At 42.3% G+C, this 72,089-nt stretch overlaps 1 protein-coding gene and 1 long non-coding RNA gene across 3 annotated transcripts; one reads left to right on the top strand and one right to left on the bottom strand.

Annotated features, from left to right (window-relative positions):
- Positions 1 to 8,029: 8,029 nt before the first annotated feature.
- LOC111727709 lies at positions 8,030 to 11,182 on the bottom strand. Its single transcript, XR_002775192.1, has 3 exons — positions 11,122 to 11,182; positions 9,660 to 9,773; positions 8,030 to 8,169 (listed from the first exon to the last, which is right to left on the bottom strand). It is a non-coding gene; the product is annotated as an uncharacterized LOC111727709 (long non-coding RNA).
- Positions 11,183 to 17,675: 6,493 nt separating this feature from the next.
- Positions 17,676 to 41,447, top strand: INHBA (inhibin beta A subunit). Of its 2 annotated transcripts, XM_012809996.2 has the most exons (4): positions 17,676 to 17,919; positions 21,235 to 21,421; positions 26,013 to 26,530; positions 36,035 to 41,447. In XM_012809996.2, the coding sequence occupies exons 3-4, from the start codon at positions 26,143 to 26,145 to the stop codon at positions 36,925 to 36,927; spliced, it is 1,281 nt and encodes a 426-aa protein (XP_012665450.1). In that variant the 5' UTR covers positions 17,676 to 17,919; positions 21,235 to 21,421; positions 26,013 to 26,142; the 3' UTR covers positions 36,928 to 41,447. The 2 variants fall into 2 exon arrangements, with proteins under 2 accessions (XP_012665450.1, XP_023373488.1); XM_023517720.1 differs by lacking the exon at positions 21,235 to 21,421.
- Positions 41,448 to 72,089: the final 30,642 nt, after the last annotated feature.

The raw sequence follows: 72,089 nt of genomic DNA, 5'->3' as shown, positions 1-72,089 counted from the left end.
GACTGGCAAAAGCAGCTAACCATTGGGTTAGATGGCCTCATTTGAATAGAAACAGGACGGTGAACAAGAGGGCAGTAAATTACAGGGGAACGGCCTGGAACCGCCTGCAGAAGTGTATAAGCAACAGAGAAAAAGGGAAGAAAAGTCTAGGGAGGCTGTCTGGAGTCTTCTTACAAGGTGGGGGGAACTGGTGGGTGAAATGTTTCATAAAAACCTTGCTTAGAGACCTGCTTTTCCTTAGACCCACTTTATTTTTTTTAATGACTGAATAGTATTTCTTTTTATTTATTTATTTTTTATTATTAGATCATAGCTGTGTACATTAATGCAATCATGAAGTATAGTGTGGTGTTTTCATATACAGTTTGAAATATTTTCATCAAACTGATTAACATAACCTTCATGTCATCTTCTTAGTTATTGTGCTAAGACGTTTATGTTCTACTTTTAGAAAAATTCACTTGTACCCTTGTAAGATAAACTATAGAGGTGATCCCACCAATCACCCTCCCTCCACCCTTCCATTCCCCTCCCCTCCCCCCATATTCTTAAACTATAATTAGGTCATAGCTTTCATATGAAAGCTATAAACTAGTTTCATAATAGGGCTGAGTACATTGGATACTTTTTCTTCCCTTCTTGTGATACTTTACTAAGAAGAACATTTTCCAGCTCCATCCATGTAAACGTGAAGGACATAAAGTCTCCATCTTTCTTTATGGCTGCATAATGTTCCATGGTGTACATAATACCACAATTTATTGATCCATTTGTGGATCAATAGGTACTTGGGCTTCTTCCATGACCTAACAATTATGAATTGGGCTTCAACAAACATCCTGGTACAAATATCTTTGTTGTAATGTGATTTTTGGTCTTCTGGATATATACTTAATAAAGGAATTGCAGGATCAAATGGCAGGTCTATTTTAAGTTCTCTAAGTGTTCTCCAGACATCTTTCCAAAAGGGATGTATTAGTTTGCATTCCCACCATGCCAACATCTCTGGTATTGGGATTTTGTGATATAGGCTAATCTTACTGGAGTTAGGTGATATCTCAAAGTAGTTTTGATTTGCATTTATCTGACTATTAAGGATGGCGAGCATTTTTCATATATCTGTAGGCCATGCACCTATCTTCTTCAGAGAAATTTCTTTTCAAGTCCCTTGCCCACCCTGAGATGGTATCACTTGTTCTTTTCTTGTCTTTATATATACCAACAGCAGCCAAGCTGAAAAAACAGTCAAGGACTCTATTCCGTTCACAGTAGTGCCAAAGAAGATGAAATATTTGGGAGTTTACCTAACAAAGGACATGAAAGATCTCTATAAAGAGAACTATAAAACTCTAAGAAAAGAAATAGCTAAAAATGTTAACAAATGGAAAAACATACCATACCATGCTCATGGCTGGGAAGAATCAACATTGTTAAAATGTCCATATTACCCAAAGCAATATATAATTTTAATGCAATCCCTATTAAAGTTTCACTGTCATACTTTAAAGATCTTGAAAAAATAATACTTCATTTTATATGGAATCAGAAAAAACCTCGAATAGCCAAGACATTACTCAGGAATAAAAACAAAGCAGGAGGAATCATGGTACCAGACATCAGACTATACTATAAATCCATAGTGATCAAAACAGCATGGTACTGGCACAAAAACAGAGAGGTAGATGTATGGAACAGAATAGAGAGCCAAGAGATGAATCCAGCTACTTACCCATTACCTGATCCTTGACAAGCCAATTAAAAACATTGAGTAGGGAAAAGATTCCCTATTTAACAAATGGCGCTGGGTGAACTGGTTGGCAACCTGTAGAAGACTGAAACTAGACCCATACCTTTCACCATTAACTAAGATAGACTTTCATTGGATTAAAGATTTAAACTTAAGACATGAAACTATAAAAATACTACAAGAAAGTGTAGGAAAAACACTTGAAGAAATTGGCCTGGGTGAAAATTTTATGAGGCGCCCTCCCCCCACCCTGGGGAATTGAAGCAACATCAAAAATACACTATTGGGACCTGATCAAACTAAAAAGTTTCTGCAAAGCCAAGAGCACAGTAAGTAAAGCAAGTAGACAGTCCTCAGAATGGGAGAAGATATTTGCAGGTTATGACTCCAACAAAGGTTTAATAACCAGAATCCACAGAGAACTCAAACGTATTAGACCCACTTTACAGAGAGACTATAGTAACACATGAGAATTGTCTCGCTGTTTCATGGAAAAGCCAAACTTCTGATTTACCTGTAGGGTTACTTTCCATATGGACAGACAACCAAACCAAGAATTTAGTGGATTAACTCTGATTTCTTTGGCCCTGACTGGCCAATCGATGTGTTGACGCATGAACTAAAACAGAAAAAAGGAAGGGAAGCCGTGTTCTCTCTTCCCACTTTCTCATCTCCTATCTAAAACTGACCGTCCTCTCCCCTGTTCACTGCATAGGTAGGACTTTCCAAAGGGGTTAAAATATTGCCCTTTCCCTCTCACCTCTTTCTAACCCTCTCACCAGTCACCATCAATCTTGGGACTGTCACTTCCAGAGAACAAGGGACAAATTCTGACACAATTTATCTTAGAAACACCATCGATCTCCTTGGTAAAGCCTCCTGTAGGGCTAGAATCAGGAGTACCTCTATAAGAGTGTGTCTGGGGAATTATAGGCTTTCATGTACACCACTGATACTGAATATGCAGAATCAGTGCTTCTAACAAGAATGCTTATCAGATCCTAGGAGGTCCTATTTTCCTTCCTTCTGGAATATTTTACCAGGTTACAATAGTCAGAGAACAGAGTCAAATAATCCACATTCTCTGTCTAACTGCAAACACATCAACTACGAATAAATCTCTTTGCAGTGGAAAAGGATGAAAAGGAAGAAAAGAAAAAAAATAGCATATGAGCTATGTAGTAGAAAAAGAAAAGCACCCATAATATTTATTTAATAGCATTCAATGGAAAAACATTCTTCCTAACGTGATTTACTAATATAAATATGGTATCTTGAGATAGTCTAAGAAAAAGTGGCCTGCAAAGAGAGTGTGATATCATAAAAACAATAGAATAATTTGGAAAGAAATAAAGGATGAAAAAAGAGCTAAGTGAGATTTCTTTTTAAAGGATTATAAAGAAACTAAAATTGCAATTGCAGAATTAAAACCTGTACGAGAAGCTATAAAGGACAAGCTATATATTTTGAATAAAATTCAACACTGGTAAGAGTGACACCCTTTAGTAGCTCCCACAGTTAAAAAAAGAAAGAAAGAAAAGAAACATAGTAAGAGATGAATACTGAGAGAAGAAAGGTATGGCGTTCATAAAATGGAAATATAACCTAGGAATTGTAGAGGAAGTCAGACTATTGATAAGAAAACTCTCTGAAGCTAAAAGAAACACCAGAGTGTGAAGACTGAAAAGGGCGAACCATGATTTAGGAAATGCTAATACAAAGCATCACGTATCATTCCATCATGATGAGTGTTTGAATAATGAAGATTAAAAAAAAAACAACAGAATAAAACAGACCCGCCAGGCATTCAGAAAGGAAATAAAAAGACAATAGCAAGCTAACTTTGAGAGCAGTGGAACAATCAGGCTGTCTTCAGATTTCTCCACAGCAGACAGAAGGCCAGGGAGAGTTCACAACAATAGAGTATTCACATTAAAAGATTACGATCTGAGAATTTGATTCAATCAAGTTATAATTCATGTATGACAACCCAGAAACACATTCTCTGATATGTGCAAGTTAACAAAATGTGTTATCACACACTGTTTTTAAAGAATTACTTGTAGACATATGCTGTGCTACAATTCTGAGTTTAAGAACGAGGGCTGGTGAAGGGTTTTTGTAAAAAGTATTGTTTCTAAGGTACTTAAAATATATTTACTTAAACTCCCACAAAACCCTGGAAAGCAAGCAGCTGATGAGATTCATGGCCTCTTTATTTAAAGAAACTAGGATTGAGACAGTTAAATGATGTATCTCAAAACTACGAATCGGATCAGGGTTCATATCTGCTAATTCTTCGTGCACAGGGCACGAATTATCAGATCAGCATTGCCTCTTTATGTTTTGATTTAATTTTAGGAAGTTTCTATAATAAAAATAAGAGGGAAAAAAGAGGACATTGGCTTGAAGGGTTGACTATGCTTAAAATAAATTCTTTCTTTCCCAGGAATATGGGAAAGTCCTGTTTCATTAGAAACTTCCTTTAGATTCCACTAACACTGTCAGCTAGAACAGGGAAAGACTTTTTTTTTTCATGTACCCATTAATGCATTTATGGGGTACAATGTGCTGATTTCATATAGAATTAGAAACCTTTACATCACACTGGTTAATATATACCTCTTCTTGTTTACTTAGTTATGGTGTTAAGACATTTATACTCTGTACTAATAGATCCGACATGTCCCCTTGCATTATGCACCAAAGGTGTGATCCCACCATTCACCCTCCCTCCATCTGACCTCCTCCATCCCCCCCGTCCCTCCTTCATTTTGGGCCATAGTTGTGAGTGATTATAAATTGGTTTCATACTGAGTACATTGGATATTTTTTCTTCCGTTCTTGAGATACTTTACTAAGTAGGAAAAGACTTTTAGCAGCAATGGGTTCTTACTCGTATTATGTGTCAGACACTTTTCTAGTCACTGAGGTTCAAGATGCAGAGAACTGAACCAGCAAAATCACGTCTCCTGCCACCAAGAGTCAGAGGACAGGAGATGGACCTGCTAAGACAACAGCAAAGGGCACACACTCCACTGTGCTACTTAACATCCATCTCAATATGAAAGGACAACCTGGGACCACCAGGCACGAGGAAAACCCAAGCCATGAAAGATGAACAAACGGAAAAACTGATGATGCGGAAAACGGAAGCCATTCAGGGCACAGAACAGAAGCGCCTTGAATAAAAAGTGCCCTTAGGAAATTTTAGAAGAAATTAAACCCCTGAACAGACAGAAAGGAAATAGAAAAATTGAATGCTCTTACAAATTAAAAATATAAATTAAGGCAAAAGTAAAAGGAGGGATAGGAGGTAAAGTGAAAGAAGTCTCTTTGAATACTGCAAAGATATGGAAAGTATCACAGAAAAAAGAAGGAGGAAATGTTAAGAGTGTTGATCCAAAAGACCCACCACTGATGAGCAGCTGTGGTCTGCAGCGTGCTGGTGGTGGTTGTTATTGTGTGTGTATTAATAAAAATAACAGCTAACATTTGTTCAGGAGTTTCACTGTGCTAAAACCTGGCTGAGCTCCTAACCCATAATTTCCTATCACGTTTTTTTTTTTTTTTTTTGAAACAGAGTCTCAAACTGTCCCCCTGGGTAGAGCGCTGTGACATCACAGCTCACAGCAACCTCCAACTCCTGGGCTCAAGCGAGTCTCCTGCCTCAGCCTCCCAAGTAGCTGGGACCACAGGCGCCTGCCACAATGCCTGGCTATTTTTTGGTTGCAGCTGTCATTGTTGTGGGCAGGCCCGGACCATATTCAAACCCCCCACCTCAGGTGTACGTGGCTGGCGTCTTAGCCACTTAAGCCACAGGCGCCGAGCCTCCTATCACGTTTTTAACGGAACAGAGATGGTAGACCAGAGAAATATTTAGGAGGCAAATGGCTATGACCTGGTTATTGACTGCATTTAGTTGTGGAGAACAGAAAATAGTCAAAATTGGGTGATAGGATGCCAAAAACTGAGATCAAAGCTCAAAAGTAAATGTTAGTTTTGGGAGAAAAAACTGGTTCAATTTTAACATGTAGATTTGAACATCTAAAAGGTACCTGAATGGATACAATTAATAGATGGTTGTGTATGGGACTGAAGCTCAGAGAAAACGGAATCCCCAGAGCGGATGTACCCACTCCAAGAGCATCTGAGCCCAGGTCAAGGAGAAGGGAGCCCAAAGAGAGCCTGGAAAGACACACTCAGTGAGCAGGGACTGGGACAAGGCTGGGGAGACCCCCACGGCACAAGAAAGTTTTGGAGAGGAAATGGCCGAACACGGAAACAGACGAAATTTTCTATATAGGGATCATTGGTAATATTTGTCAGAACAATTATTTAATGACATTCTGGGATAACAGTTGAAGAATGAATAAAGAATGAATTCTCCTCTTGCTCATGCATAGAATGAATTAATGACACCAATGAAAGCAGGTATTGTAAGACTGAAAGGGATAATGTTTGAGAAGTATTTAGAAAAGTGCCGGCACACAGAACAGGCTCAACAAACATCCAGCGTGTTACAGCAACTGAGTGTGCATATTTGGGCCTGGATAAACCTGGGTTTGTAGTCTAGCTGTGCCACTATATAGTTGTATAAACTTGGGTCAGTCACTTTTTATACGTTTTTTTCTTTCATCTATAAAATAGGAAGCAGAGAAACAACTACCTTATAAAACAATTTCTAGGTGTTGTACATTATTATTTCCTATAATGACGGTATGTTAATCTTTACATATTTGTGCTGTCATCAGACTGAACTCTTAGATTATAAATGGATACAATTAGGGTTCGTTTTGGTCACATGATGGTGAATACAATTTGTTTTAATATTGGTTTTTGTTTGTTTTCTCACTAGGTCTCTTTTCCCTGGATAAAGGGCAGCAAGCCAGGCTTTGCATGTCTTTGCCTTGGTGCTTGTCCAGGGCAGACTCTTCCCCAAACTAGAAAAGGCAATGGTGGTATCTGACCTGGGGGTAGGAGAGAGGACAACGGACTGGACACGGTCACGGGAAGGGGAGAGGTGAGTGGGAAGCCGGCACCCCCCTCACAGGAGAAGTGGAGACCTGCAAGAGACCGGACAGGGCCAAGGGAGGGGGCTGCAAGGCTTCAGTGTCATCAACCAGATGACACTGGCTCCCAGCACCAGCCATTGGGGATCCAGGAAATTTTGGAAAGGGAGAAGACAAAAAATCTTAACAGAAGTCAGGCTTCTCACTGGTTTGCATGGGTTTGAGAACTAACTACAGGAATGCCCCGTGTCTCAGACATGAATTTATCCCCTAGAAAATCATTCCTAAAGCATGCTTACACCATCTATCAAGAAATAAAGGTATTCTTGTCTCCACTTGGTTGAGTTTTGCTCATTATTTTTATTTTGTGCCTTATGACATTGACTAGAACTTGAAAAATGATAAAAGGCCTCCTGGTTAAGAATGAGGAACAATTTAGCTCCGACCTGCACAGACCAGGTGGAAAGAAAGTCTCCGTGGATGCAGGTGAGAGAGACAAGCCCTCTCACCCCCAGCACAACTTGGTCCTTCCTTCCCCATCCCAGATATTTAATGTAGAAAAAACTGTGGAGACTTCAAGTAGAGTGATGCTCATGGACTAGCATATGGCAAATTGAAGGCTCATGGTAGGAATTAAATGCAATCACAGAAAAATTAAGTAAATTATCCATCCTGACCATCTGTGCGTGTTGATTAAGATTCATCCCCATTCTTACTCCGGTGGTTTGGGAGGTTTTTACCTTGTGCAATATCCTCACGGGAGCAGGTATGACAAGAACCAGTGCTAACCTGGGACTCCTAAGCTTAAAAATTTTTCATCTTAAGTGACCTTCATTAAAATGTGTTTACTCACACCTGTAGAAAGTACACTTAGAACTTTTCTCCTGGTATGAGAAATGAGTCTGGTCTATGGCATAAGTGTTGCGTCTGAAGTATGAAAGTTCAAGGCAAGTAATGTCTGCTTGACACTGTTTAGCACCATCCCTAATCACGGCCTGCCAAGGTCTGTCCTTTTCCAGGAATCCCATCCCGTGGCCTCTGTGCCCCCTCCCTCTTTTTCTCTCCCTCCCACTGCACCTCACCTAATGTCACTGTAAATAAGCTGCCCACTCTCGGTTTTTACCCCAGGCGCTCACCTTGCCATCGTATCTCTGACATTGAGCCCTCCAATCAAGCATGCTCACTTTCCTGCAGCTCCCAGATCTGGGAGACATGGGTGAGGATGGGGGTGGGTAAGGGCCACTGAGGGCTCTTACCTGCCACCCACTGCTGCTCCAAGCAAGATGGCAACTGAGCTCAGTGCTGGACGGCCTGGGCATTCCCGTCAAGCTGCCTGGCCTGAAATCCCAGCCCCGTCGCTGTTCATCCTAGGACAGTTATTTTGGTCTTTCTAAGCTCCAACGGCTTCATCTGCAAATAGTGATAAGAAGAAAATCTATTTCAAAAGGTAGTTCAAAGAGGATATTACACATATCTCAAGCGCTCTGTACCAGGCCTAGTGCGGATGGGTGGCTGATCGTCAATAACAGTGCGTCACCTTAACACTTCCTCCCTCATGTAAAACCCGCCACTATGTCATGACACTTTCTGTGCCTGACACCCGGCCCCACGGTTTTCATTCATTCAACCCTCTCTTACAGGCCTTTGAATTAGTCCTTAACACCAAGGACTTTTGCAAGCACTTCACCTAAGAAACACATCTATGGCCACGTCCTGTACTGTTTCCCTGTTTACAAGGCTTTGTCCTCTGAGATCGTGATCTTCAACATCCCACTCTCACAGGAGAACCACTTCCGCGTCAGCTCTCCCCAGGCCACTCCAAACATCCCGACTCCATCAACACCTCTGACCCCTGGATGAGGAACTACCAGCTGCTTTTTGGCTTCATTTTTATTGTCACCAAGTTGAGATTCCTGAGTACAGTGACCAGTTTCTTTCTCTTTTTTTCTTTTAAGGCAGAGTCTCACTCTGACACCCTGGGTAGATTGTGGTGGCCTCATAGCTCACTGCAACCTCAAACACTTGGGCTTGAGCAATCCTCTTGCCTCAGCCTCCCAAGTAGCTGGGACTATAGGTGCACCCCACAACACCCAACTAGTTTTTGTATTTTTAGTAAAGATTGGGTCTTGTCTTTGCTCAAGCTGGTCCTGAATTCCTGAGCTCAAGCAATCTCCCCCCTTGGCCTCCCAGGTGTGATTAGAGGTGTGATCCTCCACACCCCAGCCAGTTACAAGTCTCCTTATTGACACGGTTCTCTTAGCCCCACTCTTTGCTGTGCCTTCTGGCTCCTGCTCTGCCAGACCCTCACTCTCCCAGGACTGTCCAATGTGTAGCTGGTCACAATAGCAACATCTCCGGTGTTCAGTCAGCACACAGGGCAGTGGCCCCTCATGGCACCGCACCAGTTATGCGACATTTTCATGACAGCCCAAAGTTCTACTGGGCAGCAATGCTTTGTCTGAATAATGGATGGTCTCTCTTCTACACTTCAGGATGAAGAATACTTCTGCGTGCCCAGGTGTGGTGGCTCATGCCTATAACCCTAGCACTATGGAGGGGCTGAGGCAGATGGATTGCTGGAGCTCATGAGCTTGAGACCAGCCTGAGCAAGAGCAAGTCCCTATCTCTACTAAAAATAGAAAAACTGGCTGGCCGTTGTGGCAGGCGCCTGTAATACCAGCTACTTGAGAGGCTGAGGCAAGGGGATTACTTGAGCCCAAAACTTTGAGGTTGCTGAGCTGTGGTGACACCATGGCACTCTACTCAGGGTGACAGAGTGAGATTCTGTCAAAAAAAGAAATATTGGATAATAGAACAATTATGTGGTTGGATGCCCCATGAAACCTCAGTGCAAGAAATCTCAGTAGTCTTTAAGGATGCCTGGAGGTGTTCTGAATTACCATGGTCTCCTGCCTTCTTCGTCCACCATCACGAAATTTCAACTGTCTCCTCACGCCTTCCATGGCCCCACCTTCGCCATCTCTCTCAGCAGTTGAACTGACCTTCTTTTCCCCCTGAAAATTCAATTATGTTAAAAAGCTCTTAATTGCTCTGTCAGTTATAATTGTTTTCTTAGAGACCTCTTTTATTTTTTCCTTTCTGCTTAAGGCCAATCCTAATTCAAGGATGAATTAGGATTAATTCATCAGCCAACAAGTATTTATTGAGGAGCTACTATATGCCAGGCACAGTTGTAAGGGATGAGATGCAGCTGTTAACTGTAAATAGCCCACTATTTCTACCTTCATTTGTGTGTTATCAGTTCTACAATAAGTGAATATATCAGATGCTAATTAAGTATAATGGTGATAAATAAAATGGGCTGAGTGTTAGGGTGTACTGGGGTGGAGTTAATTGCTATTTTATATTGAGTACTCCAAAGAGGCCTTATTGATTTGAATGGAGACAACTGATAAGGAAGTCAGGGAGTGTGTGGGGGATCCTCCGGGGAACATTGATGACCACCCTGGCAGGGGAATGTCAAGAGCAAAGGCCCTGGGCATACACGGGTTCAACTATTGAAGGGCTAGCGGGGAGATGGTGTGGGAGGATGGAGAGAGTGGGGAGCAGCAGAGAAGCAGCTATGGGTGGGGACACAGCCAGGTCACAGGGCTCCTTTCTGGACACAGTGAGGGGTGAGTGAGTGTAGAGGCCATCGGAGGGTACTCACAGAAGAGCAGTCTCATGGACATATTTTGACAGTGTCATTTTGGTGTTGGAGTATAAAGGATGGAAGTAGGGAGACATGGTAGGAGGCTATTGCAATAATTCAGGTACGCTGAGGAGTTCAGGCCAATCGGGATGGCAGGTTGGCCAGAGTTCCAGCATAGAGTCAGTAAGTGCTCTGACCTGAGTCTATTTTGAAGTCAGTCCATCCTGTCCTGCCACTGCAGGAAATGTGCTTCTCTGCCTCCTCTGTGTCATTAAACTATCCTTTTTTACTGGCTCATTTCTCTCAGAAGAGAAACATGCTTACGTCTCTCATATCTTAAAACTTGAAAGGCCTTGCTCTCCCCCCTCAATGCCTCCATCTCTGGTCTCTATTCCATTTCTTCTTCACAACATTGGACAGTGTGGTCTGGAATGGCTGCGTCTCCTCAGTCCTTTCATCTCCTCCTCCACCCACGGAAATGCATCCCCTGGTGACGAGGATGATCTGGGCAGGCTACAGCCAGCACTGATTTGAGGCCTGTCACATCTATGGGGCTTTTCTGTCTGTGCCTCCCTTGACCGTCCTGCGTCATCCGACACGCCAAAGCTCTCATTTGGCTTGGCTTCCTTGACAACGCTCCCTACTTGTTTTTCTCCTACACATCCGACTCCTTCTCAACATTCCTCACAGCCCTATGTTCCTTCACTCACCTCCTAACTGTGAGGGTTCCCAAGACTCTGCCGTTAAGTTTCCAATTCTCTGCTCTCTCTCTCGGGAAGGGAAGAGCTGCTGTAAGGAATAGAATTAAAAATGATGATGCCTCAGAATCAACCTAAGTCTATTTTTCACTCAAGTAATAATAATAGAAAATAAATGTCCTTAGTCTATGGGATTTTAGTGAGAATTGAAATTCTAACTCAGTGGCCAACATAGCAGCTCTGGGATACCAAAGCAAGGGTAATGCAGACCACTGCGATGGGAGCTTTCGAGTATTAATAGACATCTGAGAATAGACTCCATGATCATAAAAGTCTTAATGGTCCTTTAAAAAGTAGGCAGAAATGGAAAGATTCTGGGAGATGCTTTTAGAAAAAGCACCTTTTGGATGGGGGGGGAGGGGTGCCCTGCACAATGATTCCAGACTCCTGCCTAAACGAATGTCAATTGGTCTATGGTAAGGTAGAGGATGAAAGGGGGAAGGGGCCACATTCATGAGGAAACCATCATAACCCCACCAGGGATGAGCCAGAGATGCAGAAGTTTCTCATGGACTTAATGGGCTATGTGGGAGGGAGGGCAGGTGTGGAGCTGGCTTAGGCCCTGCCTGAGAGGACAGCCTGGGAGGAGGATGTGTCCACAGAGAGGTCTGTATGTAAGAGACTGCAGGGAAGCGTGGCTGGAATGGGGAGCTGCTGTCCATACACAACAGCTGCAGATGGAAGGACCCTGTTAAAAAATGAGCCAGGTGTAAGCATCGGCCAGGCTGGGAGGGCGTAAGGCATTTTAGTTTTCTCTCACTAAGTTTTGTCAGTGGTAGTACAAGCTCACTTCCAAGGGTAAAGGAATGGTGGCTTTGTGATAGGTGAGAAAAGAAAATAAGGGGTCAGGTGCAGAGGCTCACACCTGCAATCCTAGCACTCTAGGAGGCTAAGTGAGTGAATTGCCTGAGCTCAGGAGTTCAAGACCAGCCTGAGCCAGAGCAAGACCCCACCTCTAAAAACAGCCAGGCATTGTGGCAGGTACCTGTACTCCCAGCTACTTGGGAGGCTGAGGCAAGACAATCACTTAAGCCCAAGAGTTTGAGGTTGCTGTGAGCTGTGAAGCCAAGGCACTCTACCAAGGGTGACATAGTGAGACTGTCTCAAAAAAAAAAAAAAAAAAGAAAAGAAAAGAAAAGAAAAGAAAAGAAAAGAAAGTAAGGAACTAAAATAGTAAACAGGACAGGATGAAGAATAAAATACACAGAACAAGGTAAAAGAAAAGGTTACCAATTGCAGCATCTTTCTAACCCAGTTAGTTTCAAAGCCAGGGAAGAAGCTGAACCCTAAAAGCTATTCCTCCAACAGAAAAGGACATGATTCCAAAGTGGCAGAACATCACCCCAGCTGGAGTGTCCCAGGAAAGCTCCCGCCCGTGGCCTTAGCTCTTGTCCTAGGCTTTGGAGGTCATCAGCACCCAGCCGTCCAGCTGAAGATTTTACACAAGCTGCAAATGATGCTCTGGGAAGGGGGAGGAAGACAGAAGGGCACGCATCTGAACTATTGGGGGCAAACAGGAGTCTTGCTGTCTTACCCCATTCAAAAAGGAGTTAGCCGAAAAGAAGCAAACAGCAACATGGGGCTTATGAATAAACTCTGCACCTAACAAGAAGAAACTAAACAAAAGGGCAAAGAAAGAGGAAGAGCCCACTCAAAACCTGAAGAATATTTAAATCAACAATTTGCTTACATATTCAAGAGAATTTGAGAAACGGTCAAAAACACTCTTGTCAAAATGCAATAGAAGAAAATGTGAGATGAGAAAAGATCTCTCCATTTCTGGAAAGATAGAAATCATAATTTTTTTTTTCGGTTTTTGGCCAGGCTGGGTTTGTACCCACCACCCAGTCTGGCATATGGGGCCAGTGCCCTGCTCCTTAGAGCCACAGGCACCGCCCTTGAAACCATAATTTTGTTTTTGGTTTTCTTTGGACAATTAAATTTAAGGCCTCTCCGTGCCTTTCCTGTCTGCTTTCCTTTCTTCCCTCCCTTCTTTTTCTCTTTCTTCCATCTTTTTGTTTTTCCCTCATGGCATTTATTATTTTGATAATAAGAAAAATAGTTATTTTAATTAAAAATACTGTTTAATGATATGCTATCATTAAATGATAAACTTTGCGTAACTGCAGGTAGAGAAAGCTAGAATTATCTGCAGCTGTTAGAAAGGCCTGGCACTAGGAAATGAGATTTTAATCAAGATAACTGTTGGGTGTGGACTTGACACATAAAAAGACTCAGGATAAGAAAGAACTAGAGTTAAAAGAACCACATTAAAACTTGAAAAAGATGTGAATGGAAAGGGATGGAAAACTTAACAGATAAAAGATCAGTGGAATGAATTATAGGGCTTATGTCTGTACACATTCAAGTGATGATAAAAATGACACCCTAAAGGGGGAAATTCAGACACAGTGCTGATTCAGTCTTTAAAGAAGAGATTGTAAAGTTATAGCTTATTCTTCCTTATTCTGTTATGTGCAAAATGTATTCCAGATCATTGGAAGGCCAAAAATATTTAGAAGAAAATTTAGATAAATATCAATGTGATTTTCTGATGGAGAAGCCTCAGCATAAAGAAAAAGATTCCAAGAATATTCTGCATAAAAATTTAATTTTTCTTTTGGTCTGAAACACTATAACAAAATTAAGGGGCTAAGAACAAACAAGAAAAAAATTACAATGATATATAGCAGATAGTGGTTAGGGTTTTTAATATAAAAAGAGTTCTCATTAATAATAAAACATATTCTAATAGAGAATATAAATTTATGTGTAATGAAATTTCATTTAAAATATAATAGTATATGAATGAAGTTCTTATTAATAAAATAGATAAGCAAGCAACATACACATAGGATGTGAACTGTGACTCAAAAGAAAGTCACACAAATGGACAATAAAATGTTTTACTTTATTAATAAATTTTTTTAATTTTTAATTTTTTATTTTTTTGTAGAGACAGAGTCTCACTTTGTCGCCCTCAGTAGAATGCCATGGTGTTGCACAGCTCACAGCAACCTCTAGCTCCTGGGCTTAGGCGGCTCTCTTGCCTCAGCCTCCTGAGTAGCTGGGACTACAGGTGCCCACCACAATGCCTGGCTATGTTTTGTTGCAGTTTGGCCGGGGCTGGGATTGAACCCGGCACCCTTGGTGTATGGGGCCGGCGCCTTAATTAATAATTTTAAAATCCAAAACAAAACAAAGCATACACTGTATTTGGCAGGAAGCCGGGAACTATAATGATATGCAGACCCAAACACAAGGAACATTATTGGTTGGAATGTCAATAGGTAACAACTTTTAGGAGGGCAATGGTAATACAAATGAAGATCTCAAATATGTCCACATTCTTTGGATCCAGCAACTCAACTGGTAGGCATGTATCTTAAGGAAATAACCGGAGATTCAGTGAAAACTATAAAAAATACTCCAAAATACTATTTGTGACGGCAAAATTTGGAAATGACTTCTAAATACAGTAACAGTAGACCAAAAGAAAAATAAAGACACATATGCTTAATAGATCACGCTATCAAATATTTAATGAATATATTAATAGTCATTAATATTTTCAAGGAACATTTTGACCGATGAAAATACTCAACATACAATGATGGGTGAAAATATCAACATACAAAATTATATTACAGTTTTGCAATTTTGTTTTATACATCCCCTGCAAAATTTTAACAGTGATTGCTTCTGAGAAAAAGGATCATGTGTGATTTGCATTTTTTGTACTTACCTATATTATCCACATTGCATACACACAATGTGTATTACCTTTTAAATCGGAATAGATGTCATCTAAAAGGCAACGATTTTGGTGTCGGGAGTGGAGGGCATCAGAGGGCAGGTGCCCGGTGGCTACTGCACAGGGATTCTTTCTATACAGATGCACCAGAAGAGGGCGCCTCAGCCTATTCCCACAGGCACACAGTAGCTGGATCTCCTGTCTGGGATGTTCCTCAGCTCAGTAGCATTCACTGTTCCTGTTGGGAACATGACTTCTCTGAGTTTCTCAGAAATTTCCATTGAAGGAGGATATGTAGTTGTTAATGCTCCCCCCACACACCCTGTGAGAGCTTCCTCTAGTGCAATCACACAATAACAAACACTCTGTGTTGATTTGTGCTTGGTTATCCTAAAGGATCGATTGGATGACCAACAAACTGTACCTGAATCCTACTTCGCTTCTTGGAAAGTCTGGCATTCTTCACGGTAGCAGCTGGGGGTCAGCAGATACCCTGGTGTCTTTTGTTGTGTAAAGGAAGCTTCCAACTTGGAAATCCTGAAGCTGCTACATATTATTGTTTTATTTTCCAAGTGACATGGTCTGGGCGTCCCTGGTTCCATTTTTGGAAGCCAAACTTCTCACCTAGTAGAATGCTTATAATTCACTACTACACAAAGGCAAATCCAAGTAATAAATTATCCTGTATAATTACTGTACTATGCATCAGCTGAGTCAGTTTCATCATTATCTAAATATTATAAAGCCCCAGCCTTTTCTTTTGGCCTATCATTCTGTCTTTCACACACACCTGCTTCATTCTGACTCCTTAATATGCCCTCAGGATGGAAATGCAAGGAGGGGATGAGTGCAGACATCTATAAAATGGCTTCAGCTAGGGCCCCAACATGATAGTTTAAGAGGATGAAGTATAGCTTGGCCTGTAGTAAAAACATTTGCTTTTCCTGATGCATACAACATAATGGGAATACTCCTTTACCAAACACACACACACAGCTAATAAACAGCATGAGAATTTTGTCTATTCACAAAGAAACAGAAACCCGATGCTGAGCTCTTGAGAATCTTTGAACTGCTGTGTTCTTTTGGCTTTGATCACTTGCTTTTTTAATTTCAGAAGTTCCTTATGGGATAAATACCAGTAGGTGTGGAAACTGAACCACAGAGATGTGGACTGTCTAGTAACTTTCTAGCCAGTGACAGAGCCAGATGCGCAGTTGAGTCTCCCAGGACTAGTCTGCCTACATTTCCAAAGTCCAGTTCAGCCAACAAAACTTTCAGAGAAATGATAGCAGTAAGCAACATTTACTATGTACCAGGCACGTTCTGTGTGCTTCTCATGAATTGATGCCTCTATCCCGTAGGACAATCCTATCTCTGAAGGAGGTGCCAATGTTATCAGCATTTACTAACTGAGTCACTCCCAGGGTTCTAAATCCTGACTTTGAATCCAGGCAGGCAGTCTGCAGACAAAGGCCTGGCTTTGCCACACATCCAACCACAACCTTCTACCCTGTGTTCAAATGGTGTTTCTTCCCACCCCCCAGGACCCTGGGGTGCAGGGCCTGGGCCCTCAGTCATCACAAGGAGGCCATATGTGGCTGCACTTATCTGAATCACTGGGGTCTTCTCTAGCCAGAGCCCACTACCACCAGGGCCAGAAGGAGCAGAGAGTTATTTGGGATGCTATGGTTCTAAAGCTCAAGGAAAAGCTATTCCTCAGGACACTCCTTCTTGGGACAAGGACCCTTAGTGAAATTTGGCTTTTATGGACCTCCATCTGAAAAGCTAAGCTTTTCTTTGGGAGTCTGAAGTGAAGGTTAGGGATGATTGCTCAGAGGGGGAAAGTGTGAAATGGTAATCATTTTCATATGACACCCGAGAAATGTTATAATAAAGCTGAGTAAATTGGAGCATGAGTTAGCCAGTCCTTTGCCTAATGATGTCACCTACTTTGTGCTTCCTCCAGCCTATGATTAATAAAAGAGGGGTTATGACAGTAACTCACTCCTAGTGGGCAGCAGTGACGTCAGCAGCAGCTGAGCAAACTGACTACATTTAGTCGTGCGTGTGTATGTGGGCATTTTTTTTTCCTGTGACTAACATGAAACTAACAGCATCTAATAAAACAAAAGCTCCTTGAAATTTAGAGAACTTATTGGGTGAAGTCTTTTCTACAGGGAGTACCATTTTAATTATTCTCATTTCATAGTTATATAATGTTGGAGTTGGCCAAAATTACATTATTGGCTTTCTGCCGCTGTTTCATTAAGCGATCACAAATTAACCCCTGGCCTTTGGGAGAGAGGTTTATTGGAGCTTTTTTCCTCTCCCCACTTCTAATATAATGGTCCTTCCTTCATTCATCATTCTATCCCATGTTTCAAGAGGAACTCAGTCTTAAGAAAATGGACTGTAGCCATCGATTATATTTTGCAAGTTTAAGACGAGTTATAGAATTAGTGATTCTAGCTAAACGCCACAGGAATACTGTGCTTAATCACAGTTTTCTTTCCTAACCCGATACAGAGTGGCAGAGGCCTGCCTGCTCTTTCACCTTTGCAAACCTGACCTTCCTAAAATTAGAATGGGGCACCTGGAAATATTTACTAACCTAGCTGAGCCGCTGCCAGTGTGGATGGGAGTACGCAGTGCCCGTGAACAGCGGCACTCAGGTTCTGCCTGGACGTGCCTTGGAGCTGCTTCCAGGGGGCAGAACCTTTGGACTCTTGCTATCAGGACATGAGGGAGGCAGCAATTCACTGATTAAAAAAAAAAAAAATACACACAGGACTATCCCTAGGTTTTTCTGTGGGGCCTTTCCCCTCTGAAGGCAATTTGGGAACAGGTCGTGGGGGTATCTCTGTTATCTCTGTAGATAGGCAAAATTGGATTAGAATCAAGATTTCTGCTCTTATCAGTCCAATGGAATCTATATGCTAAACCTCTATGTCTTCAAGTCAGCACAATGGAACTTAGGACTCAAGGAGAACCAGGTGAGAAAAATGATTACAACAGTCTATTGTATGTTCTCTGGGAACATTTTCCGATCACCTTCTGGGGCAACGGGACGATCAATTGTTGTAGCAAATGTTTCCTGATTGGGTCAGAACTGAGTTATGACAAACAATTTAGAAATATATATTGGTCAGGAAGAACTTGGAGGGCCTGTTTACTCAGCGTGAGTTAGTGTGGCTTCTCTTTTCACTGGGTATTTTTCTACAGAGGTTGTACATGAGTATTTCTCTCAGTATTGAAATGTTTCCATGTTCTGTATTGTTACTGCCTGGGAAGGAATGGAGGCATTTCTGAGTCACTCGGAAGTTGATTGAGGCCTTTGGTTCCAAAATGGTGATTTACCTGAGGAGTCTGTGATTCATATCTTGGAGGAGATGACATGTGTCAGAGTGCCTAAGACATCGTCCTGATGGCTCTTTTCATCTTAAAGTGATCTCTGACTACCCTCTCCCTTCTGGATGGCCCGAGTCGCTTAGGAGCCAAGTGATGAACCAGAGAAGCTGTCTCTCACTGTCTGGACAGCAGCATTTCACGTCTAAGCTAGTTTGATACAAGCAACTTCCCTTTTGCAGGTTTTTACCAACGCTTGTTGGTTATTATTTCTATGATGTGGGATCCTTCACAATAGTTTCTCCAGTCCTCACAGGGGAGTGACACCTGAGGGGCACGGCCTTCCTTTAACTGCCATACCTCCTCCTTTTAAAAAGGAAGTTTTTAATGTTGCTTGCAACAGCATTGGGGTTTAACAAAGCTCTGTGTTTTATCTCTTCGGATATTAATTGTATGTCGTTCCCCTGAGGCATTAAACAAATAAAATCAGGCTACATCATATTTGTTTGCTCTAGGAAAAAGGCATAGTAATCTCACTTTTCTGAATTTTCCTTGAGGGAATTGTCTAGTGCGTGGATTTATCTGATACTGAATTGCTAAAATGAACAATTGTTCATTCCTTGACTCTTTCTCGTGTCTCTGCCTCCTAACAACCTGGGTGTGGGCCAGCTCATCTCATTTTGTTGCTGGTCACCAAGATTCTGCTTTTGGTTAAAACAGCAAGCCAGCAGGAAAAAGTATTGAGGCCATATGGGAAAGTTGGTTGAAACAACAATATCGCTGGAGAGGAACTCTCAGTGCTTCAGGTATCTCCAGTCACTGGGAACCACAGGATGCATACGCAAGGGGAATTGCTAGAATCCTTATTATTCTGCGTAGCTACAATATTTTCCTTGGTTTCTAAGGCCTCTTAGATTGTAGATGAGAGAGGAATTAGGTGAAACTTTAAAATTCTAACTCTAAACCAGGATATCCAAATACAGAACAATTAACACCTTGGGCCAGATCATTTCTTGTTGTGAGGACTATCTCGTTCATGGCACAACGTTTAGCAGAATCCCTGGGCTCTACCCACTAATCTCCCTCTCTAACCAAAAATGTCTTCAAACATTGCCAGATGTCCCCTGGGGAACAAAGCGACCCCAGTTGAGAACCACTGTTATAGAGGGAAGAACACAAGTTTACTTCCTGGGTTTTTTTTCTTCATCTTTCCCTACCTGTTTCAGTTCTAGCATCTGGGTTCCCTTGGTTCAGACAATGGCTTTTCCGAATACTCTGGAAACAGAGTACTCTCATACGGTGGAAGGCCTCACAGGATATTCCAGTGGTTCTGAGAAATGTGGGATTTAGGAGTTGAGTCTTAGATTAACTATTTCTGACCCTGTTGTTTTCAATGAATTCCAGAGGAATTCTCCCTCTCTGTTTAGAACTAGTCATTGATTTAACTTAAAAGTAAAACAGCTTCCCAGTCCAACTAGGAACCTGAAATGCTGATCTTTCTTGGTCTCAGGTCCTTCTACCTAACATTCAGCCCAAGCTACATGCATACTCGGACTGGCCAGCAAACAATCAGGGCCTGCCAATCCCATGTTGGATTTAAACTGCTCGCTCAGAGACCCTGAATCCCAGACTCCTGCAATTTCACTGCTGTAAATATCACTATGGACCTGGCCCACGTTTTCTGGATTCAGGGCTGCCTCTGGAGGGAGTCACCACTCAGCAGCAAGGCCAGGTTTTCCTGCCCAAGCCCCAGAATAACACGTCAGCTGCTGGGAACACCTCAAGTCCTTTTGATTTCTCTCCACAGTCACGTTTTATGTTCAGTTTCCCAGACGAGATGAACAAGAAATCATGCATTTTTGAAAACAGATTTTTCATAAGAAGGAACTAACACACCCTGACTTGTCAGCAGCCTGGTCTGTGCCTCTGAACCCCCAGTCTCCTGTCATTTCAGCTGACTCAGAGGGCAACTTTCCAGTCACCTGCCTGAGGTGTTCACGGCCCCTGGCTTATAGTTTTGACCAAATAACGGCCATGCCTGGGCGGCAGCTAAAGTAACAGAGCCATGAAAAAGATGGCCTCTTTTTCTGGGCCCATCTCCTAGTTCCAGGAGTAGTGAGGAAAGAGACCAATTAATAGCCTAGACGGAGGCTGAAGGACATACGGTTTGCTTGAGAAGAAAAGTGAACGTTCTTGCTTCCTCATCCATGCCAACTTCGAAGAGGGACAGCTGCTGCCACGGGTAAACACCCTAGAGTGTTAGCCGTGCCCCTAAGGTATGTGTCACCGCGAGCCACCGGCCGGCACACGAAGGATGGCCTCTCCCCCTGCTCGCACAATTGAGCTCTTATCCTTAAACGAACTTTGTTTTTTGACCGGCTCACTAATTGTGATTGAAAACACCAGCTCCCCAGCAATGCACAAGCATTGGAGTTAGCAGCAGCAAAGACAGGCCCTAATTGCTCCATTTACATAAAAGTAGAAACATACAACTTCTAAATATAAATCTCTGGCACATCGTTCCTTTTGCAATTACAGTAAAATAAGGTACCACAGTTTCCCTCCCGGCTCCTTCTCGCAGCAAGCTGCTCCGCCGGGTTCGCTAGTGGCTGCTCCTCGAGGCGAGAACAGAGCCGGGCAAACGCTCCAGCGCGGAGTTGGGAGGCTTGTGAAGTAGCCAGTAAATCAGGCCGCCTCCGCTAGGTGAATAACGCGGTGGCAGCGGGCCACCCTGCCAGTGCGGTAGCTGCTGGGACCGAACCCCACCACCAGAAAGGGGGCGGCCGGCGGGTGCGTGAGCGCTCCCGGCTCGCCTCTGAGCGCGGGGAGCCCGCCGGCCCCGCCGCCCGTCCCGGCCCCTGACATTCGCTGTGGTTCCAGCCCTGGCACTGAGGGCTGGGTTCAGAGACTCTCAGCTGCACTCACTGAACAGTGATTTTTTTTCCCCTCCCTGAATTCTTTAGCTGCCAAAAGGGGGGAAAAATCAAGAGCTGCTCTTAAAAGAAGTTGCCCTTGCTGGTGCTCAGGGTAAAAATAGAGGCGGCCGCTCGGAACGGCTTGGCCCTGACTCCAGGCGTCCCGCGAGCTGGGCTCTTGCAGCGGCCGCGTTCCGGCGTGATCCCAGGAAGCCGCCAGCAGGTGTTGCTCAAGGTACAGTAGCAGGGCCGAGAAGCCGGGACCGAAGGGCCTGGGGTGTGGGGAAGCTCTGGGGGAGGGGGCAGGAAGTGAAAGAGAAACCAAACCCAGGCAGCAGCAGGAGACTCTGGTCCAGACTGGGCGGACCAGCTTCTGTCCTGGGCCCTTGAGTTGGGAAGGGAAAAGCTGACCCGGTCCAGAATATTCCAAAGGAGCTATTTTAACCTGCCTGCGTCCTCGGCCACCCCCAGCCTTGGTTTCCACTGAGTGAGCTGGCGTTTCCACTGTGGTTCCTCTCTGAGGTTAGGGATGCTGACGGAGTGGGTCCATCCCGGCTGGTGGGCTGGCCTGGCAGGTGGGCACTTCGGTGGCATCAGATGGCCAGTGCGGTTGCAGAGTCAGAGTCAACACTGGTGAGGAGGCTCCTCTAGTCAAAGTGCTGCAGGTTCCTGCGACACAAATGTTTAGAAAGAGCCACCAGGCTTCTCAGAAATAATATCAGCTATTATTTTCTGACCACTGCACTTGACCTTGCAGGTTAATATCGTAGAGCCCATTTTGTAGATGGGAACACTGAGGACTGAATTTCCATAATGAGTGAAGAGGGGAACAGGGTCCCTTGTGTTTTGTTCTGTGCCCCTCCTCCGCCCATGATAATTTGGAGGGACATAGTGGTCACCTGTGGGGCAGGAGTGAGTTTAGATGCCCTGTAGGCCATTGAAGGGAAGGTTTGGAGTTCACCATCTCTGGTCCCGGTTCTGTCTTCACTGCTTAGATTCCTTCTCTTCCTCTACAACCTAATGATTTTATTTCCTCCTTCATTTCTGCATGTACAATTCTTAGAATACTCCTTTCCCTCCCCCACATGCCGCTCAGCACCCACACTTTCTCTGTGTCTAACCAAGAGAGACCCTCTTACGCAGAAAACTTCTGGTGTCCTAATGGAACCTGCTTAAACCACACATCAGGAGGCCAGAGACTCTATATTTTGCTTGTGGGCACAGTGAAAAGTTTATTTTATGCATGTTAAATCCTGCATACAAAACAACATATCTGGTCATATGGCTCTCATTAGCTCCCAATTTTGCACATTTTATCCAACTTGTCATGAGAACATGGCTTATGCTTCAACTATACTCCTTCAAAGAACCCCTCACCATTCTGATCCTTCCCTCTCTCACTGACCTCCCTCAAAAAAAAAAAAAAACAAAAGCTGATCAACTTTATTTCAAGGCGTGCTCAGCTTCTTTTCATTATTTTCTTACTGTATTTGTAACAATTTAGAAATCAAAGGACTTGAAATTCTTGTAAAGAACAATGATGCATGAGTTTCTTGGGGTTTTGTTGTTGTTGTTATTTTGTTTCTTTCTTTCTTTTTGCTAGTTAAGATGGGATTCAAAGACCTGGAAAGGATACTTATGAAGTTCCCTTGCAGAGAATGACTATTTCCAAAGTTCTTGGTCATAAATGATTTATGAAGCAGGCATTCAATTTCAAGATGTAAATTAATAGTGTAAGTCAGGGGAGGGCAGACCATCATCATAGGGTGATACAGATTTTCCTATTTTTTTCCCCTCAATGAAATAGCTTATTTAAAAATAATAAAATTAGAATCCCTGTAAGGAACACTACCAACTTTCTTCCCAGTAAGACACAATAAAATACTTTGTAAATAGAGGCAACTTCATGAAGTAACAGATGTTTTATGTAAAGACATAAAACCGAACCTGAATATAACAAGACGTGTGTACGCGAGTAGTAAAAGAAAAGTTGGAAGTTGGACATACTCAGTGAGACCTATCTGTGTGATTCCAGTATTTTTCTAAAAGGTAGACTAGTCACAGCCAGAGGTTTCACTGGCTCAGTGTATCACCCTATAATGTCTCAGAAGCCAGCAAGGGCTTTCCATTAGATAATGAATTATGAAATGTCTCACACTGGAAAAACCAGTCATCCGCTGATGTCATGCTGATTCTAACCAATCCCAAAGCCCCAGCCCTCCTCTGTTTGAGTAGTACCAATGTGTGAGTGTACAAATAAGTAGTACAGTATAAAACTTCCCAGTGCCAGTACCATGAAGAGGAACTCAGGCAGCTCTTACCACATGACACAAGAGCCGGCTGGTGAAAGAGAGGGAACCAGAAAGGTAATGCTTTTTAACTCTTACTTCTGAGCTCTTTACACATTCAAAGTAAGGATGGCTAGAAGGAATTTTACAACTAATTGGCACTTCCATGCACATTATGGCATTGTGATTTGTACCTTTTTATATTATTCAGGCAGGTTAATACAGATTTTAATAGCCCTAGAGAGCATGCAAATAGATTATGTGTTTATACAACCCACTCAGCACATATACACAAGTACATATGCCAAAGAGAAAGCTATTTTTAAGAGTTACATTCACAAACAGTAAATTCAGGGAACACACACATACTCACATACAGAGAGAATACAAATATTGATAAGTTGCACTTAATCTAAATGTTACCTCTTCAGTTGTTTGGAGTCATTAAACTTTTAGTTCTATTTCAGACTCTCTTGTAAAACTTAATTGGACTGCAAAATGCTTTGGGTACTGTATATGTGCCTCCATATAGGTGGATGATGTTAAGTATTATAGCACAAAGATGTTTTATTAAACCATTGTTAACACAAATGCCCCCGCCTCCCCCATTCTCTTTTACCACCCCCCACGAAAAATATGAGGCTTTTAAGGCAATGTTGACAAAGTTTTAACAATAATAGTGGAGTAATTGATGTTCTTGGAGCTGAAGCCCCAAAGGTGTTAGGTGACTTACAACAGGGAAAGTCTTGCAAATAGTTATTTTGGAAAACGAGATAGTGTATACAATTGGGAAAAGCATTGTTACCTGTGCAAACTGTAATTTTAACTTAATGTCATGGTTTTCTTGCCCTCTTCCCCTGGTGCTCAGATCTTATGCTTCTAGTAATGATACTTATTAACTCTTTTCACCTCAACTGCATTGCTTGCCTATAATGCTCTGAACACACTAGGTGTCAGCTATAAGCCGACTCAATCTTCTCAAACTAAGAGGGCTTGCTTACGTGTGGGAAAGAACCGGAGAGGGAAAGAAAGCTTTAACAGATGGACCCCTTAAAGATACTTCTGCAAGATAAAAGCAATAAGACAGAAAATAAAAAAGGGGGCGGGGAGGAGGGGAGAATAAAAAAAAAGCTTCAGAAAGGCATTGTTTAAAAATTCACATTTTTCTTTTTTCATGAACACTAAAATCCATGATGATTTCATCCAGGCTGCTCCTTTGAGGGAACCAGAAGCAGTCAAGGAGCCCCTGAATGCACAGGTTGGGACAGGATGGGGGGCAAGCTGAAAAAACTATCACACGACAGAGAAAAATAATTGGGCAATATTTATCAGGGATTCCCCCCCCCCCAGGACCCGTTATTCAAATCAGAAGAGTGCACTTTATTTTTTATAAAGGAATGTGGGAAAGACCAAGTGAATTTTGCATTTTATCAGGGTAAGCGGTGGAAGGCTGAAATGTGCCAGAGGGAGTGTGTCCTGGGCAGAAGGGGGCGGCTGAGGAGGACAAGGGGAGAGCTCTATTTATGGCAGGAGCATGGGACGCACTGCCAGCCCTTTGGGTCTTTCACTGCCCTGCTGCTTTTCACAGTTGGAAAAAGTAGAGAGTGTTATTTGACCCCCAACAAAAGTTCCAAGGCACTTTCTCAGATCTCCCGCCAGTTTTGACTACCCTGAGTATTTAAATATGAATGAATGGGGAAAATGAACATCTCATGTGGTCCCCAACTGGACAGAACAATCGCCTTGGGGCAAAGCAGCTCCCGTGCCTCTGGGCCCCTCTTCTTCGACCTCCAGTTACCTGCCCGAGCCCCCAGCCCCTCCTCCCCACCAGCCGGGCATTCTGTCACCTAGGGTTGTGGCCAGGTGGGTGGAGGGGTGGCGGAGGCAGACTTCAATCAAGTCATCCCTCTTTGCATTTTTCCCCCTTTCCAAAAAAGGAAGAAGGTGAAGCCAGGAAACTGGGCAGAGACAGAAAAAAAAAAGTGAACAAAATTAAGAGCATTTATTTTAGAAGGGAAAGTAGAACCCTGAGAATGGTGGTATTTGAAGAGAGGTGTCTGCGAGGAAGCTACTAGCAGAACAGCCTGTCAGAAATCGGGCTGTCCCTCCCCTCCCCATCACAGCCTTTACTCACAGACAAACTCCCTCCCTCTCCATTCACTCACTAACTCAGGGCCAATCCGTTTCTTCTCTCTCTCTCTCTCCCTCCCTCTCTCTCTCTCCCCCTCTCTTTCTCCCTCCCTCCCTCGCTCCCTCTTTCTCTCCCTCCCCCTTTCTTTCCCTCTCTTCTCTCCCCCTCTCTCCTCTCTCCCTGTCTCTCCCTCCCATCTTCTCTCTGTCTCTGTCTGTTTCCCCCCACCCTGTCTCTCCCTCCCTCCCTCCCTCCTTCCCTCCCTCTCTCCCTCCCTCCTTCCTTCTCTCTTACTCGGAGACAGTCAGAACTCTCCTCCCTGACAGCCACAAACCTACAGCCCTGACTGCATTCAGAGAGGAACCTGCAAACAAAACTTCACAGAAAACTTTTTGTTCTTGTTCCAGAGAATTTGCTGAAGAGGAGAAGGAAAAAAAAAAGCCAAAAAAAAAATAATAAAAACAAAAACCTGTGCGTGAGGGGGGAGGAAAAAAAGGGCCTTTTAAAAAGGCAATCACAACAACTTTTGCTGCCAGGATGCCCTTGCTTTGGCTGAGAGGATTTCTGTTGGCAAGTTGCTGGATTATAGTGAGGAGTTCCCCCACCCCAGGATCTGAGGGGCACAGCGCAGCCCCCGACTGCCCGTCCTGTGCGCTGGCCACCCTCCCAAAGGATGTACCCAACTCCCAGCCAGAGATGGTGGAAGCCGTCAAGAAGCACATTTTAAACATGCTGCACTTGAAGAAGAGACCCGATGTCACCCAGCCGGTGCCCAAGGCGGCGCTTCTGAACGCGATCAGGAAGCTTCATGTGGGCAAAGTGGGAGAGAATGGGTATGTGGAGATAGAGGATGACATTGGAAGGAGGGCAGAAATGAATGAACTTATGGAGCAGACCTCGGAGATCATCACGTTTGCGGAATCAGGTTGGTGCTGGCATTTGCGGAGGGGGGGGTGCGGGGGGAGTAAAATATATCTCTTTGACAGTCCCAGGAGGAACTTCTTTCTCTTCCAGCTGGAAACTGCCTGGGAAGGCGATTAGTTATTAAGTGATGGTAGCGGACCCACGGAGGGGAGGCAGGGGAGGGGGAGAGGACTTCTCAGCGGCAGGGCTGAGCTCTGCCCAGAGACGACTAGCTTACACTTGCTAAACTCGGCCAGTCAGTCACACAGGGAGGAAGCTCTTGGGCCAGTCTCAGACTGCAGACCGGTGTGTGAGGGGCTGGCTTGCCCTGCCTGTGACACCAGATCTGAGCAGCCGGATGGATGGATGGGGCGTTTGGGGGAGCTTGGGAAGCAGGGGCTTCCAGACACCATCCAAAGTTTTTTATTGGGGGTAGGGGGAATGCCGGGATCCGAATGGAATAGCACAGATGAAGTCATTGTCTTAAAACAAACCTTCCCCTTTAAAAGTCCCAATCTGGGGCCACATCAGAGAAGCAGGGCACATTTATTAGGGACAGTAATTTTTACCTTTAGAAACTATAAGCGCATAGGCACCACGTTCTAGGCAGTAAAGAGATACTTTGGGGGACAGTTGACATTGAACCTGTAGTCACTTTTGGAACACTGACTTTTGCTCTCTGAACTTAAAGAGAGAGAGAGAAACCCACACCGTTTTGTTCTCTATAAAGTTTCTAAGAGCTCTCTGCCAAGAAACGCAACCTTCACAAACTGCTCTCAGATACTAAGATGAACTCTCACTCAATCCTTAAGAGAAAGAACTTTAATAAATAGCTAGTAATCGTTAGTCCAAGACCACACTAACCTGTTGCTGAATAGAATTACCTGCCAAAAGTATGGGGCCATAGACTTGGAGCCAGACTATTTTTATAGTTAAGTGACACAGATCCTTTTGCGTGCCTGCAAGCCCATGCAAGCAGGGCACACAGATGTGTTAATACCGTGTTACTTTCATGATAATGCCAGGCTAAAGAATCGTATCCCTTGCCAACTCCATTTGAAAGGAATGCCATTGTTTTGTTTGGTAGAGCATATGGCCAGTAAAGTATGTGCAGGGACTCCCAGCATTTTTGTTTAAAAGTTTGCTGCAGCAGTATAAACAATTAAGGCAACACTCAGAATTTCCAATCCTGAAAACCTGTTGACTCAGATGTTCTGTTTTCAAGAAAACCATGAAAGACCTAAGCATCATTTTGGGGGTGCAGATAGCCTGCCCATTTCCTAGCTCCCCCCATAGGAGAATCGCTGATCTCCCACAAGCTTCTCCGGCAGTTTAGCTCTCTTACTAGAAACCTCTCTCCTTTAGGGAAGATCTTTCTTTCCCTAAAGCTCTTTCTTGATCTTGATGCAGCCCCAAAGGTCATGAGCATTAGGACTTTACCTTATGAAGCTTATTGAGGAAAAGAAATCAGGTTGGGGTTTTTAAGTTGCCACCCAATTTTCCTCAACCTTTCATGGTGGTAACATAGGAAAGAAAACATTTATGACATTTGGTTGTGAGTATGCGATGGATTCTAGCGGTCTGGAGGGCTGCTCCATGCACGTCCTGACACAAAGGGACCCTGTATTTATCTTCATATTCCAACTTCCATATGACGGCATCAATGGCAGCTCCCACTCCATGGGCTTCAGCCGCATCATGTGACCCAGCACACCTATGCCTGTGACCACTGTTAACAGCATGCTGTCGCTTGCGGTGTGCCCCTCTTCCTGACTACCTGTATGGCAAATCCTTCTCCTGGCATGCCGAGATCTGGCAGTGAAAGAATTTGACATTCATATTCTTTCTTACTTAGGGCCTTCACCTCAGTGCCAGTCTTCTACCAGTTAGATGAGATCTCATTATTTTTTACTTCTCTGTTAGGTGTTTAGTTTAAGAGAAAAAAATAAGCTACTTTTTAAAAAGTGACTGGAATGGACATGTTGAGTAAACTTTAAGATTGGTAATGGCAAACCCCTCTTGGTTGAGTTTATAGCTTGACAGTGGATTCTCACAATTGCTCATTTTTCTCATCTAAGGAGTTCACACCAACTTCAAGTTGATTTAATATAATTTCACAGATTTAATGATTACTATCTGGACAACCTACTCCTCAGGTGGAGTGTCATGGGACCTTTTCCCGCCCATTTTGCTAACTCAGGAAAAGATACTTATCATCTGAAGATTATAGCAAGTATATGAAAATGAATAGCAATGATCTATGTATTGTTGCTTTTGGAAAAATTCAACCTTAAGAACATTCCAACTATGTATGTGTCAAGATGTTCTTGGAGAATAGAAAAAGGCATGCATTTTTCTTTCCTTTATAAATAATTTTGTACAGCACAGAGTCCCGCCGTCACCATGAGCATGCCAGAGATGTACCTTTCAACCTCAAGGATTCCCAGTTTGGGGATACGTGTTTAAGTTTTGCTTTTTCTCTCCTTGCTTGTTGAATAAAGCCAAGGCATGGACCCAGATGCAGAGGGGCTGCAAAAGTTCCAGCGCCTGAAACTCTTTAACTAAGTTTGTCCCATTCTGCTTGTGTAGAAAGTGCCCCGTTTTTATAAAGCTGCCGTGAGCTGTTACAAACTAAACAGCAGGGAACTGCACTAACGCTGTCTGAAATTTATTCCAACAAATAAAAATAATTTTATTTTTTGGTATGTCACTCAAGCTTGTTCACCAACCACAGTTAGTATGTTCTTTGCGTGGCTGGCACAAAATCTTGAGTGTTTACCTTAAGACCCTGAAGAGCCGTTCCTCTCTTTAAGAGGAAGGTAGAAGAGATTGGCAAGGCCAAGCCAACTCCCTGCATTTGTCACTGAAGCTAAAATCAGTGGCCTTCTTGGCTGATATAGCTTATTTTGTCTTATTTTGACCCATGGCTTTCTGTGGTCAGTGCTTGTATAATAACAGTACACCTTTGAGTCTCCACACGCTGCCAATCCTAGGTGCACATTCTGGTGACTAGCTTAGCAATTGATAGCACTGGTAGAAAGGAGAGGAAGAGAAAGACAAAGGAAACACCAAGCAATGGGTAATGCTTACCTAGCCTAGGTGGCATGGAAAGAAACTTCTAACATTTGCCCCCTTGGAGAATACTATTTACAGGAGGTTTGAGTTACAAATCCCCCACTGCCCAAATAGGGGGTCCAAAAAGGCTTGCTGGGATGACTCTTCTCTCCCACTCAGAGAAGGCCATCTCAAAGTGAAGTGACTTCCACCGTCCCACCCCCATCTTCCAACTTGTCCCTGCATCCCCCCCATCTGAAAGATGTCTTTAGTTGAGGGGCTGCCCGCGGGCTTCTCCGGGGAACGGCAAGGGATCGGCCACAAGAGGGCGCATGCCAAAGACTTTTGCTTCTTGTCTGTAAATCTTCAGGGCAAGGCAGTTGTGCCTACACAAGCCCCTGTGTACGGCGCCCTAATCTTGGTGATTATCAGTTAGCTGCGGCCCCCTCCTATCCTCCAGGAAAAGTTAGGATTTTATGGCATGGGAGAAACATGGTTACCTGTAATACGTTCAGTGAGACAGAAAGGAAATGGAAATGCTAGCGATACGTGTGCACATTCCAGAACTCTATGGAAGGCAGACGAGAGATAAATTTCAAAAACAAACAAAGCGGAGCGTGGAGAAATGTGACCATGAATCATCAGCCATGCTGATTTGCTCACAAGTCTCTCCCTAACACGGTCGCCCGGATTGTACAAAAATCATCTTCCATCTCCCCTGATTCCCTCGCCTGCTTTGCTCCCCTTATCAACACTTTTCACCAGGGACAAATGGCAAGAGACTTCACACAGGGAGGAAAGAGGTTATTTCTTAATGCCTTGTGGGAACGTGGTGTTCAGCTTGGGAGGATGCGTTTGTTTCCGAGCTGAGGGCATGGAGAGAAATGGTGGGAAAAGATGTGAGAGGAGATTAAGAGTGGTTTGCGGCCTGCGGAGTGGAGGGAGGCCTTGGGGTGGGGGAGGGGGTGGCAGAGATGCCAGGGTGGAAAGTCAGATTTAACATTTAGAGAACTGGGATAATACCTTCCCTGGCACTTTTCTTGTAAATGCATACTGTCTGGGGCCCTCTGCTGCTAAAAAATTACTTGAGCATGATCTCTTAGCTCTAGTTGTGAATCTTCCATGTTGGACTGGTTGGTTACTAGGTCCAAAATCAAAAGTGTTGAAGGTCTCAGGAACTCTGGGAGAAGTCTCTGAAATCTTGTGGCTTGAACCTTTAAAACGTTTTCTGTATCTTTTAGAAACCTAAACCCCCTTTCTCCCTAAGTATTTAACTTTCTTTTTCATCACCGTTTAAAGGGAAGAGGCTTAGGATGACGAATGTTTGTGGCTGAGTATTTGCAGTTCAATAATGAGTCCTAAGGAGTGGTATAAGGCTAAAAACTTAATCAAGATAATTTACGGCCGAACCTATAGTTCTACTACAGCCAAGAGCCTCTACTGTAGGTCAAAGGGGGGAAGAACCTTTAAAATCTGACTCGCTGCTTTCTGCAGAAACCCCTGGAAGCAGTCCAAACCCAAAGTTAGTGCTTCAGAGAACACACGTGCCCCAACATGGACTATACGATATCTAGGCACAGTAAAACCTTGATGAAAAATGGAAAATTAAAGTCATAGATGCTTTTTACAGCCGCCCTTCTGCCCCCACCACACCCACCCACCAGGGTGAGTTTCAATACTTCTATGAACAACAAGGCTTTCCACATTCGCATTAGAGACATAATGATTGCCCATATGTAAAAGGAAACATGCTTTAAGTAGGACCCTGGTGAGGAAACCAAAACAAAACTGAAACGCTACATATGTGTGTTGCTTATTTCGTTGGTAAGGTTCACACCCCCCACACATCCGAGATGCTGGACTTTGGATAGGAGCATCTTAGGGTGGGGGAGGGGTGGACAAGGGGTTTGGCTGCTGAACCTTAGGCATGCCTTCATGCTTGAATTACTAAAAACGTTTTTCAAATTCTGAAAGCAAAGGAAATTGTGCTGCAAATAGCCTTTCAGACATCTTTCCTTCCATTTTACACACTTTCCTCTGTCCAATCCCTCCCACCCGGCACCATTTCAAAGGTATTCCCTGTAAGGTACAAAATGTATCCCTACTCATTTTTCTGCACCCTTTCCCCCTCTCTTTGGTCCACTAAGCTCATAGAGGTTTAAGTGATGAAATATTATCACCCACATGGGTTTGCGTGGGACTTTCTTAGTGAATTACTCAGGCAGAGCAGGCTGTGATACAGCCTTGCTCACAAGCCTCGGCAGGGAAAAAATAGCTCAGAGGATGAAAAGAATATTATCAGAGAGTAGGTAATGAAAGGTTAGCAAAGCCACCAGCTATATCTGGTTAGCTAGGTAATAGTGTAGGAACCCAGCTCGCACCTGTACCTTCTCAGGAAGCATTATGGGAAGGCTTCCACTTTAAGACTTTACAGCATGAGATATTTAAGTCAAACCTGAAACTGAATAGAAATTGATACTAAATATCTGAGCCTTAGGCAGCTTTCTTCCATTTTCAAATTGTTATGCGTAGAGATTTTGAAGATTGGGGCATCCTGAGCGTGTCACTACAGTAAGCAATCTCTCTCAGGTAATACAGAGATAAAGGGAGTATAATAAGTTGACTAGTTATTTATTATATTTTTAATGCCTAGGACATTGGAGAGCTGTAAATTATCTCTGAAACCTACAGCCCTGATAACCATCAATCCTATGTCAGCTTCCAGCCGTCTCATCTCCCCACCCCCTTCTGCAAGGAAAGCTGATGTAAAAGAAAGAAATATGCTTAATAAGTCAGAATACAATAGAACGTGTAAAATGTACCTGCGTATAAGGTAGACATTAGGAAGACTTGAATCTCTCTCTTCCCCCTGTTCTCCTGAGCATTATGGCAACAGCATTTTCATGAAATTGGATCTCAGTTTTATTTTTTTTCCCTGATAAAATATCATGCAGTATACAAATAGCAGTTCCAGAAATGGACACCAGGAGAAGGAGGCGACAGGCATGTCAATTAGTAGGGGAAAATCCAAATGTCAGAAATATGGGGGAGAGAGAAAGCAGGCAGGCAGAGGCTGCAAATACAGGGAGCAGAGCCTTTCAGTTCAGCTGATTAAAGCGATGCATAAATCAGCACCTGTGCCTCTGCACGATGTGCAGGCGATGCCTTTCAGTTCATTATCAGCCAAGACCAGCATGAAAGTCATTTTGTGATGACTCTCTGATCCTAATATAACAGCACCTGACAGACTGAGCCCCTCTGATGAGTACTCTCTTTGTACAATCCTCTCCCAGGAGCAGTAAATCATTTGCTTCCAAGTACAGCTGCCTGTGAAGAAGGGGCGGGGCTTGCTCATGCATTAAAAACCTACTCTGAGGAGATGAGGGCTGTCCTGCAGGCTGTGTGACTGGCAGCAAGCAGCCTCAGCCTCACCGGCCCTACACGGGCAATTTGCATGCGGCTGTCACTTGTTCCAGGTGATCGCTTAACCCTCCCCCACCCCAACATCTGCAGACATCTCTGGACTTTACTCCTGGAACGTGGGCAGCGTGCAGGTCAGCACTGCTATCCAGCTGCCTTCACACTCGACCCCTCCTGTCAAGCGCGGATGGGAGAAGAGCCAAGGCTGTGGGATGAGGTACCTGAAACCCAGCAAGCCTCCCCATCCCGGCACTAGGCAGACCTCCAGTTTCACACCCTTTCCTAGAAAAACAAAACACAGCCTTATGCACTCTGGCTTCTCTAATTTAGCAGCTACTATTTCTCTGTCTACAGAGTAAGACCCTGCACAGTTTAGGGTTTCAGAAGCTGTCCAGAATAGAGGCAGAAGGGGAAGCAGTGGGTAGCTTGTTAACATTCTCCACGGGGCAGGTGCATGTGCCCAGGCCTGAAGTACCTGTGCGCTCTCCAGGCCAGTTAGCAGAGGCTTTGGAGGTCCTCATTAGCCTTTGGCTCGGACCTTACCAACTCAAAGTCACATATCAATGGGGAGGGAGGTTCAGGAAGAGTTTGTTTTTGCATGTCCCTGAACCCCCAAACCCCATGTTGGTTTGCAACTGAAAATCTGCAGATTTCCCTTTTAGATTTAAATGATTAAACTCTGCTTCCTGGAATCTTTTCTTTCACTTTCTTAACAACAAACAACAAAAACCCTCACCAGTTCTCAGCAAAAGGGAATATAGAATTCACATTTTGTAAAAAAAAAAAAAAAAAAAAAAGTCATCCTGCTTCCTAAAATAAGACAGCTTCCCCTTCTAACTGCTCCCTGCTCTGGTGCTCTATGTAATCATAAAACCAGCTTTATTATTCATTTCATCTCCTGCCAGAGACATGAGGTTGGAGTCAAAGGAACTCCCCTTACCACCACCAACATCATCATCATGGCCAGCATCCTAGCAAATCTACCGAAAGATGCCAGAGAACCTTTCCTATCCATCTGCAGCCCTGCGTGGCCCTGGCCTCAGTGAATTTACCACTATCATAATCACAGTGTGCAGAGTGTGTTAAATTAAGAACAGAATCTACAGTACGCAATGCACAGAAAAGCCTGCCTTCTGCCGCAGAGAACTTGAAACCGTGCCTAAAATTTATAGTACCGTAAACATCTCAGGGCCTCGAGTGATAAGTATGGCTGGATTTCCGTTAGCTATAGAAATCCAGGCAGGGAGATCCTCCTAGGGAGTTGCGAGTTCTAAGATGAACTTCTTGAAGATTGGTCCCAGATTTGTACATGGGTTTCATGTACAGTGCACAGTTTTCAGTAGGCACAGGGATATGTAAGAGAAGACATGTTTCTGTGAACTACCAAGTGGTAACAATGGGAGGGAGGGGAAATATTTGATATGATAAAGAATTCTAGTCTGGATATCACTTTTTACAGTAAATGTTGCTGCCTGCATAAACATACAGGTAATAGATGACTTTCTCATGTTAGAGTTAGGCTAGAAGTGAGTGGCTGCTGGACACAGCTACTCTGATAATGCAAGCATTTCCTCTCTCTTAGCAGTTGTTATTTGAAATATGTTTTCAGTGTTCATTAAGCTGCATATTAAGGGACAGAGGCAAAGAATAGGGGATTCAGGGGGACGCTGCTGCTGCTCTCTTAATTTAATAGACCCCAGTGCTAATGTTGCCCCTATTTGTTAGTAAGTAATCAAGTAATTACCTACTTTCTGCTGAGCACTAGACTGACAATGGTGACCTCAGACCTCAGGCACCCTAAGTAGGACTGGCCAGAGGGTGGCAGGGGGGAAGTGTGAGGGAAGACTTCTAAGGGGGGTGTCCTTCAATCTGAAAACTGAACCGTTCTAACAGTCAGCAACTAAGGGTGCCCTGCTCGGGGTGGGGCAGGAATATTCTAGGCAGTAGGAACAGCACGTTTCACTGCCTGTAGGAGAGAGAGAGAGTGGGATCTTAAGACCTTAAGGCAGTGGTTCTCAACCTTCCTAATGCCCTTTAGTACAGTTCCTCATATGGTGCTGACCCTCAACCATAAAATTATTTTCATTGCTACTTCATAACTATAATTTTGCTACTGTTATGAATCATAATGTAAACATCTGATATGCAGGATGTATTGAGGTAACCCCTGTGAAAGGGTCGTTCGACCCGCAAAGGGGTCGTGACCAACAGGTTGAGAACCGCTGCCTTAAGGAAACATGGTATAGCTGGACAAGAGAACAAGAGGACAGGGTGAGAGCTGGTGTGGGTGGAGGGACCATCATATGCAGAACCCAAAGGCCTGGGGGCTTTCTGTTGGAGATTGAGAGTAACAGGAAGTCAGTGAAGGACTTCCAAGAAGAAGGAGCATGGTCAGCTCTACCTTTGGGAGTGATACCTTTAGCTGCTTAGTGGAGAAATAGTTGGAAAGGGGCCTCAGTGTCACAGAGGCAAAGTAACGAAGTCTGCTGCAGTGGCCCAAGGAAGAGATGATGAGGGAGAAGGTGGCTGTGACAAGGGAGTGAGAGTCTGGCTCAGGGAGTCTCACCCACACGGCGGGACAGGGCTGGGGGCTGCCTTTCTGGATGAGAAGAATATCTCCATAGCTTTCCAGAGTTTATAGTGTGTTTTCATTTATCTTAGCCCATTTGACACTTCCAAACCTGTGGGCTAATAGATCAAATGTCATTATTCCATTCCCATGTCATAAAAGATAAAACTGAGATCAAGCAATTAGTTAATAGACCTAGATCCCTACAGGCCCTCTTGTTGGTGTGCAGGGGTCTGAAAACTTTTTTTCTATACATGGAAGAGAGTAAATATTTAAGGTCAGACAGTCTCTGTTGCAGCTACTTACTGTTCTTACTTTGCGGGACATACGGAAGCAGAGGTGGCGGGTGGATTGTCACTTACTGACCCTTGTTGGAGATGGTCTGTCTCAGAACGCTTAGGCTTGGCTGACATTTGGGAGTAGATGCAAGCGTCAGAATTAACAAGGGTCCCTGTTTTCTCTTGTGCTGTGTTTCGTCTTCAGGCACAGCCAGGAAGACTCTGCACTTTGAGATTTCCAAGGAAGGCAGTGACTTGTCGGTGGTGGAGCGGGCAGAAGTCTGGCTCTTCCTGAAAGTACCCAAGGCCAACAGGACCAGGACCAAAGTCACCATCCGCCTCTTCCAGCAGCAGAAGCACCCGCAGGGCAGCTTGGATGCGGGGGAGGAGGCCGAGGAAGTGGGCTTAAAGGGGGAGAGGAGTGAACTGTTGCTATCTGAAAAGGTGGTGGACGCTCGGAAGAGCACCTGGCACGTCTTCCCTGTCTCCAGCAGCATCCAGAGGTTGCTGGACCAGGGCAAGAGCTCTCTGGACGTGCGGATTGCCTGTGAGCAGTGCCAGGAGAGCGGCGCCAGCCTGGTGCTCTTGGGGAAGAAGAAGAAGAAAGAGGAGGAGGGGGAAGGGAAGAAGAAGGACGGAGGTGACGGAGGGGCGGGAGCAGACGAGGAGAAAGAGCAGTCCCACAGACCTTTCCTCATGCTGCAGGCCCGGCAATCCGAAGACCACCCCCATCGCAGGCGGCGGCGGGGCTTGGAGTGTGACGGCAAAGTCAACATCTGCTGTAAGAAACAGTTCTTTGTCAGTTTCAAGGACATCGGCTGGAATGATTGGATCATCGCTCCCTCTGGCTATCACGCCAACTACTGCGAGGGTGAGTGCCCGAGCCACATAGCAGGCACGTCTGGGTCCTCGCTGTCCTTCCACTCGACGGTCATCAACCACTACCGCATGCGGGGTCACAGCCCCTTTGCCAACCTCAAATCGTGCTGTGTGCCCACCAAGCTGAGACCCATGTCCATGTTGTACTATGATGATGGTCAAAACATCATCAAAAAGGACATCCAGAACATGATTGTGGAGGAGTGCGGGTGCTCATAGAGCCGCCCAGCCCAGGGGGAAGGGAGCGAGAGTTGCCAGAGAAGACAGTGGCAAAATGAAGAAATTTTTAAGGTTTCTGAGTTAACCAACCAGAAAAATAGAAATTAAAAAACAAAAAAAACAAAACAAAAACAAAACTAAAAACAAAACCTGATGAAACAGATGAAGGAAGATGTGGAAAAAAAAAAATCCTTAGCCAGGGCTCAGACATGAAGCAGGGAAGGCGGCAGGGACTGGGGGCGGGGGAAGGGAGAATGTGTACCCTTCATTTCTTCCAAAATCAAACTGAGGACATCAGTTGTTTAAATGGGGTCTCATCCCCTCCCACCTTGTGGTTCTCTTGTGAGCCTTGAATCAACTTGTGTAGTCTGAAGAGCGAGGACTGGCCCGATCCAAATAGCATCTAGAAAGCCATGAGTTTGCAAGGGTCCATCACAAGCACTTCTCCACCCAGTTACCCAGGTCATAGGTGTGTCTGCTTGACACTGTCTGTGTATATCAGCACACACACACACAGGCATTTCCACATACCATACACACACGACTGGTAAAAGAACAATAGTGTGCAGGTGGTCACACTTTCTTTTTCTGCACCACTTTCGCAACAAGACAGCAAAACAAACAAACAAAAAGAACATAAAAAAAATTGAGAACAAGAATGGGAAGAGTGAAAGATCAAGGAAAAAAGAATGCCAAGTTACATTTCGTTAAGGTGCTTATGATCTTAGAACTATGCAACCTAATAGGTTTGAAACTGTTTACCTGAGAGAGAACAAAAAGAGAGACTTTTTTGTATTGGAAGTAATCTGATTAATTTTTATTTTCTTCAAGGAGAGATACTTGAAAGGAATATGTTTGTCCATCTGTTGGATCCAAACATTTCTATATTTTGTAAATGTTGTTGTTGTTTTTTTTTTTTTTATCGTTACTATTTGCACTACAATGGTGTTTGACCTGTCTAATCCTTATTTAACAAGTATTTTCTTTGGGTGGGGGTGGGGGTGGGGTTTAAGAGCTGCACTTAATGTGAGCTATAAAAGAACTGCTACAGCACACAAAATAGCTATTTTTATTATTATAATTATAATTATTATTATTATTTTGTACCTTAAAAAATAGACACATACACCAAAGACATTTGTGTGAGCCTTTAAACAGTCTGTCTGTGGTTGGTATCATTCACCATCATTGAGTCAGGGGTTGGGATTAAGGCTGAGTAGGGTGGATTGTGTTCAGGCTTAGAAGACCTGAGAAGTTTGGGTTTTGACTCCTTTTACATCCATGAAACAGGACATTTCATACTGGATGTACAGTAGTTGTACACTGTTAGATATCAAGTTCAATCAGATTCATGAAACTACATGCTTGTATGTGTATATATACATTGCTAGTGCACATGCATATCTGTGTGTATATATACATGGATTGTACCATGTCCATACACGTTTTAAGCACTTCAGCCTGTCATTTTTTAATGTTCTTAAAGCGATGAATGTTTGTGTGCAAAACACAGTATTTTTAAGAAGGATAGGCTATAGTTTTTGCTTTTCCTCTGAACTTGGTGGGCACATTTCAAAAATCTGGATGGGAAAAAGCCTGGAAATTCCAGTGAATATTTTGCAAGGCCCTCTCTAAACATACAGGGATCAGATTCCCTCCTCTTTCTTACCCCCCTCCCCTTCTGAAAGTTATCCCCTGTGGGGAAAACAGGATGTTAATCAAAACTCTGGTTAACTCTGTTTTTTTTTTTTTTCACCATATATTTATTATCTATTGGAATCAATCTTAAATCAGAAACTTTTTTGGAAAAAAATATCTTTAGGTCAGAATAAAAGAGGTGAGTGTATTTTTTTTTTTTTTTAATTAAAGCCTGGTTGTGAGAAATATTACTTGTACCCACTGGGTTTGATAATGTAGTCACTAGTTAAAGGATATATAATTAGAGGAAAGGTGTGAAGGGAGTGAGAGTAGGAAGGGAACAGTTAAATGGAGGCAGGGATGAGGGCGGTAGCAAAAATCTCTAATATTTTAACTGACAGCCAAAATTCTTGATGTATGAGTTGGTATGTATTGATTTAGGTGCATAAAGGGAAAAAGGAAAAAAAAATCCAACTTTGTTTATATAGAAGTACATGCTTGTAGCTAAATTTCTATTTAATTTATTCTGTTATTTAGCTTGCGTAGAATAGCTAATAAGTTATTCATTTATGTGTTTTTAAAAATACAGAGCCTTATTTTCGCTGACTTGTTTGAAGTTTGAAAAAACAGTTGGAAATTGAAAAAAAATTAACAATTAGGAAAAATCACATTCGTCAGTATTTTGCAAACTATTGAAGCTGATAGCTCTTCAATTCATAGACTTTTAAGAAATTGGTTATAAGAAAACAAAGTATCAGTGAGAAACCGAACATTACAAAAGGTGGTTTAGCTCTTCTTAAAAAATGTGTTAAGTCAGTAGACTATAATGCAAGGTTGTGTGTAGGCAAATTCCTTTCATGCTGTTACTGGGCAAATGCACTTACTATGTTCTGGAGGCCTGCCCTTTTTTATGCAGGAAATACAACACATACTGCATGAGAAGCTTCAGAGTGGATTCTCAGGAAGGCCCATTGAACCTTGGATAGCTTGCATGTGGAGAAGGTGGACGTGGAGAGGAAAGTTGTAGGGGAAAGTAGATGGCCATATTCAACTTCACAAATTTTCACGGAAAACTTTGAAGGCCTTTTGAACTGCATCTTCTTTGGTACTGGAACTAATACTGGAATAATCTATAGAAATTGAGGAGATGAGTCTTAGTTCACTGTGCAATAGCAGAACTGCTCAAGGCCATGGAAGAAGAATTTGTAAAAACCGATGATGCCCATGTGTAGTCCCATTCATCTTCAATAAATCTATCATCTTTTTAAGTTCTTTAAGTAAGTTCTAGGCAGTTGGGGGGTAGTATGGGGTTTGCTTAGGGGCCACAGTAATTAGAAGCGGCAAAATGAAATCCCACATGGCAATATTTTTAAGTGGACATTAGGTAATTGGGTTATCCTATACCTACAAACTGTAATTTCATTTCATTACATTTATATGGCCTTGAAATAGAATTATAAATTGCTACCATCTTTAGTAATATTGAAAGATATTCTTTTACCACCTTTAATAATCTTGGAAAATATCACAGTGGCCCTGTGAACGGCCACTCTCTGACACAGCAGCACAAGACCGTGTTGGTTTCTTCATAGTTTGATTTTTTTCTGAAATGGAGGTGTCTCTCTCTGATCTTATCATCTCTCTACTCTTTCCCTAAGGCTAATTCCTAGGCTGTTAAAAATCTGTCCACACCAATTTTAGAAGCTCTCTGAAAAGCATTTGTCTTCAAATATCCTTTAAGAGTAATAAACACTTTATAGTCCAAATAGGCATTTTCTTCTTTTTTTTTTTTTTTCCAAAAAAGTAAGTGAATTCCAGCACACTGAGATGGGATTTTCTTGTCTCGGAAGACCAGCCAACTTCATATTTATTTAAGATTGATTCCACACTCCATTTTCCAGGAGAGTCCCTGCATTCTCCTCAAAGGTAGAGCAAGTACATTTTTTTCACCTTTGTGGGATTGGACTTCCTAAGAGATGACTCTAAAAAACAGAGAACGCAGATGCCTCGGTTGTATTAAGCATAGATTCAAATTATCATGTTCATTTTAAAAAATGATTTCCTGTGGGCCTTTTGGCAACTTCCCTTTTCAATGTAGAGAAAAACTTAGTCACCCTGAAAACCTACAAAATAAATGAAACTTGTAGATGTGGGCAGAAGGTTTGGGGGTGGACATTGTGTGTGTTTAAATTAAACCCTGTATCACTGAGAAGCTGTTCTATGGGTCAGAGAAAATGAATGCTTAGAAGCTGTTCACATCTTCAAGAGCAGAAGCAAACCACATGTCTCAGCTATATTATTATTTATTTTTTATGCATAAAGTGAATCATTTCTTCTGTATTAATTTCCAATGGGTTTTACCCTCTATTTAAATGCTTTGAAAAACAGTGCATTGACAATGGGTTGATATTTTTCTTTAAAAGAAAAATATAATTATGAAAGCCAAGATAATCTGAAGCCTGTTTTGTTTTAAAACTTTTTATGTTCTGTGGTTGATGTTGTCTGTTGTTTGTTTTAATTTTTATTTTTATTTTTTTTTTTTTGCATACTATATGCAGTTCTTTAACCAATGTCTGTTTGGCTAATGTAATTAAAGTTGTTAATTTATATGAGTGCATTTCAACTATGTCAATGGTTTCTTAATATTTATTGTGTAGAAGTACTGGTAATTTTTTTTATTTACAATATGTTTAAAGAGATAACAGTTTGATATGTTTTCATGTGTTTATAGCAGAAGTTATTTATTTCTATGGCATTCCAGCGGATATTTTGGTGTTTGCGAGGCATGCAGTCAATATTTTGTACAGTTAGTGGACAGTATTCAGCAACGCCTGATAGCTTCTTTGGCCTTATGTTAAATAAAAAGATCTGATTGGGATGTATTTTTTATTTTTATTTTTATTTTATTTCATGTCTTACTTATTGATTTTCTAAGATCAATTTGCACACATATTGCCACATCCTTTGCTGGGTGATAATTTTGTTTCTACTGTAATTATCCAGAAGAGGATAAGAAGCAGACTGAATGTGGGAGAGAGAACAAAAGCTGGAGTGAGAGAGTGAAGGAGAAAAAGAATGGCTACCATGATGGCCAAGGCTGGGAATGGGCTGCAGACGCTTAGACCAGCAATATTTCTATTTTATTCATTTTGTTGATTTCCCATTTCTCCAAATGTAGTGGCAAGTACTTATAAGAAATAAAGAGATATTCCTTCCTTACTTCCCTCCTTCTTTCTTCTTTCTCTTCTTTTTTCCTCCTTTCCTTTCTGACTACACAACTGGAAATGCATGGAGTAGCTAAAGCTAGAGAATCATATACTTGGGGGCGAATGTGCTTAATCCCATCACTAGGACCACCAGAACCAATCTGAATCACAGAATTAATTGATGATTCCATTTCTTCATCCATGGTTTTTCTCTAGTACTTGTGGCCATCCCAGAGGTTATATGGAGAAAGTAACTTCTTTGAATGCCCATGTGGGCCAAGACTGTCCCCACGCATCACCTCATGCAGTATTCACTTATCATTGTTTTGACTATCCTGTGTAGTAGGTGTTATCTCTGCTTTTACAGGTGAATCTGAGACATAGTTAAGTAATATTAATTGAAATTAAAATTCCAACCCAGGCCCATATTCCTGTCCAAAGTTAACTTTCTTTATTTTGTTCTATGATTCCAATTTTGTGTTACTTTCCTTATATAGTGTGGCCATAACGTTCTGTACAATTTAAAATAGATAACTACCTCAACAATAAATTAAAAATATATGAATAAATAAAAATAAATGAATAAACTCAAAAAAATAGATAACTACATTTCCCTTTCTACATGAAATGGAATTAGACGTTAAATGAAAACACATTCTCTCTCTCTCTTACACTTGTGTACCTAGACAGCTATTTTAAATTGCACATGAACTTTAAGGCCACCCTGTATAGTGAGGAAAAAAATGGGGTAGCAGTGGCCTGAGTGTTGAAGCCACTTCTGACTTTTTAACACAGATGCATTATACTCATCAGATAATTCACTTACACTTGTCTCTAAGTGAAATGCCAAGTTCATATAAATTAATCCCAAACCATTTTTATTTCAGTAGGAAATTCAATTTTTTTTTAAATTAGGAAATGGAAATTATTAGTCTTGCTTTATATTTACTACTTTATTTTTCTAGTCTTGTATTTTGCTGGGAGAAACTTTTTGTCCCACGTACTTCAGTTTCTGGGCCCGGGGGTGTTTGTGAGTGTGAGAGTTTGTGTGTGTGTGCACACACATGTGGACATGAATGAGCACTTGCATTTGCTTTTATTTCCTGCCAAGTTTAGCAATGAATGCATATTAGACATTAAGTAAACACCCCACTGAATTATAAATGAATGATATTACTATAAAATTTATAGGAATATTATCATAGTCAAGGCAAAAATAATTGGAAATAAACAAAGTTGGAGTCAAGTGTAGAAAAATATATTGACTATGCATATAAATAATATCTACACATAGATATGTACACATAATATATATAAAATGTATAAATATGGTATGGATAGGACGTATACACATGCATACCAGTTAAGAGAAAGAGAACGTGTTTTCATTTAACATCTAAATCCATTTCATGTAGAAATAGGAAACAGTTGTTTGCGGAGGTGTTCAGACTGACACAAGGAAATAGAGCAGTCTAATAATTCCTTTTTGCATCAAATCAAGTGCAAGCTTCTTTAAAAGAATTCTGGTATTTCTACACTGATCCAATTTAGAATCCACCCTTTGGGCCATGAAAAGCCAGGATTCATTAGAATTCTCCATTACACTGTTTTAGGCTTTCTTTAATTGTCGTGTAATTAGTGCCCACGGTAATAAAAACAGGGAAGACAAATAGTTTATCCACAAGCAGAGAAGCATAGAGCCATGTCAGGCTCCTTAGAAATGGCCACTTGCCCCAACTGACAATATCCGATTTCAAGAAGAGCCTAGGAGTTCCGTCATGACTTCAAATTCACTCAGTGGACATCAGAGTTTTCACTCGATGAAAACTTGGCAGTTAAAATCTGAAGGTGGTTTTGGGGAAATATGAGGTCAACCGATTCAATGAAATTAACGAAGATTTTTTTTTCAGCTGATTTTTCTTATGGAAGTCAGAGGAAGTGCTGAGGGAAGGCCCCATCGTTGTCATAACAGAACATTGAAAAGCCACCCAGGGCCAGAGTTGATTGGCTGCTGCAGTTTTTACAGTCTTGGTGGTGGCAATGCCTGCATCCCTGTTGTACGGGGGACACAATGTTCTAACACAAATACTGTAATGTGGCAACAAAAGATCTCATGGAGTCAGCCTCTTATTAATGAAGTTGTCCAGTACCACAGCCTGTGCTGTGTGAAAAGTCTGGTACTCACAGGGGATAAAGGCAGTCATTAAAAGGAAACTCTTGTATTGTGAAAGAGAGAGAGAAAGAAAAGGGGGAATAAAAAAAAAAAAAAAAAAGACAAACATTGTTAATTTATGCCAGAAAGAGGCAAGCCTAAGGCAGGAGGAGGACAGAGCCTTGTGCTTCAAAGTGCTTATTGTGCTAGAGCTTCCAAACTCTTTGAAGGCCCTCATCAAACCCTTCCAAATGGAACCGCGGAGGCTTCTCAGCCATTGATCTCAGCAACAAATGTTTGTGTTTCATGGCTAGTATATTTATCCTTCAAAGACCCTAAGTAAAGTCGTCATTCAATAGGATAATTTTTAAAGATAAAACTAATTTTCCATCTGAGTAATCATATCCTAAACATGATAAAATTGCAGGCTAGATGAAATGGCTTGGATGATCTGAATAATGTACATTTAGTGGCTATTGTTATGCCAAGTATCATGGGGTTCATAATTCTGAAATAAACGAACTCCTTTATGTTCTCAAAATAGTGAATTTGAACCAGTCTCTATCAGATCGTGGATTAGTCCACACTGCTGTGGAGTCACTAATAGCCTCAGATTGAAAACATGGAACAAACAAATAGAGCCCCCTTCCCGTGGACTTTGGATAATAGTACATGAATTACATTTAAAAATATCTAGCTAATTTAGTTGATTTAATCATTCATTTGGCCACTGTATGAAAACAATCTAGATAGAGGACTCGGAGTGATCTCCAGGCTAAACACTGTCAAGTTTTACAGATAGGATGACTCTGAGATTCCCTTAAAGAGGACGGGACAGCAAATGTTACCTGGCTAAACCGACATCCCCAGCAAGCCGAGTGTCACAGGGACAGAGAAACAAGACAAGCATTGCCTTCTTTTTCCTGAGATGGCCAGTTCTGACCCCAGCACCGTACCATTCCAGCTTACTCCTGCAGCCAGGCATCACAGGTGGGTAAGAGGGAATAAGAGAAGTAGCTTTTATCTCTGGGCTTTAAACATTTCACAAAACAGGGAGTGTTTAACCCACTGTGGGCAAGTACACAACTGTGATTCTGACTAGATCCATCCATCACTTAGAAGACTGATTTTCAAAATAGGCCCCAAATTGGTAGTTCATAGAGAGCACCCTGGAAGTAAATTTTATGGAAAAGAAATTATTGTCATAAATGTTGTTCAGATTATCAAAAATGTAGATGAAACCTAGAGGTGATAAGGGAAAGATCAGGAGCTGCCCTCTAGCCTCAGCTGTGACTCATCTGAGGAAGGCATGGGCTGACCTCTAGGAATCTGATGTTTCCCTGAAGGAGGAGTAGGTACTGGGGGAAGTCAAGGCAAGTGGTATATGTCCACTTGCCTTGGAGAAGGGAGGGAGAATCCTTTTACGCAGAGAACCTTTGAGAGGGGCACGCCTTGGTTCCAGGAAGCAGACTGTGATGCTGTATGGGAGAGGGGAATAGTTTCACGGATTTTGCACTGAAAACAGCGTTGTAGATGCTGCCTGGAAAATGGGCTGGCAGCGTTGGGAGCCGTGGGGAAGCTTGATATCACAAGGTGGCCTCTGGATGTAGCAGCAGTGTGGTGGGTCCCCGTGACAGTAGGGCTCATGTGAGACAGCTGAGGGTCCCCAGACAGGACTGGATAAAACTGAGGGATGGAGACTGGAGTTGCCTAAGGTCCATCTTTGAGAAGGTAAAACAAGAGCTCGTGAACTTGGGTCTTTTTCATTTAGTGTAACTGGCCTGCTTTTACAGATTTGTAAGAGTGCAGGGAACTCAACTTAAATTGGAATTGTGTACAGTAACACAGAAACGTGTGGTAGGTCCTCAGAGGATGTTAGCTGAATCCCACTTCAAACAAATCACAAATGTCTTACTCTCAGAGATCTTTAAGAGCAACCTATTTTTTGATAGTTTGAAATAGATTTTGTGTAAGAAGTAAGGCTCAAGAAAGAATATCTATGTATTATTAGTAATAGAAGGAAAGACTTGGAAAAAGTTAGGAGCCAGACTTGGAAACAGTGCTTTCTGAGCAAGGGTAGCTGAGAGGACCTACCGACAATGTGTGTGCGTGTATCACATGGTTAATTAAAAACCTCCTGTAATTATGTTATGTGCTGGGCACCTTCTGAGTGCTTTAAATCTTAGAAGAACTCCATGAGGTAGAGCTCCTGCCCCAACTTTGTCAAAGACGGACCTTAGCGACCATTTCATAGATAAGAAAACTGTGGCAAAGAGTAGTTAAATACTTTGTTCAAGGTCAATCACTCAGGATGCAGGGTGCTGGGGTTCAAACCTGGAGAGATTCGGCTTCAGCCATTGCACCGGCAGCCATGAGTTCTGCTGCAGCTGCTGTTACCCCGTGTTTCTGCTGATAATACAAACTGTCTTCTCCCTCTACACAGAGTTTTGAGTATTTATAGCCGATATAACCAACTACTTATTCAGCTGATAGTCTATAGACAGGAGGTGCTAACAAGGAAAGAATGCTGAATCATGAGTCAAAAATCCAAGCTTTACCCTGCCTCAATCACTAAATAATTCCATCGTATTGGCTCGGCGCCTATAGCTCAACCGGCTAAGGCGCCAGCCACGTACACCTAAGGTGGCGGGTTCGAATCCCCAGCCCGGACCCGCCAAACAACAATGATGGCTGCAACCAAAAAATAGCCGGGCGTTGTGGCGGGCGCCTGTGGTCCCAGCTACTTGGGAGGCGGAGGCAGGAGACTCGCTTGAGCCCAGGAGTTGGAGGTTGCTGTGAGCATGATGCCATGGCACTCTACCCAGGGGGACAGCTTGAGGCTCTGTCTCAAAAAAAAAAAAAAAAAAAATAATTCCATCGTATTAAGTCACATTTATATCTTTGGGTTTCAATGTCCACATCCATGAAAAGGGCTGAGTTAGAATCTCTAGAGTGTATTTCAACCTTAACATGCTAAAATCCAAAGTGGGTAGACATGGGATAGACACAAATCCTTTGACTAAAGTACTTGAATCTCCTTTTGTAACAGATCTCACCGCAAGGACCCAGCTAATCATCAGATATGTGTTTTCAATTGGTTGTTATTGTGGTGTCCGTGTCCCAATAGGTGCTTTTTGTTGTAACAGCCACCACAGTAAAATATCTGACTAAGTAACTTGTGGAAAAACAATTGTCAAAATCACTCAGTCAAGTTGACTAGAAAAATTACTTGATAATTACTTATGTTGCTTTTAGAAAAGAGACCAGAGTAAAGAGGAAGGTTTAAACACATGCGATGTTTTTCATTCCCAGCTGTGCTTACGCATATTTATCTGCATCTTTGTTTTTGCTCTTGGCCTGTTTTGCAGGCATTTCTCTATTTCTGCATTTCTGGATCTGTGTTTCACTTTGCTCATCAATGGATTTCAACCTCTTTTCTCTTTACTGTCGATGAACAGATTGCACGTTTTTTCTTCTGTCTTTTTCTTTTCTATCATTCTTCATATTCTGAAAGCCAGAAGGAAAGGTCATTGAGAATACAATGTTTAGACAGATAAAATTTCAAATGGGGCTGCATGCCCTAATTCAGAAATTCTCCAACTTCATTGAAAATACACATTCCCTTGCTTCACCCACCAGAGATCTTGAGACAATAGTTAATAATGGGACCTGAGAATCTATACTTTGTAAAGTTCTAGAACATTGATAGGTGTGGTGCTTCCCATTTAAAAAATTATTTATAAGGTAATTATGGGGGAAGGGCTTTGTGAAAATAAGGCTTTTGTTTTGATTGGTTTCATTTAGAATTAGAAAACCCAGAACTTGCCATACCATATTGGTGACCTGAAATTCATCTTCAGAAGCAAATAGTTGGCCAAAAGTCACACTTGCCCACCTCTGAACATTTCCTCTGCTCAGAGTCTTTTCCAGGTTTGTGGATAGGAAGTGCGAGCACATGGTGTAGTTAGTGTGGAAGTAGATACATTATCAAAAGATTATTACCCATTATCTAATTAGAGATGGATATGGTTTTATGTTTTATGTATAGGGCATATGATTTAGCCCCACTTTTTGTTTTCTCTTTAGATTTAATATGATGGCAATTTCAGCAATTGTATAATCTCATCTCTGAGAAAAGTCAACTTGGTTTTATATGCATGGCTAAAGGCATGTAATAATTCTGGTTACAAATTGTGCATGTCTGAAGAAACTGAAGATGGTTGAGTCCTGGAGTGAACACTAACGGTATTTGGTCCAGGCTATCCTTTTATTCTGTGATGTGCCCTTGAACCAGGTGCTTTGATCCTACATTTATTCTTCCGTAGGGTGGAGTTAATGATACCTATTTTGCTTCATTCATGAAGTGATGTTAGGGTGAAGCTTATGTCAAACTTCTAGTGATTGAAGAATGAAAATAATGATGAGTATGCTCCTTCCATTTGATTAGTCCATAAACACAATCTCCCAGGCCATTAATTTTTTTCTAACTTTTTTGACTCAATAGTTTAATGTTGGATGAAAAACAACCCCAATGCACTACTGAGAGATGGATTTATAATAAAGAAGCACAATCTGTTTGAATATTTAAAGAATGATAGTGACCATGTAACACAACCTTAGTTAAGCTGTATTTCTCATAGTACATTTTTACATTTTGAAAGCTGTTTTTTTTTTTTTTTCCCATAATGTTTTCAAGTAGAGCTAATCTCAAAATCTCTTTGGGTTGATATGCTACACATTTACTATATTACTTTAATGTAAAAGCATTAGAAATGCATTTATTGTAGAAGATCACCTTTCAGAGACCTACCACAGAAAACTTTCTATTTGAACAGGGCCATTGAGAAGGTACAAGCTATTAGAAAAAGGGAACCTGAGCTGACTGTCAGTAAAGTGTGGGAAGATATTTCTAATCATTATAGTTATGTATACCCTGTAATGCTTGGCTTCCAGGTATTTCTTTCTTTTCTTAGCCAGAAAATTAAAAAATAAGTAAATAAAATAAAATGTACAGCATGATGAAAAGAATAGCTTCCCGGTTACAAAATACAAAGTTTAGGTTGGCCACATAGCGACTCTGTGGCACTGGAAGAATTATTTAAATTCAATAACTATATTTCCTTCTTAAAATATGGGAAAATGTATATCTATATATACACACATATGCTTACACACACATATATAATATATATTTAATAGGGTTATTTGGAAAATTCAAATAGAAAGACATCTAAATAACAGAGCTTAGTATTTGACATGGAGCGTTCACCATCAACCCCTGATAGCAATATTCAATTATATTTGTACGGCCCTAACCTTTGAGGATTATCAGAAGTACCTCCACCAGTCACAGCCTGGGACCATGCATTTCAGGACTCCATTCTGACAGTGGCCTCTTGGGAGGTTTAGAGAACAGATGTAGTTGTTCTCTTCTCTTCCTGACATCAATCACAGCAGGTTACGTTTTTGACCTAAACATTGGTCTCTAATAATATTGCTGTAACTATCCATTTCAGCTTATTCTACCTCTTGAGGTAACGCATTCTATGTAAATTAAAGTAGCACTTAAGTTTTTTTGAATTGCTAGAAACTGAAGTGTCTCATGTAAAGATTTTTTTTGTTTGCTTGTTTTTAGCCACAGAGTCTCACTTTATCACTCTCCATAGAGTGCTGTGGTGTCACACCTCACAGCAACCTTCAACTCCTGGGCTTAGGTGATTCTCTTAGCTCAGCATCCCGAGTAGCTGGGACTACAGGTGCCTGCCACAATGCCCATCTATTTAAGATAGTTTTTAAAATATATAATGGAAAAAGAGTCTTTATAAAGATAAATACTGAAAGACATTAATTTATGTGTGGCTGTATAAAGTACAAATCTGACCAAACAAGTTGTTTGTTTTTTTTGGTTGCAGTTTGGCCAGGGTGAGGTTGGAACCCACCACCCTCGGTATATGGGGCCGGCGCCCTACCCATTGGGCCACACGTGCTGCCCCCAAACAAGTTTAAATAATAAGGACATTTGTTGTTCATGTAATTGAAGAACAAATTTTCAGACACGGTGTGATCAGGGCACCAGCACTATATTTTTATAATTCTCTGCTCACTCTAGTGGTAAGTATTTTGACATTGTCTTCAGGCTCATGATCACAACAAGGCCCTTAGCAAAACCTAAGTGTGATGCATTTTTGACTGCATCGAGCATGAATTGTTACCCATGGCTTTCTCTTTAAAGTGAGGAAAAAATTTCACTGAACTCACTGGTAAATCTTTCCTAGTGAATTCTGACCCAAGTTGGCACAGATCAATGACAAAAACAGAAGGCGATGATTGACTAAGACAAATCAGAACTAACTTCTGGAAATGAGGTCAGTTCCCTAAATGTCTTTTGCTGCTAGATAATGTGGGATTGGATGGGGTGAATGGGGTGGAGGTTCAGACATCACAAGTGCCAACATTTAATTTTGATGGAACTCTGTATATAGTGTTCCTGCTTTCTACATCCTAAAATAGACAACCCTGAACGTAATTTTGCCTTATTTATTTTTTTGGATGATGGTGGGGAGATTATTATTCAGGGATAATCTCAGTGGTTTCTATTTTTGTGGGCAGAACTGTTTGCCCTTAAACTAAATGTTAATAGTTCCGGGTCTTTTTGAATTTTATGGCTGCTTTTCTGAATGCTTTGTCTTTTCGGTCATTGTGATACTAACAGATTAAGTTCTTGGGGTAGCCCCTTCCCAGTTGTACTTTGCTATGGTAGGAAATATAACAGGAAATTTTGTGGCAGATCCCACTTAATTGACTGATTGATGGACAGTCTCTATGTCAGCATGAACCACATTGTCTGATGCTCTCAGAAGACCGACTATATGTAGCTCGTGGGTCACTCTGCGTTATACCTCTGCATCTTGGCTCTCATTGGTTGAATTGTCTGCCTACTAAGGTTCAGGTATGTTTGTTCCCAGTTTTGCCAGTTGTATTTCTGACTAAATTACATAAAAACTTGGAATCCAAGAAATGCAAAAACAAAAATCAAGTTAACAAACAAGTGAATTGTTTCTCTAAGAATTACTGGAAAAGCACTGAAAACAATTCTGGCTAAATTAGCCCATGGGAGAAACAATTGTAAAATAGTGAATAAAAAACACTAAATATAGAAAGGGTCAGGTGGCACCTGTAGCTCAAGCAGCTAAGGCGCCAGCCACATACACCAGAGCTGGCGGGTTCAAATCCGGCCCAGGCCTACCAAACAATGACAACTACAACCAAAAAATAGCTGGGCATTGTGGTGGGCGCCTGTAGCGGGCTCCCAGCTACTTGGGAGACTGAGGCAAGAGAATCACTTGAGCCCAGGAGTTTGAGGTTGCTGTGAGCTATGATGCCACGATACTCTACCCAGGGTGATAGCTTGAGGCTCTGTCTCAAAAAAGAAAAGAAAAGAAAAGAAAGGGTCTACATTCATAGACCCTTTTATTGCAGGGATCTCTAAGTTCTTGCTCTATTTTAAAGAATCTGAGCTAAAAATAGTAGAATATGGATTATAAATGTTATCTATACAAGGAAGATGATGGCAACCTCCAATCAGCAGATCTACTCTCAAAGAGAAAAAGACCTTGACTCTGTACCAAAAGGTAGATCAATGAATCTACAATAAAACTGTAAGTTGAAACCTCATGTTAAGTGCGTATATCATTTTGTATTACATTTTATATAATTATCCTCTTAAACAAACTTCTATTAACCAACCAACTCCACACCAAGCAAGAAGATTTTTATGGTATATTGGAAGGATGAGAAAGCAGGCGTGGGGGAGGGGTTGGGGGGCTGAGGGAATGGCTGTTAGGTTGTAAGAGTCAGAATGTTAAATCCCCATCCAAGGTCTAAGTCATTTATAAATCAAAAATCATACAAATGTACACTCCTTAGCACTTTAGAATAACTACTCAAAAAAGGCTAAAAACATAAAAGTATTTGTGTTTGGAAAGTGGGGCTGTTACAGTGGAGAGTGGAGCTACCTATGGCAGGCTGCTGTTTTTATCATATGCTTCTTATTTCTGATCTTTTAAATGATGCGTAAATTTTACTCTCATAAAATATTAAACAGGAACATTGACTGGTCTGATTTTCCTGGGCTGGCCTTCAGCCCCCAGCATAGCCCCACTGACCCTTGCTGCTGGTGTGCTCACCTGTGTGTAATCGCCTCCCCTGTCCCAATTGGCATCAGGTTGGTATGTGACCAGTAGGCTGCTACAGAAAAGTAAGGGCAAGTCAGTTCTAAGTTCCAGTTCCCAAAGCTTCTGTGTGGCTTCTGTCTCCTGCTTCCTCTCCCTCTCCTATCTCTTGGTTTGTTTGCTTAGCTGAAGACAGAAGTCTGAGGTCTGCTCCAATATGTAACCTAAGCAGGTTGGGGGCCTATAATACCTTCTTAATGCCACAACCCTTTAATACAGTTCCTGTGGGTCGCCACGCTCAGGTTGACAGCCGTTGCTCTAGGGAAAGCCACCTGCCATGACCCAAGAGGCCTTAGAGACAGGCCCATGTGCCGAGGAACTGAAGCCTCCTGTCCAATTTTTTAAGTCTCATTTCTTATTTATAAACCCCAGATGATAATGCCTTCCTTATAAGTTACTGTGGAGTTTGTTTATTTTGTTATTTCTGATTAATATGGGGGTACAAATAATTAGGTTACAATGTTTGCATTTGTGAGGTGAGGTTACTGCTGTAGTTGTGTCCTGTACCCGGGAGGTGTGCCACATACCCCGTACCTTACCTTCTGCCAATTAGGTGGGAGCACACCAATCCCCCTACCTTACCTCCTCCCCTGTCCCCTGTTCCTCTCCCCACTCCCTCCAACTTGAACTGAATTGCGTTTTTCTCTTATGTGGGCATGTATTAGTTTGTCTACTAGCCTCATGTTAGTGTTGAGTACACTGAATACCTGCTTATCTATTCTTGTGAAACTTTACTAAGAAGAATGTGTTTCAACTCCATCCAAGTTAGTATACTTTCTATACTTTGTATTTAAACTCCATGACATAAACTGTGGCATATCATGGAGTTTAAATTATAAACTATGGGAATTTCAAGACAAGATGTAGACCCTAATCTCATAGCTGATCTTGTTATTCTAAATATTATTATCAATATATTTAAGTTTTCTGAAGTCATTCGGCTTGTGTGCAGCAGAGACAGGACTCCAGAGCAGATCTATCTGCATCCCAAAGCTATTACCTGCCCCTATACACTGGTGTAAATTGATATCCACAGGAAATTTGGGTTAAAATTTCTCTTTTTGTCCTATATTTGTGTGGCTTTCAAGAACCCTGGTAGTTCTCGGCCAGGAAATGTACTCCACTACCCTGAAGAGTATTTTTAATTTCTTGTTACTGTTCCTAAATCTGTATTACTCAACGATACCTGCCCACGGAGCTCCAGGCAGGTGGGGTCCCCCTTACGGCCCCCTCCCTGGTGTTGTTTGCTGCCATCCTGGTTGTCACCACCACGTGGCAATCCAGCTAGAAGCAGGGAGCTCTTCCTATACACCTTTTTTCTCCTCATCAGCTAGTCAGACACTTAGCTACACCTGCCGTTCTCACATTACCTCCACAGATGGGGCCACACTCAGGCTCCAGCAGCACTGAAAATTTATAATGTTCAGAAATGAATAATTTGTACCATCTTCTGTTCTAAGCATTCTTATCTTACTGAATGGGCATGGGATGGGGGTGTTTGGCACATACTTCTGTGTGGGACATACCACAAGAGGGACTATACCTCACGAAATCAAATATTTTGACCTGGTTGTTTGTACTCTCACATTAACCTGAAAATAATTTACTTAAAAAAAAAAGAATCCTCAAAGATCTCAAAATAAACCTTCAATTTGATCCCACAATCCCATTATGAGGAATCTACCCAGAGGAAAACAAATCATTTTATTATAAGGACATTTGTATTAGATTGTTTATCACAGCTCAGTTTATGATTGCCTAGATGTGGAAATAACCTGAATGCCCATCAACCAAGAAAGGATTAATAAACTGGGTATATGTATACCATGGAATACTATTCACTCATAAAAAAGATGGAGATGTTACATCTTTTGTACTAACCTGGATGGAGTTGAAATGCATTCTTCTTAGTAAAGTATCAAAAGAATGGAAAAACAAGTATCCAGTGTGTTCAAAACTAATATGATGCCAGCAGACAATCTAATACATACCCATACATGAGAAAAACTCAATTCAATCCAAGCTGGGGGTAGGGAGCAGGAGGGAGGGGAGGGAGGGGAGGAGGAGGGGCGATTGGTGTGCTCTCACTTAATGGGCACAATGTAAGGGTCTATGGCACACCTCTTTGGTATGGGACACAACTACAAGAGGGACTGTACCTAAAAAATGCAAACATTTTGACCTAATTGTTTTTACCCTCGCATTAACCTGAATATCACTTTGAAAAAGAATGTAATTGAAAAAAAAATTTAAAAAAGCATTCTTGCATGTTTGAAGTTTACTGAAACTTTCATTTTCCTGTTCATTATAGCTTTACATTTCTGCTGTACTGTATTGTTTATTTACCTTTGTCCTGCATCCACTAGTTCCAAATTTTATCAGTGCTATGCTTCTGACATCTCTCCTATTGACACCTTCCCATCTATCTCTCCTGTCATAGTCCAGAGCCCAAGTACCGGCACCATGTCCAGCCTTCTCCCCCGATCTGTGTTATTACAGTTGCCCCCTAACTGGTCGCTCTTCCTCCGGTCTGTGGCATCCTTCGTGTACATTGTGGGATTGATTTTCTTGAAGCTCTGTTTCTTAACATGGTGCTCCTGCTTCAAAACTTCTAGTGACTCTCCATTACCAGCAGAATTATGTCCAGGGGTTTAAGTTTGGTGTTGAAGATCTCCATTTTATGCTATTTCTTCTCTGAGTTTTATTGGTTTCTCTCCCTGGACTCTGGCCCCTTGCAGCACCTCCAGGCAGGTTACGAAGGCTGGCTCCCCTGCACCCCTGCTGGGCTTCAACAGCTGTCCCCATCATGTCTGGCTGATCGCTGCTGCCTTCCCGGCCTGAGTTGTGAAGTGAAAGAGGGAAGACTCATGACAAAGAAAAGATGAGTGCCTTGAGAAGATGTAGATACAAAAAAAAATCACACAGCGTCAAAGCTTTCCTTTTTCTAGATGATCGAACTAAATAAGAGTGATTGGCAGGTTGTTCTGCGCGGGCAGTGGGAGGGACGTGCAGGATCACAGCGGTCCGTGGGTATGACTTCAAAGATGCAAACACACCAGTTGGCAATAAATATTTATAAAACGAGACTTAGGTATGTAGACCATTAGCCTGCCACATACTCCGTCCACACAATGAAATAGAATGTTTAAATGGTAATAAAGACAGGGGGTCTTTATTGAGGTCCCAATTTAGTAGCGGTCCCAAATTGAGGCATGGGTAAATGTTCAGATTTATTGTCAGACATGGATCGGGGCGCACAGGCAACTAGATGAAACTAGATTTCTGAACCGCCACGCTGTTTTGCATTCACATATCTGTTTGTTTCTTCTGTATTTTTTATGAAGGAATTTGTTTTCTTTTCAACATATAGAGTTTTCTTTTATGACAGTTCATCGTATCCAATGTGACTCCAGGCATCTTTGCTTTGTCAAGTCAGGTGATTCGTTTGTTGAAGCCAAGTGGCACTTGCCTCTGAGGAGACACATTCATCTCATCCAAGTCAAGTTTTCAAACTTCCTTCAAAGTCCAGGCTAACCGATTCCCAGCCAAGTGTCTCATGTAAGACCTTTCTTCTCCAGAGACTGCCTATAAATTTATCTATCACAATGATAAACTAGTACATTTCAGGTGTGAACGTGGGCTCTTCTGTTAAGAGAGAAGAGATTGGGTGAGATGTAGGGCTCGTTCCAAATTCTGTCCTTTATGAACTCCCTGGTGATTATAAACAAAACGGCCCCTTCTTTTTCCTTTGAGACAGTGGGAAGCCACTAGCTTATGGGGCAGACTCATTTAAGTAAAGCAGCTAACCTCATGCCTGTCAGAGATGTAACATGCTATCCTTCCACATGCAGGGGTCTGCCTTCCCAGGCACCCCCAAGTTCTTTCCCTTGAGGACAGTTGCGGCAGAGGGGTCTCCCAGTCTGGGGTATTGCCAGAACCCTCTCATTTGAGTGAGGACTTCTGTGGGGGAAAACAAGCACATACTCTGGAGGTAGATGGTACAGGATAAGTCTCATCTGGATGAATTTGAACCAGTTTGGCTGATTTCTGGCCTTTAGTTCTCCCACCTATAAAATGGGAACAATATCGTGTTCTCAGCATTTTTGTAGGGATAGACCAGGGAAGCACTATGCCCTCTTATATATCCGTTGTTGTTATTCTGGGTAGGAGCAGCTCAAGCCATGGGCAACTCACTGAGGGTGGCACACATCTCACCAAAGAAGGAGGAGGACAAGTACAGAATATTAATTTTTGCGTCCTATTATGTTTTACTGTGGTATCACCCAATTACGTTTTAATTAGGTTTTCAAAAACATCTTCTCATTTCCTACCTCATTGTATTCTTTCAGTGCCCAGTGACCCCAGGCATGTGTAAAAGAATTACGATCATTCTTCTTTCACTGAAGCAAAAGATGAGATGCATAGAAAACAGGTACCACAGCCACATTGCTATTTTGTTTAGAAGCAAGTCAAGAGACCTCTTAATGCTGTATCCATAGAGGTTAATTTCAATAAAATGATAAATTCTACTGGCAAAGTCCTTTTCAATTGAACAAGAGGAATTAAGAAATTCCCAGGCAAGAAACTTTGATGGTGGCACCCATCAATCGCCCTTTGTAGCTTTACTTTGAAGTTCACTGCTGAATTTCACTGGATACCATTTCTGCACATTGACAAGGGGTAATTATAATATCTTGAAAATGCATATTTTAAATATAAATATGATTAAAATCTCTTTTTGTAATTCTCCTGCCTACAGTTAGGTCTTACTACCAATTTTGCCATGCATAGATTACAGCAGAAGAGAGTTAAATCCCTTGTGCTGCCTGTTGGCTGCAGCTATGGAAAAAAAAGGATTGGGAGCCTGGGACACCTGGTCCTGAATCTTATCTAAGTTATTCCCAGCTCTGTGACCTGGGCCAGGTTATTTGACCTCATCAACCTCAATTTCCTCATAGACAGTAGGTCCTCACTTCACATTGTTGATAGTTTCTTGCAAACTATGAGTTTAACTGCAATGACTATACAGAAACAAATTTTACCCATGGGCAAATTGATACACCCAAGAGTTGAGTTCCCATAGCAGCATACTTCTGGACACAGAAACATCACCAAACTTCCAAATAAAGACCAATGCACTTCTAATATTAAACATGGAAATACATGTAAGCTATGCATACATTTGAGAACAATTAATAAAAGTAAATGTTTACCCCATTATTCTAGTTTAGGGTCGGGGTGGCTAGATCCCATCCCAGCAGCTCAGAGCGCCAGGTAGGAACCCACCGTGGGAGGCTGCCATCTCATCACGGGCTCACTCACACACGCACACACTCACTCAGACTTGGGCCGTGGAGCCCATCCACCGGACATGCACACCTCTGACATGAGGGAGGAAAATGCAGGACCTGGAGAAAACCCACCTAGACATAGGGAAAATGTGCAAATTCCACACCGACAGTGGTTTGGGGTGGGAAACAGAGTTTTTTCCCTAAACAACACTGTAAGAAAACACCTTTGAAGGAAAGGATGTTATTTGAGACCCTAATATAGAAAGATGGTGCTGAGCTTGAGGAGGAGGATGGTAATGACCTTGTAGGAATGTTGTGAAAATTAAGTAAAAATTGTGTGAAAATCACCAGTGCACTGTCAGGAACATAACAAACACTCAATAAACATTTGTTTTCTTTCTTCCTCCATATCATCTTCTGTGCATCTGTGCAGGGGCTGAAACCAATATAGGAAATTCTAGTTTTGGTAGAAGCTTGGAAAGGCTGGACTTCGTCCTGAAGCCTTGCTTTCAGTAAATGCATAAGCAACATTTAGCTGAGTGAGGAATTTGCTGCGCTCATTCTTTATAAAAATGTTTTAATGGTTTTTAAAGTTGCTAGAACATTAATTAACTTTTGGAGAGAAAAATTTGTTTGTCTGATGCTGTCTTTAAAAAATACTTATTAAAGAGAATTGGTCCACCCTAACGACAACCCAAGACCAGAAAAGAGATCCACTAAAAGTCTGACCTGGAATCTGAGTAAGTGAGCTGAGGAGCCCTCTGGTAAAAGCCAAGTAAGTGTGTCACAAAGTAGACTGGTTCTTTTCTCATGCTCTCTTAAGGGAGAAAACAAATGGTCCTATCTCTAAAAGAGATAGACAGTTTTGGAAGCTGGGGTTAGCTGAAAATAAAAAATACATTTCTTTTCTTTCCCTTTTTTTTTTTTTTTTCTTTTTTTGAGACAGGATCTCATTCTGTCACCCTGGGTAGAGTGCCATGGAGTCATAATTCACAGCAACCTCAAACTCCTGGGCTCAGGAAATCCTCTTGTCTTACCCTCCTAAGTAGTTGGGACTACAGGACACCCCCTACTTTTTCTGCTTTTTTTTTTTACTGGATTCACAGTCTCACTCTTGCTGAGGCTGGTCTGGAACTCCTTAGGTCAAGCAATCCACCTGCCTTGGCTTCCTAAAGTGCTAGGATTACAAGTGTGAGCCACCATGCCAGGCCAAAACAAATAAGTTTCTTGATTAAAAAAACTGCCTTTAGTTGATCCCTAAATATCCACTAAAGTTTATCTGTATAAAATTAGGTACCATAGCCTTCCAGATCCCAATATTTTTGAAGGCTTAGGGGTAGGGAAGAGAAGCCAGCAATTTTTATTTCCAATGGAGGGATACTTGAGTTTACCTTGGGGGCTAAAAACAAAAACCAGCAACCCCAACAATAAAATCCTATGAGTATGTTTAGTGTGCAAATGTAAGAATCCACTTATCCTTGAAGAAGGCTTTAGATCTGCAGTTAAACCTTCTACATGATGACATAAAGAGAGGACAGACTTCATGTGGACTACGTCTTGAAGATTGTATTGCATTTATGGAATAGCTATTATTTTTGTCTGTGTAGATTTAGAAGACTGTGCTGGTGAAGGTGGAATTGTACTAAATGTTTACTGTGTCCTAGCCACTGGTGCAGACACAGAGAGACAGCAGTGAAAGAACTTGTGAAAATGTTTACCTTCAAGGACCTTACATTCTAGCATGGGAAGTTAGTCATATGTTAATATAAAGCACATACTAGTTCATACATTAATATAGAATATAAGGATGTAGTTACTGGCAAAACTTACTATGTTCAAGACTTCATCTTGGGTAAGAGGAATCACTGGATACCCTGTCCCTGCATTACCTTGGCTACTCAATCCTCAATAGGTATCTGAATCTGTAAGGTGTTTACCTTGGACTGTTTTTTTTTTTTTTTGATTGATTGATTAGGTTATTTTTAAACTCTGTAGCAATAGAATTTGCATTGTAAACTGATAAGGAAGCAAAATTTCCTACCCATAGCAATGCAAGTGCTTCCTGGGCATGGCAATGACAGTTACCTTTGTCAAGCAGAGAGTATAAGTCTCAGAGAACCAGTTCTAACACCATCCTGGGTCATTCATTAGCTGATAAATGAGATAAAACCCTTGACCCTGTATTTTATGTTTGTGTGAACATTATGATTTTTACCTTTTTGAAGGTTATACATTTGCTTTATGCTGTAGATACACATATTTATGTAAAAAATTTCACAGATATCTGATATAGTGTATTATGTAAGGTGATATTTGCTAGAAGGAAAATAAAGCAGACAGAGGGCGAAATCCAGGTAGCAGTAATTGCTCATACAAAAGGCCCAGAGGCACAGACCGAAGTGTTCCAGTAGCAGTAAAGAGGTGCAGGGCTCTGGCATGGGCCACACGGTCATGGGGACAGATATTGTACAGCCTTGGAGGACTTTAAAGACTTTGGCTTTCCTCACGTGACACTGGAAGCACGGGCCTGTCTCCTAACCGTTCTGAGGTGAGGGCGACAGGGAAAACTAGGAACCCACAGCTGCACCCTTGCCCCCATGCCTGTGCTGTCTTTTGACCTAGGTTTTACCCAGTTTGTCCTGGAAAGGACAGAGGAAAGAGGGAAGAGGTCTCAGGTCACTTGGTCAGAGAATTACTGTTCAGGAAACTCAAATTGCAACAGGAGCTGGAGAGGGAGGACAGAGAGGCTCTAATGATCCCTTTTCTTATCTCCAAAGCCAACTGTCAACCAGAGGAGCATCTGAGTAGGGCTTGAACTTGTGGGGCCCAGGCCAGGGGCTCTCAGGCTGGTACTGGGGAAGGAGTGGAGGAGTCCAAGCAGAGCTGTGAAGTAGTTGGGCCTCTTGAACAATTAGTGTTGGGGGCAGAAAAAGCAAAGTATAAACAGGGCAGCAAGCGAAGAGGCTCTTTCATTAATTTCAGGCAAAAGATGATGGGTGCCTGGAGCAAGTGATAACTGGAGGTTCTGAGAGGAATTCAGATTCTGGATCTGTACTGAGAAGACAGGTAACAAAGGAGGGATTCGGGGCTGACTCTGGTAAAGCTCTGGCCTGATTACCTGGAAAGATGAGGGCAGTTGCTACAGAATGAGATTAACTTTAACTAAACTTTATGTTTTTCCTTTGACATGTTTTGTCTTTTGTTCAAGAGAGGTTAGGGTGGCATAGAGAGGACTGTCAGAACCAGACTAGGGTTGTCCTTTTTTTTTTTTTTTTTTTGCGGTTTTTGGCCAGGGCTGGGTTTGAACCCACCACCTCCGGCATATGGGACTGATGCCTTACTCCTTTGAGCCACAGGGTTGTCCTTTCTTTATAGTGGAGCCTGGTTTGGGTGTTCAGGAGAAATTCTTATTTGGGGGAGGCACCGGACTACTCAGGATGATGGTGCTCTGAGAACAAGGCAGTGATGCCTCCTTATTCGGTTGGGGCGCCCAGGAACACAACTAGCCACAGTCAAAAGTTGCCTTTTCTCTTTCAGTTATTCCTCAAATTCCAGTAAAATCCTTCAGGGTGGAGCTCAGTCTTTTTACTATCACTCTAGGGAATTGAGGCAAGGGTCTGTGCTCAAATTCAAGGCAAAGCAATATAGAAAAACAAAACAAAATCTTCCCTAAACCACAAAACAACACTTTTTTTTTTTTTTTTTGAGACAGAATCTCAATTTGTCGCCCCTGGTAGAGAGCTGTGGAGTCTTAGCTTACAGCAACCTCAGACAATTGGGCTGAAGTGATTCTCTTGCCTTAGTCACCCGAATACTTGGGACTACAGGAACCCTTTACAATGCCTGGCTACTTTTTAGAGATGGGGTCTCACTTAGCTCAGGTTGGTCTTGAACTCCTGAGCTCAGGCAATCCATCTGCCTTGGCCTCCTAAAGTGCTGAGATTATAGGTGTGAGCCCCCTCGCCTGGCCCACAAAACAACATCTTGAAAGAATCTAGGCCTAAGGTGGCAAGAGATGATTTGTCTTGATCTTATTAAAAGACCAGAACACTTGTTCAAAACAAGATAATCTCTTCAGATAAAAATGACAATGGGATGGAACTACAGCTCCTTCTCGGAGAGGGTAGGCCAGGCTTGATCCTGGATTCCCCACAGTCAATTAGGAAGAAAACTGGCACTCTCATGCCAGCAGTGAGTCCTCACGGACTGGTGTCAAGTAGACATCTTCCCTATTTCATAATCAATAAGAAAGAATGGTATGTAATCAGAAATAGAATGGCTCAAACTAAAAATCATTATTTCAAAACATTAACAGGAACAGTATAAACAATAATGTCATGGTGAATTGGGGAGCTTGGTCTCCGTATCAGTAGAATACCCCGAGTGCAGATACACTCCCGGGAGCTGGTGGGTCCACCTCAGGAAGCCCTATTAGAAGTCACGATCAAGGCACTTTGGGAGCCCCTTGACTCCTTTGCACATCTGCAAAATGCGCTATTCATTCCATCTTGTATCTGGGGGTTTTCAGAGATTTTGCTCCATGAAGTGTTTCCAGTCCCAGCTCAAGGCATCTAGAAAAAGTATTCTGTCCTAATAGTTCAATGTGTCTGACTGATGATGATAAACTCCCTTCCAAGTCAGTCGTCTGCCTTTTTCCTTCTTCAGTTGTCTGTGTATCATTTCTCCTCACTTGAAGTGGAATAGCCTGCCACACCATCAATTCTGCATCATTCAACACAGCATTTTCCGTTTTCTAGCCTTACACCTGTGGCCCAAGCACACATTTCCTCTCTAAACTGAAAGGTAACATTAGTTGACACTCAGTGATCCAGTATTTTTATCTGCTATTTAACAAGGGCTAGCAAGTCATGCTGCCTTGGCTTCCTGCAGCTGCCAGAAAAATGTTCCACAAAGGCAGTGGCTTAAAACAACAGAAGTTTCAAATGAGGTGAGGCAGGGCTGTGTTGCCTCCAGAGTCTCCAGCCAAGAACCCTCTCTTATCTTTTGCAGCTGCTGGTGGCTGCAGGCAAGCCTGGGTTGGTGGCACATCACTCCCATTTTTCCTCCATCAAATGATCTTCTACTCTGTATCTGTATCTCCTCCTCTTCTGTTTTCTCCAGTGTTCTTTTTTTTATAAGGACACTTGCATCGGATTTAGGGCTCAGTTACCTAATTCAAGATGAATTCATCTCAAGAGGTATAAGTCAACTAGATTTGCTTAGATACTTTTTCCAAATAAGGTCATATTCACAGATGGCAGGGATTAAGACCCAGACATAACTGCTGGGGACTCACAACTCAACTCATGACATTAGGCCACGGGGTGAATGATCTCTGGTCTCGGAGGTCCTTCTTTCCATAATGGCTGCTGGTTATCAAAAGTGACGTTTCCAGTGTGAAACAGACTTCCCTGGGTTCCAGGATGAGCAGTTGTGAGATGAGTCTTCTCTCCACTCAGCAACTGCCTTGAAACCACCCTTAGCTAAACACAAATGCGCCTTCTCCATTGTAAAATTATAAATCAATGTCATATAATATGCTAAATATAAATTATTCATTTAAGAACCAAACCAAGTTCTGATTAGACTTACCCAGCCAATTGTTTTATATTTCCTACTTTCTAAGAGTAGAAAACCCTTGAAATTTCAACATCGTATAGCAGGTTGTCAAATTTAACAGGTGCCCAAAGGAATGACAAACCTTCATTGAACATAAACATTTTCTGATGGGAAGTCCTCAATACTCCAAAGGGAGATTGCAGCTGGCCACGTGATAGCTACAGCACACAGGGGCATAGCTGCTGCAATTGATCAGACTGAAAACTTCCAGGGCATAGAAAGCCACAGCTTGAATTCAGGAACAGTAAATGACTATTAGTTAAGATGGCGACACTGTGAGTAAATATAGCAACATGAGCCTTCTATTTTAAACACACTTTATTAATTATGTGAATTAGTAGAGTCAGTTCTCAACCGCACATCTATAACTTTCATTGGCCAGATGGGTTACGGTCGCAATAGCAGAATTTGACTTGAAGTTCGTTCCTGGGTACGTATGTATGCTAACATATGCTCATCATTTAGACATGTGCAGTACACTCCTCCTTCTGTAAGAAATGACTTGTGAGTGGCCGCAATTTGAAACACATGTTGTTGTCATAATAAGATAGGGTACCAAAAAGAATTTACTAATATGATTAGCATAGATCTCAGGGTTTCTAAGCAATTCTATTATATGTAGACGTTCTGGTGCAAGGACATAACAATTGATGAATGGTTCTGATTTAGAAGTATTATACTGTAATTATAGCACAGAAACAAGTTATAAATCTATTAAGAATTGGAAATGGCAGAATGCATAGGATCTTGAGACATTGCAATCACACTTAAACATAGTGGCTTGGGAATGTTCTACCCAGGACTACTAAGTTATGTAGCTCAAGAAACATGGAGACTTGGAAGACTCCCCTCTCCATCCACGTTAATTAATTCTGGCCATTATTACCATTTGTGTGTTCTTTAAGTCTTACCAAGTTAGGTTTGAGTTACAATGAATAATGTTTTCATTTAAACTAGGTTTAGTAACTGAATCCTTGTGAGTATGCCTTAAATTTACCCTGAAAGTATAAAAGAATGATAACTACATGTTTTCCTTGTATTGGAAATTCAGACAAAAAGAGACTGCTCCTATGGGGCTGGGCAAAGGGATTGCAAGAAAGGGAAACTGGTGGGAATCTGACATGTAAAAAGGATCCATTGAACATCTCTTGTGGCAACAAGTTGAAGACCAAGGCAGAGGTGGAACTTCAGGGAGATGGATCCGCTGGTTCTTGTCTTTTTCTCTACAAAGCTGACATGACTAAAATAATTCCCACTGACAGTCGTGGCCTCCAAGATAAGCAAAGAAATTGACACTGTGCTGGTTGCTTACTTTAATGCATTCTTGTGAGTGAGTATTATGGGGAATGAGAGACATGTTGCTTGAGGAATTAAGCGTCTAATTGTTTTCACTTGCCTTGAAGGAATGCCAAGGAGGCCCCCTCATGGGTGTCATTGGAAGGGTCATGCTTAGTGGCCCCCACAAGGTACGATGATTTAGAAGGGTGTTTTCCAACTATGCCCCAGAAGCCAAATAATTTTCTGGGAACCATTTATATAAACAGTGGAAACTGTTCTTTGAGAAGCAGGGAGCCCTGGACCTGGAGATTCATTCCTCTCTTCTCTCACCTCACCTCTACCTCCCTTGGGGTCCTCTGGGGCAGAGTTTTAACTCTCCATGAAACTTTGTTTGGGTTTGAAAAATCGTTCATCTACCATGAAGATCAGGGGAATGCTGCTTAAACTCAGGAAGTGATTTTATACCCTATTTTTTTTTATTTCATTCCCCTATCATGTTGTCCTTTTCTTTTTCTTTCTCCTTTTTTGTGATACTTTCGTTTTAAAAAGGCTGATATGTCAGCTTTCCGTAAATTGTATAGCCATAATGACTCTACTATTAAGGTTAGCTTAGCTACACTCTTGGGAGAAAGAGTTTTGTGTCTTGTTGCATGCTGTGATCATGTCATCAGAGAGCTTGATCCACAGATTTTTATCACCTTTTCAACATCATTTTTCCTCTGAAAAATCAGCTTTCTGTTTCTTTCTAATCTAAGACTTGGTAATCCATTTGTGTGAAGCTGCCATTCCTCTCAAGTTCAAGCCCATCATTTTCTTGCTCATGTCCTTGAGTTCACTTTCCTTGGGGCCACCTGAACCCCTTTTCTACAGAATCATACTCTCTCTCTCTCTGTGGAAGAGTGGCCCTTATCCACCCTTCCATCCTAAGATGAAGAGGACAGCAGGTCAGCTGAATGAGGGCTGGTACTCGATGGAGTAGACAGCATCGGATCAGAATTGTCACACATCCGTCTACCCCAACTTGCCCATGATGTGATTGTGCAGAGGACATTTATTGTGCAGAGAACTTTGATTGAAGTGATCATTCTTTGTTTGATTATGAGTATTCAAAATTTCTCTCTCCCCGCTTCTCTCTCTCACTCTCTTTCCCTCTGTCTCACTTACCCTGCTGGTTGATATGGAATCAGATGCAGAAATTCTCTTCATTATTACTTAATAAGCAATACCTTATCTTTTTAAAATCAAAATTCTCACAAGATAAAATAAGGTGAGGGGTAGTTGACCAGCCCAACCCCAGATAAATACAAGCCCTGAACGGGTAACATGGAGCATACCCAGTGTTCCCTTCACCTACCTCTTTTGCTCTCAGTCACTGTTTCCAAAAGCATAATAAATGAAAGATAAAAAACCACAGAAGCAAAGTTTGCCTGCTATGTCTCTACTGAAAGCTTGTGTCTTGAGAACAGAGAGTCTGAGAATGTTTCATGAGTGCCCTCTGCCGTGTGCACCTAAGCTCTCAATGCGCAGCTCAGTCGAATGCTGTTGTGTGCTGAGCCAGATCACTCAGGCCAGTGGGAGCTGAGCCCCGGCTTATTATGACATTGTCCCTTGTAATTGCATCATTCTCTGCAGATGGAGAAAACACACCCTTGCCACTTGTGGAGAATCCCAGTATCACTTCCTTCTGGGAAAGTGAAACCTTGTCTTCTTCGTAAATGGCCACATCCTTGGAATTAAAACTACCATTTTAACTACCTGAACTTTATTCAGACAGAAAGGAAAGGCTGCTTCACACAAATGGATTTTTTTTTTCTTATCATGCAACCTGAGTTTCCTCATCACTCAACCTGCAGGAACTCAGTCAGTCGCCTGCCTAGGATTTAGTCCTTCCCCAGGCTTCCCTTCTGCAGGGCCCTTTCTCTAAACAGTTCTCTCCTCAAACTGCGTCCTCCCAGGGTAGAGAGAGGGTGCTCTGCTGTGGCTTGATGTACATTCTTCTGGGCGAATGGGACACCATCTTGTCTGTCCACATTTAAGTCTGGGGAGGGGGGGGAAAGTACTAAAATAGACCCAAGGAATATTCTTCTCCCAACTCCTCAGATTTGTGGCTAGTGCCCTCCTGAAAGAAAAATGAAGTTGTTCATTAAGTGCCTGGTATGTTCCTAGGGGCTGGCTCTGGTTCCCTGGAATGGGGATAGGGGTAGAGAAAAAGCCACAGTCCTCTCTGCCAGGGAACAGACACGGCTGACCTTTCCAGTGGGCAGATGTGAGCTGCCAGCATCTCCGCCCAACTGCCTGCCCCAGTTTCAGAAATGGCACCATTGAAGTTTAATTCCTTTGGGTCTAGAAGGCTTCTTAGTCTGCAAACACTGCATGTTACCCCCTCCCCACGATATCATGGAAATATGTAGATTCCCTTGGGATTTTTCAGTTCAGTAAGAACAAAAACTGATGGAAGGAAGATTTAGGCTTCCTAAATCATGAATGTGGTGAGTACTTATTTCTTTTTTCCTAGTGAAAGTTCTGAGTTTATCAAGCTAAGGATAGATTTTTAAATATAATCTCATACAAGGGAGGGTTTTAATTTATTTCTCTTATTTGTGGCCATAAAATGAAAGTTCAGGAGGTTCTCTTTACGTGCCTCTTGGAACTCTGGGGATGGAGCGCCAAAGCCTTTGAATACCTTCTAATGATTATCCACACATGAAGTACCGGCATTATTAAAAATTACAGAAGTTACTCAGATTTGAAAAACTATTTTTGAAATTTTTTTTGATATGGTGAATTTCATTTCAAAGTGAAATTAAAATGTGTGAGTTCCTATTGATATAGTCCCAAGTATTGTCAAAATCTGTACACACATTAGAAAGCTATCTCAGACAAAGCAGAGACAGAAGAAAACAAACACGAATACCAAATGGTTGGAATATAACGGAGCCTTCTTTTTGTTGAAGCCATGATGCAGTGGTTAAAAAAAAAGTTGGTTTTGCAGACATATAGCATTAGCGTGTATTCCTCCTTCTTGGGTTGGATTTGTGTCAGGTGTCTGAAGCATAATGTAGTCTTGCTGAGGGCTCCCATCAGCTTTTCATGCTGTTAATGTGAGAAATGAGAAGATCCGTGTTGCACATTGGTGAGGGACCATGAATACAGAAACAAGCAGTAAGTTGTCTCTCCTCCCCACTTTTCTCCTTTTGGTAAGTACTTTGAGCCTTTATCCTCACGGGCCACTTCTGGTGACCTACTTATACATTTGGGAGGTGAAACAGCATGGATGCCAACCGCCCCACAGACCAAGCTGGAAGAGGCACACACCCAGAGGACTGCGTGGTAGCACTGGGCACACAAAACATACCTCCTGGAAGGGTGCCTGCTAGATTTCTCTGGCTAGTACTCTCTGACAATAAGACACGGTCTTTCTTGTTGTATCCACAGTTCAGAGAAAATTCAGCTTGCAACTGGAACCCTGAATTCACTCAGGAAATGTGGCAGGAATATGTGAGACATATTCCTGGTCGGGAGCCAGCATCATAGGCACAGTAACACCAGGGACTTAAAGGTTGGAAATATGGTTTCAATAAGAATGTTCTCAAGGAAATGTGTGTATTGGAGATAGTTTAGATCTACGTGGAGACTCGCACAGGCCTCTACAAAGCCCGAGGATGAATACCCAAGATCTGTGTAACATAAAGACAAGGAATCCAGCAAAAAGCTTATATTCCTTCTCAGATCCTTTCCTCTTTATTTAGTATTATGCTGCCAGAAGGGTGGCTGCCCTGAAAAATCTTGGGGTGCATTTCTTTGTTGTTGTTTTTTTGTTACTGAAGGTTTACCTAGAGCAATTATAATACAGATATCAAAAACAATTGAATGATGACAGTTTTAACAATTAAGATTCTCTGTCTAAAGTATATGTAGATTATAAGTTGTTTTACACGTGCACACAAACACACCCTTTGTTTATAAAAGAAAAACCAGTACGTAATCTTGTCCCTTGAATAGAATACCAAAAGTTAGCCTCTATCTTCCAGGGAGACAGGAGAAATGCTCCCATGTAAATGGTTCTGTGGTAGAGAGGCCATTTTTCCAGGCCTGGTTCTAATAGCTGTAAAAACACAAAACAGACAAAAGCAAAGGAAGTGATCACCGCTGCTGTCCAGGTGAGGGGCAGCATGTCTTCTAGGAACACCTTTTGCCATTTTCTGTGAGTTTTACATTGGCACAAATGAGTAGAGTTCAATGCCTCTTGTTGTTGTTTGGGGGAACACGGAAGATCTGGTTGTAGCTGTAAGTTTGGCTCTGGAGCAATTAGATGTGTTGAGCCTCAGAAAATTTCAGACGGTAAGATTAGTGCCTCTATAAGGATTCAAAGGTTTATGGACACAAAGCTCATCTGAACTCTCTAAACCTATGGAGTCTGCCAAGTTGGCTAGAATAACTGACAGGATTAGGCTCTTTCCCAAGCCTTCCATCACTTTCACTCTGATCCCTGCCAGAAATCAAACAAGAAAAAGCCTTTCTTGCCGTGTTTTGACACCCTCTGCTTTAGTCCCTGCTATAAACTCTGCATCCAAATATTTCAGCATATCAGCAGAAGGTTGATAATATACACGGGCAAAGGTTCAAAGGGTGGCTGAGAGCCTGAGAAAGGGTCACTCAACCTCTCATAAATAATGTGCTCCTAGCATAAATTACAGAGGGACTGATTACAGGTCCAGCCACAACCGCAGAGCCTTCCCTATGGCTGGGATGGCCCCGTAGCATAGTGCCGGGTGTAGTGCCCAGAATGATGGGCCCTCTCTAAGGCTATAAAAATATCATCTGTAATGGAACACTTTCCTTCTATGGTAAAAAAAAAAAAAAAAAAAGAAAAAAGAAAATGCAAACCAGCATTCTGTAAACTGGTTGGATATAAACATGTATCTAGTGGGCATGGCCATAGGAAAAGCTAAAATTTCATGGGTTGTGTCCTCCCCCCACCCCACCCCCGCCACCCCGAGGCAGGATCTACCCTGGGCTCAGGCAATCCTCCCACCTCAGCCTCCCGAGTAGCTGGGACTATACAGCTGGTGTTACTGTGCCCTTGTGCCCAGCTTTAAAACTTCATTCTTTAATTCACTTTTAACCCAGTTTATCTACATATGATATCTGATATGCACTATTACTATATTTTATGTCCTTCATACATAATATCTGACATTAGTTTGTCTAAGCTGTTAGCCTCATCCATAGTTTGGGGCTGTCTATCTGTGAATTACCTGAGGTAAATATTGTTATTTCAGTTATGTTAAAATGGGTGGATTTCAGCCTTTCCCAGGGTATTCAGCACCAAGACTGCACCGACCACATCTATCCAACATGTGATACAACGTTATACACAAAGATTATCGTTTAAGTGTTTCTAAAACTGTAGATTATAACTGATAATGCTTATAAAAATCAATTTATTGGGTCACGATCAGACATTTCAAAAGTGAAACAGAATAACTTAAACTAGAAAAGAAGCCATCAGAGTCCATCCTATGCAGTGTAACTGGTGTATAATTTGGTATTAGTCACGAATGTGTGTACTGATCCTGGTCATCATATAGAATATGCTTCTTCCTATGAATTCTGGTTAAAGAGTTTGAGACATTCAAGTGGTAACTCTGGGACATCCAGCTACACCCGATTTAAAATCTAATTCATGTTTCTTCTCACCACGGAGGACAGAGTGGGGCCTTTTCAGTATAAGCCAGATCAGAGGTCCCTCCCTGGCTCAGGACCTGCCGCTGGCTTCTCCCTTTACTAACTTGCAGGCAGCTCTCTGACTTGCAGCTCCTGGCCGCTTCTTTCAAACACTCTGTCCCAGATGCCGGCAAGGTGCTCAGAGGTGTCAGAAGCAAACTTGCCCCGTCCTGGTGCAGGTTGTTCTCTGGCGTAGAGTTGTCCTTTCTCAGATCTGGCTTTTCCCACACAGCCTTCCAATTTTGCTTCAATGTCCCTTGTTGAGTGAGTCCTCCCCAGACCACTCCATTTCAGCTTGTGACCACTGCCCGCTCCAGCCCATGTATCCTATTTTCCTGAGGTGCAAACCGCCATCCTGTGTGATTGGTTGTGACCTTCAGCCTCTCTCTGTCTTGACTGAGATGTAAGCTCCCTGAGGAAGACAGGGAGGTTCCTTGTCTGCTCTGTCTGTTCCCGTGTACGTATGTCCTTTGGTACTTACAGCTGTGTTTGCAACAAGGTAAGCACTTAATAGTGAGTGAGGGAATTGACAGCCTTCTGGGAAGAGCTGCATTAGAATCCATGGATCCAAGTGCTTGTCTTGGGCTCTGGGTAGCTGGACGTGTTACAGATCTTCAAACTCAGCACAATTCCCATGAACTCCTGCTCCTCTTTCCATTCTACTGGGGGCCGGATGCTCTGTGTACCCATGCTAAACCCAAAAGCTGATGGGATGAAAGGCACATCTCGCTGCGTGTAAAGTCACACTTTCTGGTCTGTGACGGTGCCCTTTCATAATCTAGTCATCGCTGTCCTCCCAGTCTCATTCCTCCTGCCCCTTCAGAGACCCCCCTGCATCCCTACCCAGAGCCTCTTTCCTAGACCTAAAAGAACTGTAGTTCTCTGGCTATATTGATACTGCATAATTCCACACCTTAAACTACTGTTCTCACTGCCTGATGTTTTCCTGCCTTTTACCAATTTAAGGAATTCTTATTTATTCATCTAGAATAAAAAAATTCCCCTCCTTCAGTTTCCCTCAAGAACAATTTTCCGCCCCCTGTGGGCCTTCTCCTGCCATCCAGGCCTCCTTGGTGCTTAGGAGGCAGCCTGGTGGAGTGGAGGCAGGCTAAGGAGACAAACCCAGCCCTGCTGCATGGGAGCCATGTGAACTTGGTGAATTAATTTTGCCTCAGCTTTTAAGTGGAGAAATAGTGGCTATTTCATTGGACTGTTTTAAACTTATGAAGATGGCATTGTCAAGCCTGATGCCAGGGTGTGGCAATGGAGGGGAGTGTAAAGGCTGCTGTCCTCCCTTTCTGAAGCATGATGTGCCTACTCTTCCCAGCACTCATCCACTTGAGGCATTTAATGGTTTATTTTTTTCTCATAATTGACTGGAGTTTCTGAAGACCATAACCATGTTCTGCTCATTTTTGCACTTATGGTACCCAGAGACATTCCAGCCATGTAACAGGCTATCAGTGGGTGTTCGTTGAACGGAGATGACAGTGATGTTGATATTTATAAATGGCACAGCCAGTAAGGGCTGTGTGGCCAGCATGTTACATGGCTCACCTCTCGTCTTCCTCTCGACAATTCGGTAAGGCTGTGTTCTTATTATTCCCATCTCACAGATGAGGTAACTAATTCTCAGAGAGTTTAAATAATTTGCCCAGAGGAACAGAGCTCTGATGGGATGGAGCTGGGTTTAAAGCCAGTCAGTCAGTGCACTGAATAAGTGTCAAACTATAGACCACGCCTCTGACTGGAATGTTCTTATTTCAGGGGTAAGCCCTTGGTCAAACCTGATGCTATTTCCATGGTTCCCCACTCGGCATACAAAACAATCCTGCCGGACGGGCTCACACATCTGGCCAATGGGAGCTGGACAAAGCTCCATCTGGAAGCCATCAGCACCTCTCATGGGTCAGCTGCAAGGGATTTTATTTCAAATGACCCAATACATTTCCTCTTCTTCCCCCTCACAGACAAATTTGTTGGCTGCACTTTTCTGATAGCTTAGGGGTAAAGAGCCCAT

The sequence above is a fragment of the Otolemur garnettii genome, unplaced genomic scaffold (genome assembly GCF_000181295.1).
Source record: "Otolemur garnettii isolate 467f Iridium unplaced genomic scaffold, OtoGar3 scaffold00119, whole genome shotgun sequence".
Classification (NCBI taxonomy): domain Eukaryota; kingdom Metazoa; phylum Chordata; class Mammalia; order Primates; family Galagidae; genus Otolemur; species Otolemur garnettii.
This window is presented reverse-complemented; position numbering and strand designations above follow the sequence as displayed.

Excerpts from the sequence above, each read along its gene's own strand:
- INHBA (XM_023517720.1), top strand. The coding sequence starts at position 26,143 with ATGCCCTTGCTTTGGCTGAGAGGATTTCTGTTGGCAAGTTGCTGGATT. Across the intron at positions 26,531-36,034 it reads CATCACGTTTGCGGAATCAG|GCACAGCCAGGAAGACTCTG; the intron begins GTTGGTGCTGGC and ends TTTCGTCTTCAG.